The sequence below is a fragment of the Cannabis sativa genome, chromosome 1, assembly GCF_029168945.1.
Source record: "Cannabis sativa cultivar Pink pepper isolate KNU-18-1 chromosome 1, ASM2916894v1, whole genome shotgun sequence".
NCBI classification, from domain to species: domain Eukaryota; kingdom Viridiplantae; phylum Streptophyta; class Magnoliopsida; order Rosales; family Cannabaceae; genus Cannabis; species Cannabis sativa.
In genome coordinates, this window is record NC_083601.1 from 19,179,381 (window position 1) to 19,251,469 (window position 72,089).

At 36.2% G+C, this 72,089-nt stretch overlaps 2 protein-coding genes across 2 annotated transcripts in view; both read right to left on the minus strand.

Moving 5' to 3' along the window:
- Positions 1 to 70,237: 70,237 nt before the first annotated feature.
- On the minus strand, positions 70,238 to 71,572 carry LOC115703891 (uncharacterized). Its single transcript, XM_030631128.2, has 3 exons — positions 71,087 to 71,572; positions 70,767 to 70,998; positions 70,238 to 70,689 (listed from the first exon to the last, which is right to left on the minus strand). Exons 1-3 carry the CDS (start codon positions 71,570 to 71,572, stop codon positions 70,238 to 70,240), a joined length of 1,170 nt encoding a protein of 389 aa, XP_030486988.2.
- Positions 71,573 to 71,662: 90 nt separating this feature from the next.
- The window catches only part of LOC115703892 (L10-interacting MYB domain-containing protein-like), a 2,901-nt gene continuing 2,474 nt past the window's right edge, over positions 71,663 to 72,089 (minus strand). Inside the window, exon 3 of the mRNA XM_030631129.2 lies at positions 71,663 to 72,089. This exon is cut by the window's right edge and continues 312 nt beyond it. Within this exon, the coding sequence (XP_030486989.2) occupies positions 71,814 to 72,089 (276 nt within the window). The 3' untranslated portion in view covers positions 71,663 to 71,813.

Below are 72,089 nucleotides of genomic sequence, written 5' to 3' on the forward strand. Positions count from 1 at the left end.
AGTGACACTCTACAATTCGCAGTACTCACACTATCAATAGCGGTGTTTATGGATCCCGTGACACATAGTATCTAATCAAGTTAGCTGTGCTGTACCGGGGTCACTATTCTCGTAAAGTACTCACTAAACCCCTTCGAGCTAGGGTTGTACAGAGTGACACTCAACCATTCGTAGTACTCACACTATCACTTGCAGTGTTTATGGGTCCCGTGACACATAGAATGTAATCAAGTTAGTTGTGGTGTACCGGAGTCACTATTCTCGTAAAGAACTCACTGAACCCCATCGATCTAGGGCTGTACAGAGTGACACTCAACCATTCGTAGTACTCACACTATCATTGGCGATGTTTATGGGTCCCGTGACACATAGTATGTAATCAAGTTAGCTGTGGTGTACTAAAGTCATTATTCTCGTAAAGAACTCACTGAACCCCTTCGAGCTAGGGTTGTAAAGAGTGACACTCAACCATTTGTAGGACTCACACTATCACTGGCGGTGTTTATGGGTCCCGTGACACATAGTATGTAATAAAGTTTGCTGTGGTGTACCGGAGTCACTATTCTCGTAAAGAACTCACTGAACCCCTTCGAGCTAGGGTTGTACAGAGTGACACTCAACCATTCGTAGTACTCACACTATCAGTGGCGGTGTTTATGGGTCTCGTGACACATAGTATGTAATCAAGTTATCTGTGGTGTAGCGGAGTCACTATTCTCGTAAAGAACTCACTGAACCCCTTCGAGCTAGGGTTGCACAGATTGACACTCAACCATTCGTAGTACTCACACTATCAGTGGCGGTGTTTATGGGTCCCGTGACGCATAATATGTAATCAAGTTAGCTATGGTGTACCGGAGTCACTATTCTCGTAAACAACTCACTGAACCCCTTCGAGCTAGTGTTGTACAGAGTGACACTCAACCATTCGTAGTACTCACATTATCAGTGGCAGTGTTTATGGGTCCCGTGACACATACTATGTAATCAAGTTAGCTGTGGTGTACTGGAGTCACTATTCTCGTAAAGAACTCACTGAACCCCTTCGAGCTAGGGTTGTACAGATTGACAATCAACCATTCGAAGTACTCACACTATCACTGGCGGTGTTTATGGGTCCCGTGACACATAGTATGTAATCAAGTTATCTATGGTGTACAAGTGTCACTATTCTCGTAAAGAACTCACTGAACCCCTTCGAGCTAGGTTGTACAGAGTGACACTCAACCATTCGTAGTACTCACACTATCACTGGCGGTGTTTATGGGTCCCGTGACACATAGTATGTAATCAAGTTAGGAGTGGTGTACCGGAGTCACTATTCTCGTAAAGAACTCACAGAATCCCTTCGAGCTAGGGTTCTGAAGAGTGACACTCAACCATTCGTAGTAGTCAAGCTATCATTGGCGGTGTTTATGGGTCTCATGACACATAGTATGTAATGAAGTTAGCTGTGGTGTACCGGAGTCACTATTCTCCTAACGAACTCATTGAACCCCTTCGAGCTAGGGTTGTACATACAGAGTGACACTCAACCATTCGTAGTACTCACACTATCACAGGTGTTGTTTATCGGTCCCATGACACATAGTAGGTAATCAAGCTAGCTGTGGTGTACCAGAGTCACTATTCTCGTAAAGAACTGAGTGAACCCCTTCGAGCTAGGGTTGTACAGAGTGACACTCAACCATTCGTAGTACTCCAACTATCACTGGCGGTGTTTATTGGTCCCGTGAAACATATAATATGTAATCAAGTTAGTTGTGGTGTACCGGAGTCAATATTCTCGTAAAGAACTCATTCAACCCCTTCGAGGTAGGGTTGTACAGAGTGACACTCAACCATTCGTAGTACTCACACTATCACTGGCGATGTTTATGGGTCCCGTGACACATAGTATGTAATCAAGTTTGCTGTGGTGTACCGGAGTCACTATTCTCGTAAAGAACTCACAAAACCCCTTCGAGCTAGGGTTGTACAGAGTGACACACAACCATTCGTAGTACCCACACTATCACTGGCGGTGTTTATGGGTCACGTGACACATAGTATGTAATCAACTTAGCTGTGGTGTGCCGGAGTCACTATTCTCCTAACGAACTCACTGAACCCCTGCGACCTAGGGTTGTATAGAGTGACACTCAACAATTCGTAGTACTCACACTATCAGTGGCAGTATTTATGGGTCCCGTGACACATAGTATGTAATCAAGTTAGTTGTGGTGTACCGGAGTCACTATTCTCGTAAAGAACTCACTGAACCCCTTCAAGCTAGGGTTGTACAGAGTGACACTCAACCATTCGTAGTACTCACACTATCACTGGGGTGTTTATGGGTCCCGTGACACATAGTATGTAATCATGTTAGCTGTGGTGTCCTGAAGTCATTATTCTCATAAAGAACTCACTGAACCCCTTCGAGCTAGGGTTGTAAAGAGTGACACTCAACCATTCATAGGACTCACACTATAACTGGCGGTGTTTATGGGTCCCGTGACACATAGTATGTAATCAAGTTAGGAGTAAGGTACCGGAGTCACTATTCTCGTAAAGAACTCACTGAACCCCTTCGAGCTAGGGTTCTGAAGAGTGACGCTCAAGCATTCGTAGTAGTCACACTATCATTGGCGGTGTTTATGGTTCTCGTGACACATATGATGTAATCAAGTTAGTTGTGGTGTGCTGGAGTCACTATTCTCCTAACGAACTCACTGAACCCCTTCGAGCTTGGTTTGTACATACAGAGTGACACTGAACCATTAGTAGTACTCACACTATCATTGGCGGTGTTTACGGGTCCCGTGACACATAGTATGTAATCAAGTTAGTTGTGGTGTACCGTAGTCTTTATTCTTGGAAAGAACTGACTGAACCCCTTCGAGCTAGGGTTGTACAGAGTGACACTCAACCATTCGTAGTACTCACACTATCACTGGCGATGTTTATTGGTCCCGTGACACATAGTATGTAAAGTTAGCTGTGGTGTACCGGAGTCACTATTCTCGTAAAGAACTCAATGTACCCCTTTGCACTAGCGTTCTACGGAAGTGACACTCGACAATTCGTAGTACTCACACTTTATCCTTTGGCGGTGTTTATGGATCCCGTGACATATAGTATCTAATCAGGTTAGCTGTGGTGTACCGGAGTCACTATTCTCGTAAAGTACTAATGAACCCCTTCGAGCTAGGGTTGTATAGAGTGACACTCAACCATTCGTAGTACTCACACTATCATTGGGGTGTTTATGGGTCCCATGACACATAGTATGTAATCAAGTTAGCTGTGGTGTACCGCAGTCACTATTCTCCTAAAGGAACCCCGAGCTAGGGTTGTACGAGTGACACTCAACCATTCGTAGTACTCACACTATCCTTTGGCGATGTTTATTGGTCCCGTGACACATAGTATGTAAAGTTAGCTGTGGTGTACCGGAGTCACTATTCTCGTAAAGAACTCAATGTACCCCTTTGCACTAGCGTTCTACAGAGTGACACTCAACAATTCGTAGTACTCACACTATCACTGGCGGTGTTTATGGGTCCCGTGACACATAGTATGTAATCAAGTTAGGAGTGGTGTACCGGAGTCACTATTCTCGTAAAGAACTCACAGAATCCCTTCGAGCTAGGGTTCTGAAGAGTGACACTCAACCATTCGTAGTAGTCAAGCTATCATTGGCGGTGTTTATGGGTCTCATGACACATAGTATGTAATGAAGTTAGCTGTGGTGTACCGGAGTCACTATTCTCCTAACGAACTCATTGAACCCCTTCGAGCTAGGGTTGTACATACAGAGTGACACTCAACCATTCGTAGTACTCACACTATCACAGGTGTTGTTTATCGGTCCCATGACACATAGTAGGTAATCAAGCTAGTTGTGGTGTGCAGTCACTTTATTCTCGTAAAGGGCGAGTGAACCCCTTCGAGCTAGGGTTGTACAGAGTGACACTCAACCATTCGTAGTACTCCAACTATCACTGGCGGTGTTTATTGGTCCCGTGAAACATATAATATGTAATCAAGTTAGTTGTGGTGTACCGGAGTCAATATTCTCGTAAAGAACTCATTCAACCCCTTCGAGGTAGGGTTGTACAGAGTGACACTCAACCATTCGTAGTACTCACACTATCACTGGCGATGTTTATGGGTCCCGTGACACATAGTATGTAATCAAGTTTGCTGTGGTGTACCGGAGTCACTATTCTCGTAAAGAACTCACAAAACCCCTTCGAGCTAGGGTTGTACAGAGTGACACACAACCATTCGTAGTACTCACACTATCCTTTGGCGGTGTTTATGGGTCACGTGACACATAGTATGTAATCAACTTAGCTGTGGTGTGCCGGAGTCACTATTCTCCTAACGAACTCACTGAACCCCTGCGACCTAGGGTTGTATAGAGTGACACTCAACAATTCGTAGTACTCACACTATCAGTGGCAGTATTTATGGGTCCCGTGACACATAGTATGTAATCAAGTTAGTTGTGGTGTACCGGAGTCACTATTCTCGTAAAGAACTCACTGAACCCCTTCAAGCTAGGGTTGTACAGAGTGACACTCAACCATTCGTAGTACTCACACTATCACTGGGGTGTTTATGGGTCCCGTGACACATAGTATGTAATCATGTTAGCTGTGGTGTCCTGAAGTCATTATTCTCATAAAGAACTCACTGAACCCCTTCGAGCTAGGGTTGTAAAGAGTGACACTCAACCATTCATAGGACTCACACTATAACTGGCGGTGTTTATGGGTCCCGTGACACATAGTATGTAATCAAGTTAGGAGTAAGGTACCGGAGTCACTATTCTCGTAAAGAACTCACTGAACCCCTTCGAGCTAGGGTTCTGAAGAGTGACGCTCAAGCATTCGTAGTAGTCACACTATCATTGGCGGTGTTTATGGTTCTCGTGACACATATGATGTAATCAAGTTAGTTGTGGTGTGCTGGAGTCACTATTCTCCTAACGAACTCACTGAACCCCTTCGAGCTTGGTTTGTACATACAGAGTGACACTGAACCATTAGTAGTACTCACACTATCATTGGCGGTGTTTACGGGTCCCGTGACACATAGTATGTAATCAAGTTAGTTGTGGTGTACCGTAGTCTTTATTCTTGGAAAGAACTGACTGAACCCCTTCGAGCTAGGGTTGTACAGAGTGACACTCAACCATTCGTAGTACTCACACTATCACTGGCGATGTTTATTGGTCCCGTGACACATAGTATGTAAAGTTAGCTGTGGTGTACCGGAGTCACTATTCTCGTAAAGAACTCAATGTACCCCTTTGCACTAGCGTTCTACAGAGTGACACTCAACAATTCGTAGTACTCACACTATCACTGGCGGTGTTTATGGATCCCGTGACACATAGTATCTAATCAGGTTAGCTGTGGTGTACCGGAGTCACTATTCTCGTAAAGTACTAATGAACCCCTTCGAGCTAGGGTTGTATAGAGTGACACTCAACCATTCGTAGTACTCACACTATCATTGGGGTGTTTATGGGTCCCATGACACATAGTATGTAATCAAGTTAGCTGTGGTGTACCGGAGTCACTATTCTCGTAAAGAACTCACTGAACCCCTTCGAGCTAGGGTTGTACAGAGTGACACTCAACCATTCGTAGTACTCACACTATCACTGGCGGTGTTTATGGGTCCCGTGACACATAGTATGTAATCAAGTTAGCTGTGGTGTACCGGAGTCACTATTCTCGTAAAGAACTCACAAAACCCCTTCGAGCTAGGGTTGTACAGAGTGACACACAACCATTCGTAGTACCCACACTATCACTGGCGGTGTTTATGGGTCCCGTGACACATAGTATGTAATCAACTTAGCTGTGGTGTGCCGGAGTCACTATTCTCCTAACGAACTCACTGAACCCCTTCGAGCTAGGGTTGTATAGAGTGACACTCAACCATTCGTAGTACTCACACTATCAGTGGCAGTATTTATGGGTCCCGTTACACATAGTATGTAATCAAGTCAGCTGTGGTGTACCGGAGTCACTATTCTCCTAAAGAACTCAGTGAACCCCTTCAAGCTACGGTTGTACAGAGTGACACTCAACCATTCGTAGTACTCTAACTATCACTGGGGTGTTTATGGGTCCCATGACACATAGTATGTAATCAAGTTAGCTGTGGTGTCCTGAAGTCATTATTCTCATAAAGAACTCACTGAACCCCTTCGAGCTAGGGTTGTAAAGAGTGACACTCAATCATTCGTAGGACTCACAATATAACTGGCGGTGTTTATGGGTCCTGTGACACATAGTATGTAATAAAGTTTGTTGTGGTGTACCGGAGTCAGTATTCTTGAAAAGAACTCACAAAACCCCTTCGAGCTAGTGTTGTACAGAGTGACACTCAACCATTTGTAGTACTCACACTATCACTGGCGATGTTTATGGATCCCGTGACACATAGTATGTAATCAAGTTAGGAGTAGTGTACCGGAGTCACTATTCTCGTAAAGAACTCACTGAACCCCTTCGAGCTAGGGTTCTGAAGAGTGACACTCAAGCATTCATAGTAGTCACACTATCATGGGCGGTGTTTATGGTTCTCGTGACACATATGATGTAATCAAGTTAGTTGTGGTGTACCGGAGTCATTATTCTCCTAACGAACTCACTGAACCCCTTCGAGCTTGGTTTGTACATACAGAGTGACACTGAACCATTCGTAGTACTCACACTATCATTGGCGGTGTTAATGGGTCCCGTGACACATAGTATCTAATCAAGTTAGTTGTGGAGTACCGGAGTCATTATTCTCGGAAAGAACTTACTGAACCCCTTCGAGCTAGGGTTGTACAGAGAGACACTCAACCATTCGTAGTACTCACACTATCACTGGCGGTGTTTATGGGTCCCGTGACACATAGTATCTGAAGTTAGCTGTGGTGTACCGGAGTCACTATTCTCGTAAAGAACTCAATGTACCCCTTCGCACTAGCGTTCTACAGAGTGACACTCAACAATTCGTAGTACTCACACTATCACTGGCGGTGTTTATGGATCCCGTGACACATACTATCTAATCAGGTTAGCTGTGGTGTACCGGAGTCACTATTCTCGTAAATTACTCACTGAACCCCTTCGAGCTAGGGTTGTATAGAGTGACACTCAACCATACGTAGTACTCACACTATCACTGGGGTGTTTATGGGTCCCATGACACATAGTATGTAATCAAGTTAGCTGTGGTGTACTGGAGTCACTATTCTCCTAAAGAACTCACTCAACCCCTTCGAGCTAGGGTTGTACAGAGTGACACTCAACCATTCATAGTACTCACACTATCATTGGCGGTGTTTATGGGTCCCGTGACACATAGTATGTAATCAAGTTAGCTGTGGTGTACTAAAGTGATTATTCTCGTAAAGAACTCACTTAACCCCTTCGAGCTAGGGTTGTAAAGAGTGACATTCAACCATTCGTAGGACTCATACTATCACTGACAGTGTTTATGGGTCCCGTGACACATATTATGTAATAAAGTTTGCTGTGGTGTACCGGAGTCACTATTCTCGTAAAGAACTCACTGAACCTCTTTGAGCTAGGGTTGTACAGAGTGACACACAACAATTCGTAGTACTCACACTATCACAGGTGGTGTTTATCGGTCCCATGACACATAGTAGGTAATCAAGTTAGTTGTGGTGTACCGGAGTCACTATTCTCGTAAAGAACTGACTGAACCCCTTCGAGCTAAGGTTGTACAGAGTGACACTCAACCATTCGTAGTACTCACACTATCACTCGCGATGTTTATGGGTCCCGTGACACATATAATATGTAATCAAGTTAGCTGTGGTGTACCGGAGTCAAAATTCACGTAAAGAACGCATTGAACTCCTTCGAGCTAGGGTTGTACAGAGTGACACTCAACCATTCATAGTACTCACACTATCACTTGCGGTGTTTATGGGTCCTTTGACACATAGTATGTAATCAAGTTTGCTGTGTTGTACCAGTGTCACTATTCTCGTAAAGAACTCACAAAACCCCTTCGAGCTAGGGTTGTACAGAGTGACACACAACCATTCGTAGTACCCACACTATCACTGGCGATGTTTATGGGTCCCGTGACACATAGTATGTAATCAACTTAGCTGTGGTGTACCGGAGTCACTATTCTCCTAACGAACTCACTGAACCCCTTTGAGCTTGGGCTGTACAGAGTGACGCTCAACCATTAGTAGTACTCACACTATCAGTGGCAGTATTTATGGGTCCCGTGACACATAGTATGTAATCAAGTTAGATGTGGTGTACTGGAGGCACTATTCTCGTAAAGAGCTCAGTGAACCCCTTCGAGCTAGGGTTGTACAGAGTGACACTCAACCATTCGTAGTACTCACACTATCATTGGGTTGTTTATGGGTCCCGTGACACAAAGTATGTAATCAAGTTAGTTGTGGTGTCCTGAAGTCATTATTCTCATAAAGAATCACTAAACCGCTTCGAGCTACGGTTGTAAAGAGTGACACTCAACCATTCGTAGGACTCACACTATAACTGGCGGTGTGTATGGGTCCCGTGACACATAGTTGTAATAAAGTTTTTTGTGGTGTACCGGAGTCACTATTCTCGAAAAGAACTCACTGAACCCCTTCGAGCTAGTGTTGTACAGAGTGACACTCAACCATTTGTAGTACTCACACTATCAACGGCGGTGTTTATGGGTCCCGTGACACATAGTATGTAATCAAGTTAGGAGTAGTGTACCGGAGTCACTATTCTCGTAACGAACTCACTGAACCCCTTCGACCTACGTTTGTACATACAGAGTGACACTCAACCATTCGTAGTACTCACACTATCACTGGCGGTGTTTATGGGTCTCGTGACACATAGTATGTAATCTAGTTAGTTGTGGTGTACCGGAGTCACTATTCTCGTATAGAACTGACTGAACACCTTCGAGCTAGGGTTGTACAGAGTGACACTCAACCATTCGTAGTACTCACACTATCACCGGCGATGTTTATGGGTCGCGTGACACATAGTATGTAAAGTTAGCTTTGGTGTACCGGAGTCACTATTATCGTAAAGAACTCAATGAACCCCTTCGCACTAGGGTTCTACAGAGTGACACTCTACAATTCGCAGTACTCATACTATCACTGGCGGTGTTTATGGATCCCGTGACACATAGTATCTAATCAAGTTAGATGTGGTGTACCGGGGTCACTATTGTCATAAAGTACTCACTGAACCCCTTCGAGCTAGGGCTGTACAGAGTGACACTCAACCATTCGTAGTACTCACACTATCACTGGCAGTGATTATGGGTCTCGTGACACATAGTATGTAATCAAGTTAGCTGTGGTGTACTGGAGTCACTATTCTCGTAAAGAACTCACTGAACCCCTTCGAGCTAGGGTTGTACAGATTGACACTCAACCATTCGTAGTACTCACACTATCACTGGCGGTGTTTATGGGTCCCATGACGCATAGTATGTAATAAAATTAGCTATGGTGTACTAAAGTCACTATTCTCGTAAACAACTCACTGAACCCCTTCGAGCTAGTGTTGTACAGAGTGACACTCAACCATTCGTAGTACTCACACTATTAGTGGCGGTGTTTATGGGTCCCGTGACACATACCATGTAATCAAGTTAGCTGTGGTGTACTGGCGTCACTATTCTCGTAAAGAACTCATTGAACCCCTTCAAGCTAGGTTGTACAGATTGACACTCAACCATTCGTAGTACCCACACTATCACTGGCGGTGTTTATGGGTCCCGTGACACATAGTATGTAATCAAGTTAGGAGTGGTGTATCGGAGTCACTATTCTCGTAAAGAACTCATTGAACCCCTTCGAGCTAGGGTTCATAAGAGTGACCCTCAACCATTCGTAGTAGTCACACTATCATTGACGGTGTTTATGGGTCTCAAGACACATAGTATGTAATCAAGTTAGCTGTGTTGTACCGGAGTCACTATTCTCCTAACGAACTCATTGAACCCCTTCGAGCTAGGGTTGTACATACAAAGTGACACTCAACCATTCGCAGTACTCACACTATCACAGGTGGTGTTTATCGGTCCCCTGACACATAGTAGGTAATCAAGTTAGTTGTGGTGTACCGGAGTCACTATTATCGTAAAGAACTGACTGAACCCCTTCGAGCTAGGGTTGTACAGAGTGACACTCAACAATTCGTAGTACTCACACTATCACTGGCGGTGTTTATGGGTCCCGTGACACATATAATATGTAATCAAGTTAGCTGTGGTGTACTGGAGTCAATATTCTCGTAAAGAACTCATTGAACCCCTTCGAGCTAGGCTTGTACAGAGTGACACTCAACCATTCGTAGTACTCACACTATCACTAGCGGTGTTTATGGGTCCCGTGACACATAGTATGTAATCAAGTTTGCTGTGGTGTACCGGAGTCACTATTCTCGTAAAGAACTCACCAAACCCCTTCGAGCTAGGGTTGTACAGAGTGACACACAACCATTCGTAGTACCCACACTATCACTGGCGATGTTTATGGGTCCCGTGACACATAGTATGTAATCAACTTAGTTGTGATGTACCGGAGTCACTATTCTCCTAACGAACTCACTGAACCCCTTCGAGCTAGGGTTGTACAGAGTGACACTCAACCATTCGTAGTACTCACACTATCAGTGGCAGTATTTATGGGTCCCGTCACACATAGTATGAAATCAAGTTAGCTGTGGTGTACCGGAGTCACTATTCTTGTAGAGAACTCAGTGAACCCCTTCGAGCTAGGGTTGTACAAAGTGACACTCAACCATTCGTAGTACTCACACTATCACTGGGGTGTTTATGGGTCCCGTGACACATAGTATGTAATCAAGTTAGCTGTGGTGTCCTGAAGTCATTATTCTCATAAGGAACTCACTGAACCCCTTCGAGCTAGGGTTGTAAAGAGTGACACTCAACCATTCTTAGGACTCACACTATAACTGGCGGTGTTTATGGGTCCCGTGACACATACTATGTAATAAAATTTGTTGTGGTGTACCGGAGTCACTATTCTCGAAAAGAACTCACTGAACCCCTTCGAGCTAGTGTTGTACAGAGTGACACTCAACCATTCGTAGTACTCACACTATCATTGGCGGTGTTTATGGGTCCCGTGACACATAGTATGTAATCAAGTTAGGAGTAGTGTACCGGAGTCACTATTCTCGTAAAGAACTCACTAAACCCCTTCGAGCTAGGGTTCTGAAGAGTAACAATCAACCATTCGTAGTAGTCACACTATCATTGGCGGTGTTTATGGTTCTCGTGACACATAAGATGTAATCAAGTTAGCTGTGTTGTACCGGAGTCAATATTCTCCTAACGAACTCACTAAACCCCTTCGAGCTTGGTTTGTACATACAGAGTGACACTCAACCATTCGTAGTACTCACACTATCATTGGTGGTGTGTATGGGTCCCGTGACACATAGTATGTAATCAAGTTAGTTGTGGTGTACCGGAGTCAGTATTCTCGGAAAGAACTGACTGAACCCCTTCGAGCTAGGGTTGTACAGAGTGACACTCAACTATTCGTAGTACTCACACTATCACTGGCGATGTTTATGCCTCCCGTGACACATAGTATGTAAAGTTAGCTGTGGTGTACCGGAGTCACTATTCTCGTAAAGAACTCAATGAACCCCTTCGCACTAGCGTTCTACAGAGTGACACTCAACAATACATAGTACTCACACTATCACTGGCGGTGTTTATGGATCCCGTGACACATAGTATCTAATCAAGTTAGCTGTGGTGTACCGGAGTCACTATTCTCGTAAAGTACTCACTGAACCCCTTCGAGCTAGGGTTGTATAGAGTGACACTCAACCATTCGTAGTACTCACACTATCACTGGGGTGTTTATGGGTCCCATGACTCATAGTATGTAATCAAGTTAGCCGTGGTGTACCGGAGTCACTATTCTCATAAAGAACTCACTGAACCCCTTCAAGCTAGGGTTGTACAGAGTGACACTCAACCATTCGTAGTACTCACACTATCACTGGCGGTGTTTATGGGTCCCCTGACACATAGAATGTAACCAAGTTAGCTGTGGTGTACTAAAGTCATTATTCTCGTAAAGAACTCACTGAACCCCTTCGAGCTAGGGTTGTAAAGAGTGACATTCAACCATTCGTAGGACTCATACTATCACTGGCGGTGTTTATGGGTTCCGTGACACATAGTATGTAATAAAGTTTACTGTGGTGTACCGGACTCACTATTCTCGTAAAGAACTCACTGAACCTCTTTGAGCTAGGGTTCTGAAAAGTTACACTCAACCATTCTTAGTAGTCACACTTTCATTGGCGGTGTTTATGGGTCTCGTGACACATAGTATGTAATCAAGTTAGTTGTGGTGTACTGAAGTCACTATTCTCCTAACGAACTCACTAAACCCCTTCGAGCTAGGGTTGTACATACAGAGTGACACTCAACCATTCGTAGTACTCACACTATCACTGGCGGTGTTTATGGGTCCCATGACACATAGTATGTAATCAAGTTAGGAATAGTGTACCGGAGTCACTATTCTCGTAAAGAACTCACTGAACTCCTAAAATCTACGGTTCTGAAGAGTGACACTCAACCTTTCGTAGTACTCACACTATCACTGGCGGTGTTTATCGGTCTCGTGACACATAGGATGTAATCAAGTTAGTTGTGGTGTACCGGAGTCACTATTCTCCTAACGAACTCACTGAACCCCTTCGAGCTAGGGTTGTACATACAGAGTGACACTCAACCATTCCTAGTACTCACACTATCACAGGTGGTTTTTCTCGGTCCCATGACACATAGTAGGTAATCAAGTTAGCTGTGGTGTACCGGAGTCACTATTCTCGTAAAGAACTGACTGAACCCCTTCGAGCTAGGGTTATACAGAGTGACACTCAACCATTCGTAGTACTCACACTATCACTTGCGGTGTTTATGGGTCCCCTGACAAATAGTATGGAATCAATTTAGTTGTTGTGTACCGGAGTCACTATTCTCGTAAAGAACTCACTGAACCCCTTCGAGCTAGGGTTGTACAGATTGACACTCAACCATTTGTAGTACTCACATTATCACTGGCGTTGTTTATGGGTCCCGTGACACATAGTATGTAATCAAGTTAGTTGTGGTGTACTGAAGTCATTATTCTCGTAAAGAACTCACTGAACCCCTTCGAGCTAGGGTGGTAAAGAGTGACACTCAACCATTCGTAGGACTGACACTATCACTGGCGGTGTTTATGGGTCCCGTGACACATAGTATGTAATCAAGTTAGCTGTGGTGTACCGAAGTCACTATTCTCGTAAAGAACACACTGAACCTCTTCGAGCTAGGGTTGTACAGAGTGACACTCAACCATTCGTAGTACTCACACTATCACTGGCGGTGTTTATGGGTCCCGTGACACATAGTATGTAATCAAGTTAGCTGTGGTGTACTGGGGTCACTATTCTCGTAAAGAACTTACTGATCCCCTTCGAGCAAGGGTTGTACAGATTGATACTCAACCATTCGTAGTACTCACACTATCACTGGCGGTGTTTATGGGTCCCGTGACACATAGTATGTAATCAAGTTAGCTATGGTGTACTGGAGTCACTATTCTCTTAAAGAACTCACTGAACCCCTTCGAGCTAGGGTTGTAAAGAGTGACACTCAACCATTCTTAGGACTCACACTATAACTGGCGGTGTTTATGGGTCCCGTGACACATACTATGTAATAAAATTTGTTGTGGTGTACCGGAGTCACTATTCTCGAAAAGAACTCACTGAACCCCTTCGAGCTAGTGTTGTACAGAGTGACACTCAACCATTCGTAGTACTCACACTATCATTGGCGGTGTTTATGGGTCCCGTGACACATAGTATGTAATCAAGTTAGGAGTAGTGTACCGGAGTCACTATTCTCGTAAAGAACTCACTAAACCCCTTCGAGCTAGGGTTCTGAAGAGTAACAATCAACCATTCGTAGTAGTCACACTATCATTGGCGGTGTTTATGGTTCTCGTGACACATAAGATGTAATCAAGTTAGCTGTGTTGTACCGGAGTCAATATTCTCCTAACGAACTCACTAAACCCCTTCGAGCTTGGTTTGTACATACAGAGTGACACTCAACCATTCGTAGTACTCACACTATCATTGGTGGTGTGTATGGGTCCCGTGACACATAGTATGTAATCAAGTTAGTTGTGGTGTACCGGAGTCAGTATTCTCGGAAAGAACTGACTGAACCCCTTCGAGCTAGGGTTGTACAGAGTGACACTCAACTATTCGTAGTACTCACACTATCACTGGCGATGTTTATGCCTCCCGTGACACATAGTATGTAAAGTTAGCTGTGGTGTACCGGAGTCACTATTCTCGTAAAGAACTCAATGAACCCCTTCGCACTAGCGTTCTACAGAGTGACACTCAACAATACATAGTACTCACACTATCACTGGCGGTGTTTATGGATCCCGTGACACATAGTATCTAATCAAGTTAGCTGTGGTGTACCGGAGTCACTATTCTCGTAAAGTACTCACTGAACCCCTTCGAGCTAGGGTTGTATAGAGTGACACTCAACCATTACTAGTACTCACACTATCACTGGGGTGTTTATGGGTCCCATGACACATAGTATGTAATCAAGTTAGCCGTGGTGTACCGGAGTCACTATTCTCATAAAGAACTCACTGAACCCCTTCAAGCTAGGGTTGTACAGAGTGACACTCAACCATTCGTAGTACTCACACTATCACTGGCGGTGTTTATGGGTCCCCTGACACATAGAATGTAACCAAGTTAGCTGTGGTGTACTAAAGTCATTATTCTCGTAAAGAACTCACTGAACCCCTTCGAGCTAGGGTTGTAAAGAGTGACATTCAACCATTCGTAGGACTCATACTATCACTGGCGGTGTTTATGGGTCCCGTGACACATAGTATGTAATAAAGTTTACTGTGGTGTACCGGACTCACTATTCTCTTAAAGAACTCACTGAACCTCTTTGAGCTAGGGTTCTGAAAAGTTACACTCAACCATTCTTAGTAGTCACACTTTCATTGGCGGTGTTTATGGGTCTCGTGACACATAGTATGTAATCAAGTTAGTTGTGGTGTACTGAAGTCACTATTCTCCTAACGAACTCACTAAACCCCTTCGAGCTAGGGTTGTACATACAGAGTGACACTCAACCATTCGTAGTACTCACACTATCACTGGCGGTGTTTATGGGTCCCATGACACATAGTATGTAATCAAGTTAGGAATAGTGTACCGGAGTCACTATTCTCGTAAAGAACTCACTGAACTCCTAAAATCTACGGTTCTGAAGAGTGACACTCAACCTTTCGTAGTACTCACACTATCACTGGCGGTGTTTATCGGTCTCGTGACACATAGGATGTAATCAAGTTAGTTGTGGTGTACCGGAGTCACTATTCTCCTAACGAACTCACTGAACCCCTTCGAGCTAGGGTTGTACATACAGAGTGACACTCAACCATTCCTAGTACTCACACTATCACAGGTGGTTTTTCTCGGTCCCATGACACATAGTAGGTAATCAAGTTAGCTGTGGTGTACCGGAGTCACTATTCTCGTAAAGAACTGACTGAACCCCTTCGAGCTAGGGTTATACAGAGTGACACTCAACCATTCGTAGTACTCACACTATCACTTGCGGTGTTTATGGGTCCCCTGACAAATAGTATGGAATCAATTTAGTTGTTGTGTACCGGAGTCACTATTCTCGTAAAGAACTCACTGAACCCCTTCGAGCTAGGGTTGTACAGATTGACACTCAACCATTTGTAGTACTCACATTATCACTGGCGTTGTTTATGGGTCCCGTGACACATAGTATGTAATCAAGTTAGTTGTGGTGTACTGAAGTCATTATTCTCGTAAAGAACTCACTGAACCCCTTCGAGCTAGGGTGGTAAAGAGTGACACTCAACCATTCGTAGGACTGACACTATCACTGGCGGTGTTTATGGGTCCCGTGACACATAGTATGTAATCAAGTTAGCTGTGGTGTACCGAAGTCACTATTCTCGTAAAGAACACACTGAACCTCTTCGAGCTAGGGTTGTACAGAGTGACACTCAACCATTCGTAGTACTCACACTATCACTGGCGGTGTTTATGGGTCCCGTGACACATAGTATGTAATCAAGTTAGCTGTGGTGTACTGGGGTCACTATTCTCGTAAAGAACTTACTGATCCCCTTCGAGCAAGGGTTGTACAGATTGATACTCAACCATTCGTAGTACTCACACTATCACTGGCGGTGTTTATGGGTCCCGTGACACATAGTATGTAATCAAGTTAGCTATGGTGTACTGGAGTCACTATTCTCTTAAAGAACTTACTGAACCCCTTCGAGCTAGTGTTGTACAGAGTGACACTCAACCATTCGTAGTACTCACACTATCACTGGCGGTGTTTATGGATCCCGTGTCACATAGTATGTAATCAAGTTAGGAGTAGTGTACCGGAGTCACTATTCTCGTAAAGAACTCACTGAACCCCTAAAAGCTAGGGTTCTGAAGAGTGACACTCAACCATTCGTAGTACTCACACTATCACTGGCGGTGTTTATCGGTCTCGTGACACATAGGATGTAATCAAGTTAGTTGTGGTGTACCGGAGTCACTATTCTCCTAACGAACTCACTGAACCCCTTCGAGCTAGGGTTGTACATACAGAGTGACAATCAACCATTCGTAGTACTCACACTATCACTGGCGGTGTTTATGGGTCCCGTGACACATAGTATGTAATCAAGTTAGCTGTGGTGTACCGGAGTCACTATTCACGTAAAGAACTGACTGAACCCCTTCGAGATAGGGTTGTACAGAGTGAAACTCAAACATTCGTAGTACTCACACTCTCACTGGCAGTGTTTATGGGTCCCGTGACACATAGTATGTAATAAAGTTAGTTGTGGTGTACCGGAGTCACTATTCTCGTAAAGAACTCAATGAACCCCTTCGCGCTAGGGTTCTACAGAGTGACACTCTACAATTCGTAGTACTCACACTATCACTGGCGGTGTTTATGGGTCCTGTGACACATAGTATGTAATCAAGTTAGTTGTGGTGTACTGGAGTCAATATTCTCGTAAAGAACTCACTGAACCCCTTCCAGCTAGGGGTTGTACAGAGTGACACTCAACCATTCGTAGTACTCACACTATCACTGGGGTTTTTATGGGTCCTGTGACACATAGTATGTAATCAAGTTTGTTGTGGTGTACCGGAGTCATTATTCTCGTAAACAACTCACTGAACTCTTTCGTGCTAGGGTCGTAAAGAGTGACACTCAACCATTCGTAGTACTCACACTATCACTGGCGGTGTTTATGGGTCCTGTGACACATAGTATGTAATCAAGTTAGCTGTGGTGTACCAGAGTCACTATTCTCGTAAAGAACTCACTGAACCCCTTCCAGCTAGGGTTGTACAGAGTGACACTCAACCATTCGTAGTACTCACACTATCACTAGGGTGTTTATGAGTCCCGTGACACATAGTATGTAATCAAGTTATTTGTGGTGTACTGAAGTCATTATTCTCGTAAAAAACTCAGTGAACCCCTTCGAGCGAGGGTCGTAAAGAGTGACACTCAACCATTCGTAGTACTCACACTATCACTGGCGGTGTTTATGGGTCCCGTGACACAAAGTATGTAATCAAGTTTGATGTGTTGTACCGGAGTCACTATTCTCCTAACGAACTCACTGAACCCTTTCGAGCTTCGGGTTGTACATACAGAGTGACACTCAACCATTCGTAGTACTCACACTATCACTGGCGATGTTTATGGGTCCCGTGACACATATTATGTAATAAAGTTAGTTGTGGTTTACCGCGGTCACTATTCTCGTCAAGAACTCAATGAACCCCTTCGCGCTAGGGTTCTACAGAGTGACACTCTACAATTCGTAGTACTCACACTATCACTGGCGGTGTTTATGGGTCCAGTGACACATAGTATGTAATCAAGTTAGCAGTGGTGTACCGGAGTCACTATTCTCGTAAAGAACGCACTGAACCCCTTCCAGCTAGGGTTGTACAGAGTGACACTCAACCATTCGTAGTACTCACACTATCACTGGCGGTGTTTATGGGTCCCGTGACACATAGTATGTAATCAAGTTAGATTTGTTGGAAATTATTTTACCAGGATCTTAGATCTACTCACAAGTATGTTGTTTAAACATCCTAAATATGAACTTTCTAAAACGATAAATTAAACACATATAAAGTTAAGAAAACCTTACATTGATGCAGCGGAATTAATGTCTCCTTCCACTCAGATCTCTAACCCTTGAATCCTTTCTGTAGCATAGTATAATCAAGATCTGAGCCCGAATGTCCTTCTTCTTCAAGTTTGATCCTTCACAGTCTTCCAATCTATGATTGAGTTACTGCTTGCTGCATGTGGGCACTTACTCTTTCACTAGGGTCACGAAAAAGATGAAGGAGAAAAGAGAGAGGGTTTCGGCCAAGGTGTAGAAAGTGAGGAAGGCTCAGTTTTTTCTGAAGAGAGAAATTTCTGTCAGAAAGGCTTGTTGAAAACTTGTATTTTGACTGAGCCATCACTTTCTATTTATAGGCAACTACTAGGTTTAGGTTAGGATTTATTTGGCATTAAAATAATAAAAATATTAATTTGAAAAACTCCATATAGTGGCCGGCCAAGGTGTAGGTATTGGGCCTCACTTGATTTTGCAGTTTTATCAAATTTTATCTCTATTTTCTCAAAAACGCCAATTTTCCAATTCTAACCTTTTAAATGCCAAAACTAATTATTTAATAACTAAAATAGATTATTAAATAATATTGTCATTTAATTTAATTATTAATTAAACATATAAAGTCTATTAATAAATAAATAAACCTAGAAACTCTTTTCTTTACAATTTCACCCCTGCTTAGTGAAAATTCATAAAGTTAGACATAGTCTAACTTTAGAATTATAATTGATCAATCACGAATCAATTAATGAGTCTTACAAGCAGAATGTTCTCAACTAGAATGGGGACCATGGATCTATATGCTGAGCTTCCAATAAGTGAACCAAATTTACCAAGTAAATTCCTACTTATTAATTCTTCGTTGAATCCACTCTTAGAACTTAGAATTGCACTCTCAGACTTATATAGAGCATATTGTATGTTCCACGATATCAATATACTATCTCATTTAACCATTGTTATAATCTTATTGTGATTTAAAGATCCTCTATATAGATGATCTACATCGAGATGGGATTTCTTTACCGTTCTCACCCCTCAATGTATTTTGCCCCTTAAAACACTTAACTACCTGTAAATGGTGGTTAGTGATCTAATAATTAGTCAGTTAAACAAGAGCTCATCCATTTACTTCTATTTGCTAAGCTCGAAGGGAATCATCACTTGACTTCTATACACCAATAGAAGCTATAGATTCCATATTTATGTTCAGCACTCCCACTCAATCATACTATCATGTTCTTGAAATATACGTATCACCCTGACCCGAAAGTAGGCTTAACTAATAAATCTAAGAACATGAATAGCACTCCTGAGTTGAGCCTAAGCATATCAGGATTTAGATTCTTTTAATCTTAAGATCAACTACTGATATTGACTTGGAAAGATATGTATAACGATAAGTTTGTAATATCTTAACTCAGTTGCAATATCGGTCCAATCCAATGTATACTCCATACATTCGAAACTAGTATACTTTACTAATGTCCTGGAAAGAACATAACACTTACTCCAAGTGTAAGTACACATCATCGCTGATTATCACGTTAGTGTAAATCCAATAACACTGATGAAACAGGGACCAAAACTTTTGATTCATATGATCACAATCACATTCCACTGTGTTGACGATACTGTAATTGTGAATAAACATATGATCTGGATTTAACTGATTTTGTGTGTATGAATGTAATAAACATATTAAACCATTAGCATGTAAAATTCATGCAAACATCAATCACTTCAAATTTCTTGTATTGATAACTAATCAGATTGTAAAGAGTTTTATTTAGGGCATAAAACCCAACAAACTCTCACTTGCACTAATATAAAACAAACTGCGCAAATAGGTCAATTTTATGTCTTGATCTTCAGCTCAAGTGTAGTATATTTGAATCCACCCAAACTTCTGGAAACTAGTTCATAAATACATTTATGAAACATCCTTTACTATATGCTTTACTCATCAAGGGATACTGAAATCTTTACTGTTTTAAAAGTACATCTGAATTAACAGAAGACATATCTCTCATATTTTAAAATATGTAATTGAGATAATACAGTGTAGATTTATCTTCAGTGATATAACTTTCTGGTATTTTCGAATAGACCAAGTTATAGTTCTTCTCTGGTAGAGCTTGAATTATTATTCAATAATTCCTCCACCCCCAAAGTAAGCACCATCTTATAGAAATTTCAAAATTAGATGGTGAGATACAAAGACAACTGATACACAGTTTCTTAATATCTGACATATAGATCACTTTCATAAATCTTTCTTGAATATCTTCTAATGTTCCCTATTTGATTACATCTCAGATAGCTCCCACTCAATAGCAGATGTCTGGTTAAATAATACTTTTAACCTCTGATTGTTTAGAGAGTTACCTAGTTGTGACTTTTGTATTAGTCTGAAACTTTAAGTTAAGACTAAGTCATCAACATAGCAGACTAGTATTTTGAAGTGAAAAATACATGCCAGAGATAAAGTAATCAAAATTAAGATACCATCAAATTTTATGAGGATTAAGAATTCTTGGTTCAAGTCATTCGAATGGACTGAACTAGAGTTCTTTATCTTATTCTCATAATTCTGATAAGCTATACCTATCCATGTGAATGATTAGATTTGCTTTTCAGTAGTGTTCTTAAGTACCTATCACAATTATCAACCTAATGAAATGGGTATAGAACTTTAAAATTCTCCCACTCAATTAAGGTAGTGTGAAACTTTAACAAAGAACTTTCAAAGGTATCAAACTTTTACTTACAACAGTAAAAACGAAATGGAACATACAATCAAGATCAAGAATTTATATTGACAATAGCTGACTCATTATATTACTTCCATGTTTAAACAAGATATGTGTTACATAGGGAATTGTGGAATGGACTCCACCCCTAAGAATATACATATAGGGTACTTGTGGATAACCTCCAACCCTAAGTATATAGAGATTATGATCCACCCCTAAAGGTAGTAAAGATCATGATTCTCTTAGTGTGATAGAGTTTATGTGGAGTTGAATACTATCCAAAGTTCATTAGATATAAAAGATCGTTGAACGGCATAGTTTTCTTAACTTTTCTCCACCCCTATCAGATCATAAGATTCTTTTATTAAACAAATTCTTAATAATTGTATTAGAATGAACAATTATTAATAAACATAGAAATAATTTCTAGTGTTTATTTAATATAACTCTATGAAGAGTTGTAAATATTATAGAATTTGCATCAATAATAAAAACACTTACACATACAAACATACAAATATAATGTGGTAATAATTGATGAAGATAAATTAAATGAAGCTCAATCTCATAAACTGCAATAGTGAATTTCGAAAATAAAACTTTATTAATAAAAAAATGTATTGCAACAATATGAGAAAAACAAGGATAAATATCCCTAACTCAAATTTGAAATCCAAATTGTCTTTAAACTAAAACAATTAATTCAAAAAATTGAAGAGCTTCATCTTCATCTGGACGATTTCACCTTTGGTCCAGCTTTCTGATCCAACTCAATTGAGTTCAAGTAGCTTGGCCTATAAGAAGAAGAAAACAAATAAACAAAGTTAGTCCAGAATCATAAATCCAATTGGATAATAATTCACTAAAACTCTTAAAGTTTATAAATGGAAATACCTTGTTTCTTTGCAAGAAGTTTAGGACACTGGGGTTTCCAATGACCTTTCTCATTGCAGTAGAAACACTTTCCTTTAAGTGTAGCATCACCAGAAGGAGCAGCCTTTTTCATGGCTTTTGTTCGCTTTTTGGTGTTCTTCCACTTCTTCTTCGATTTGGGTTTTGAAGCAGAGGCAACATTTGCTTCAGGTTTTATCGTCCCATTACCATTACCAGGATTATGAGGTTTACTCCCTTTCTTCTTGGGTCCTCCAATCAAATTTTTATAAGTTTGAAGGTCATTGACTAATTCATGAAAGTCAATTTCCTTCTTATTCATGACATAATTTGATGTGTATGGTAGAAATGCTGGAGTCAGGCTATTCAAGATAAGATTAACTTGAGTAGCACTGTCCATTTCAGCACCATGATCCTGGGCTTCTTGGAAATAACTGGACATGAGGAGAACATGGTCACGCACGTTTTGATGAGGTTCCATCCGTGCATTAATGTACTTCTTAGTCGCGTCAAAGCGTGACTGAAGTGATGCCTTACCGAATAGCTCATTTAACTTCGTCATTACTTCAGCAGCCTTCTCAGTTTTAGAAAACCGAGCTTTGAGGGTGTCAACCATGCTAGAAAGCATAAAGTATAGAGCTTTGTCATTTGCTTTCTGCCAACGCTCATACTTTTCTTTCACAGCTTTGGATGCATTATCCCCAGGCACTTCAAGTGACGGCTCAGTTAAAACAAACAAGGCACTTTCTCCTATGAGAGCAATATTAATGTTCTCATTCCATTTATTAAAGTTAGATCCATTCAGCTTGTTTTCAGTCAATAGTGATAACATGGGATTCATTTTGACAAAACAGTATACTACAAAATAATAGAAATCAACAAATAGAAATTAATAATGGTTTAACACACAAAATCAATTCAGAAATTATAAGCACATAGCAAGTAGGAATGATATGAGAAAATACTTAAAAATTCAATCCTAAATAATTTCCAAGGTTTTCAACAAACTGATATCAGTGTCCCGTTTAGGCGAGAGTCAAAGCTACCATCCATTGAATAGAGTTGTCAGCTCATCTAAAACGTTAAACATTCTAGCAACCTTTTATTCGATCAAGATTGGAATCCAGCGTTGTCCCGTTTAGGCGAGAGTCAAGGCTATTCTATCTTATGAGCTTCTACCATTGTTTCGCAATTTGCAAGTCAAATATGGTCGCCACCATTAGGGTGATCTATACCGTATAAAACACTTACAAACCACTTATCATGCGAGATTAAACGGTGCGAAATTGCTAATGAACGTTCCTCCATTAGGGAGGATTACTCACTAAAACAAACGCGGTGTAAAACCCACAATGGAGATCGAATATCTTAATAATAATAAAGCTCATTATTTAAAATGTATTTTCTTTATTATTCTAATAAATAAATTCTCATTAAATTCGAAATTTAGAATTGAAATTCAAAAATAAGAATTTAATATAATATTTATAAAATTATACTTAGATGGTGATTGAAATAAAATAAATTATTTCCATCTTAGTAATAATCTTAAATATAAATATTAAGGGAATTAATTTAAGTTGAATTAAATAAATAATTAGCAACTTAAAAATTTCCTTTGAGAATATATTTATTGGGTTCGAAAATTTAAAGTATATAAAAGAAATATACTATTTTCGAAAAAATAATAAAAATAGAAAAGAAATACTTCAAGCAAAAATATCACCTATCTAGATATTCTTTTGACTAGTTAATTCAATTTCTAATAATATATATATATATTTTAAATTCATTTATTTTAAATTAATCAATTAAATGAAAAAATCATTGATTGTAGTTGGTCCAAGAATTAATTAAAATAAATAATTAATTTACAACTCAATCTATTTTTCAAAATAAAAAAAAAAATCGAAAATATTGCATAAATAAAATGCAAATTTCGAAATTGATTAATAAAATAAAAATATATATATTTTGAAAATTATTTAAATTTAAGTTGAAAAATTAAATTTCAACCTAAAAATAATTTTCTATTTAATTAAGTGTCATGAAAAATCAATAAATATTTAAGTATCATGATGAAAATCAACTTAGATATTTAGATTTTTCAAGTTAATTAAATGTATTAAATTCAAGAAATAATAATGAAGTGTAGAGAAGGCTTAATTATTTATTTCTAGTTTAATACTAAGAAAAATAAAATTGTACCAAAATTAATTATTTAAATAATTAATTTCACAAAGTATAATATTTTCCTATTTAAATATTAGAAATAATAAGTAGTCTAGAAATTACTATCTAGAAAATATCTTATTTGACTAAGTATCTTTTCAAAAATTTGAAAAATATCTAATTTAAGTTAGATAGAAAAAAATCTAAAACTTAAATAATTTCAAATTTAGATTTAATTAAATATCAAAATTAAGTTGTAACCACTTAATTTGAAGATATCTTTTTAAAGTTAATATTTGAAAAGATATTAACCAAAAAATATCTAAAATATTCCATTTTAAGTTAATATTTGAAAAGATATTAACTTAAAAAATATCTTAAGAATCTTTAATAACTAATGCCTAGGATTCCTCAACTTGATTTAAAATTTAAATCAAATATTCAAATTTAAGTTAGATAAGAAAAATCAGTTGTTACAACTAATTTATAACTTAAATAGGAATATTTAATTAAATAAGCTCCAGAAAGAATCTTAGTTAGTTAAAATTCTATATTTAATTAAATACAAGAAAAATACAAATAATTTGTCTAGAAATAATATCTAAACTAAAAGTGTTTTTCTTAAAATTAACTTTAAAATATTAAAATGAAAATAAATTTCATATATTTTAAAAGTTAATTATGTTGCTAATTCAATTTTATTAGGTCAAACTAATATAATTAACCTAGTACAGTTATTTAAATCAGGCAAATGGGCCTTCACAATTGGGGTAGTTCATGTGAGGGGGTGCTGGGTTCAGTATGTCGTACCCACTTCTATGGCTCCCAACTCTCACACGAGGCCCAAAAGAGAGGAATTTAACCATAAAATGAATAACTGTTATTAATTGAATAGGTCCAATAACTAAATGGACCTAAATAAAATCTATCATGGTGTGACATTTTATTTAGCAACAACCTATATGCATCTATATTAAAACAAAATAAACATATAGGCTCACACAGGCACTCTTTGGATGGATCCTATCATGTTGCTAGGTCATACACAGATGAAAGAAGATTGTAAAATATACCTGTTACAAATTATTAACTTGACCAAGGGAGCCATCAGATCATTACATCTGGCAAAAGGTGTGACAATCAGTAGTCCCGTGATCCGTAAGGGGAAACACCGGGTAAGCTGTGCAATCCCACACCGCCTGGGGAAGGTCAAGTGGGATGATTCTGAGACTGTGCAGGTATGGGACTGCATAGTTAAAGAGAGCTTAAATGGATTGATTGGTACTACCTATATCAACAAGGTGCATCTTGTTTTTCGGTAGCCCATCTCGAAAGAACTCCACAGTTAAGTGTGCTTGGCCTGGAGCAATTTCAAGGATGGGTGACCTCCTGGGAAGTTTTCCAGGATGCGTGTGAGTGAGGACAAAGCACGCTGAAAACACTTGTGTTGGTCTGTAAGGTCAGTCATCAATCCAGGAAGCAGCCAGGGTGGCGTACTCGTGTATAAGAGCCATTCATTCCGTGGGTGTAAGGATCCAATGGAGGCTTGAAGCGAGGACGTTACAAAAAGTAACCATGGCTATTTGCAATCAAGTAATAATAGGTTTTGAAAAACTTACACACAAGTTTAAACCATATACTCCTGCAACAAGGTTAGCTGGATAGTTGGAAGTAGGATTTATTTAATTTTAAATAAATAATTTCGAAAAATAAATAATTAAATAAAAAATATTTTTTAATTTTCGAAAAAAAATAAAATTTAAAAAAAAATATTTAATTTCGGAAATAAAAAAAAATTAAATTTCGAAATTATTTAAAAAAATATATTTAAAATTAAACCTACTTTTTGAAAATTAGGTTTCAACCAACCTAAATATCATTTCAAAAATTTGCTAACTACTTTTAAAAATTAAATGTTATTTTAAAAAATAAAAATTAAATAAAAATTAGAAAAGATAAATGAAATATCTTTTCAGATTTTAAATTTAATTTAAATAAATAAAATAACAAAATTTAAAAGTTAGCAAAATATCTTACATCTATTTAAAATTACATGATTATAAATATCTTATTTTAAATTTAAATAAGGTCAAAATATCTAAAAATATTTAATTTTTTAAAAAATATATATATATATATAATCTGACCTTAAATTTAAAAATAAGATAAGATATAATCAAATTTAAAAATAAAATAGATTTTTAAGCAAGAAGATAGATACTAATTCTATTCAAATTCAAATTCAAATTACACTAATATCTTGAATTAAATTTAAAAAATATTAAATTAATTCAAAATGATAATTAGAATTGAATTAGGAATAGAAATAGTATATATACAAAACTATACAAAAAATCGGAAGTTAATTCCATGAAGAAGCATGAAAAATCGAAGAAAAACGAAAAAATTGTAAACTATACGGACAGTTCTGCGATCGCAGGAAAATTTCAGCACAGCCCCGATTTTTTCAAATCTTCAAAAATTCATAACTAATTCAAATAAAATCCAAATTGAGTTCTGTAAAAGGCTAATTTGCTTAATTTTTTCCATACTATCCAATAAAAATAATTCCAGAAACAGAATCACAATTATTTTTCACGAAAATTTACAAACATCAATCAATCATCAAATAACACTCAATACAACATGATACCATCCAAAAACAAACAAGCAATCGTTTTAAAGTCCAAATTTCATGTAAGTAAATCAATTAACATGGCTCTGATACCAGTTGTTGGAAATTATTTTACCAGGATCTTAGATCTACTCACAAGTATGTTGTTTAAACATCCTAAATATGAACTTTCTAAAACGATAAATTAAACACATATAAAGTTAAGAAAACCTTACATTGATGCAGCGGAATTAATGTCTCCTTCCACTCAGATCTCTAACCCTTGAATCCTTTCTGTAGCAGAGTATAATCAAGATCTGAGCCCGAATGTCCTTCTTCTTCAAGTTTGATCCTTCACAGTCTTCCAATCTATGATTGAGTTACTGCTTGATGTGTGTGGGCACTTACTCTTTCACTAGGGTCACGAAAAAGATGAAGGAGAAAAGAGAGAGAGTTTCGGCCAAGGTGTAGAAAGTGGGGAAGGCTCAGTTTTTCTGAAGAGAGAAATTTCTGTCAGAAAGGCTTGTTTAAAACTTGTATTTTGACTGAGCCATCACTTTCTATTTATAGGCAACTACTAGGTTTAGGTTAGGATTTATTTGGCATTAAAATAATGAAAATATTAATTTGAAAAACTCCATATAGTGGCCGGCCAAGGTGTAGGTATTGGGCCTCACTTGATTTTGCAGTTTTATCAAATTTTATCTCTATTTTCTCAAAAACGCCAATTTTCCAATTCTAACCTTATAAATGCCAAAACTAATTATTTAATAACTAAAATAGATTATTAAATAATATTGTCATTTGTTATAGTGAGATTTCTCTCACCTAGAAACTCGAGACCAGACTCCTCTTTAAAGGACACGTGTATTCAGATTTCCAATGAAGGTTGAATGTCCGTGAGAGACTTCTCGAAGTTTAGACCTCGCTCAGGATAAAACCAGCGAGATACTGCAAGTGCGACTTAAGTCGCACCGCGTAACCGTAATTCTCATCATGCAGGATAGATCCAACTCGCATGTGTCAGAACATGTGCGAGTGTCCCCTCTATATTTCTGCGACAAGTATAGAGACCAACTCCCTATGATACAGTTTGGTCCTAACGACCCAATAGCCCTGACAGACCAATATAAATTCGCATGTCCAGATTTTACTAGCTCCAACATGCGATATCTACAAGGGGCGATTACCTAAGGACGCAGACGTTCCAAACATACTGGCGATCCTGCGAGCTCAACAAACGGAACATGAACAGTCAACTCGCAGATGCGGAAAACGCATACGTTGATGAACTTAGTAACTGTCACACATTTATTAATGTTAACGTTGTTTGAGTTTAGTTATTGCAATTCAATGTGTAAATAATGGATTAACAATGAATGTGATCCTTATGTAACCGATTGGACACCTACTTTGTATATAAAGGGGTGATCCACCATGAAAATGCACCTACGAATCCTTTGCTACAGTGGACTAAGCAGATCGAAATCTGACTGAACCACTATAATTCATTGTCTTGTTTACTTTTTCCAGCCTGGTTGTTTGTTCTTGCATTCCTAGTCGAGTACTCGCCATTCTAGGTTGAATACTCGCACTTGTCATTTCCCTAAAAATTCTCTTTTATATCAATTAAATAATACTTTTTGGTGTTGCGAAATTCACTCGACAACATTTGGCGCCGTCTGTGGGAACGAGACTGAAAGATTTTATTCACTTCAAAGAACACCATTCATCATGGCTGGAAATCACGTTAACGGAGCTAACAACGGATCCATCAATGTTGGAATGATGAGCGTACCATTGCTTGGAGCTGGACCTGTAGACGTCATCAATGGCGGAGTAGGGAGGAGCAACATTAGACCTCTCAACCTATTCCCAGAAACGACTGGCCCTCAAGTCGGAGACACGTCCACCCCACCAGCAACCATGCATTTTCCCCCCGTCACCCCGGCGGTAGTGTCCGAAGGAATGGTCTAGCTCACGACCGATCAATATGCTGCAATTCAGGATCAATTGCGAGCACTACAAGCCGAGGAAGATGGACAGAGTCGAGCTCGACACCCTCCTCGAGTTCCTGCCATTCGCAACGAAAACCCTCAGGTAACAGTTTCCAGACGTCAAACTAACCGTGTACGCAGGGAACGAAGAACTGACCCTGAAGCTCTGGACTTGAATCACCCGATGTCAAGAGATCAATCTGCAAGGTTTCCTAACCAGAGCGCACAAATCGACGAGGATCCTGAGCGCCGCAATCCTCGCAGTCGTCCATCTCGAGACAACGACGCAGAATCGGCCTCTTCATCCTCGCATGGCCGCACTCCGAGCAGGTATACGAGGTCCGGCTCTGTACAGACACAGCAGGGAGGACGTTATCATGTACATCGAGGTGATCTGCGTGATCACCTCAACGCAGTTTTTAGGGCACGCTCCCGCGGCCCACATAACACTGAGACGCTCCACGATCCCCATGCGGGCGATCAGGGTGTCAACGCAGTTAACAACCCGCCTATCGCGCCGATCGCGACCACTGGGATTAATATCCCCGCGAACCTTGCCGCAGTAGTTGAGAGCCCCGCAGTCGCAGCGACTCCAACCCCTGCGACAGGAGGAATTGATCAAAGCATGCTTCTGCAAGCTTTGAAGATGCTCGAGCAGCAGCGTAAGCCTATATACAAGCTGCATGGCACTTCGCCTTTTACCGCAGAAGTGCGGCAGGCCCAACTTCCTAAAGGGTTTCGTTTATCCGAATCCCTCAAATATAAAGGTACTTCTAACCCGTTAGATTACTTAGAAAAGTTCAATACTATAATGGAAGTGGACCAGGTACCGCAACTTGCGAAGTGTCGCATTCTTGCGGCAACACTCGAGGAGAATGCCCATGATTGGTTCACCCAATTACCTGAGGCATCGATATCGACGTGGGAAAACTTCGTCGACTTATTCCTCACACATTTCCAGGCCACAATGACGTATAGGCCACCCTATACGACTTTGGCCAACATCAAACAAGAACCTGGTGAGTCTTTACAAGATTATTTCAAGCGTTTTAACGCAGAAGTAACAAAGGTCGAGAAGGCCCCCGAGTCTTCGCTTGTTTGCATGTTAATTACAGGTATCTTGCCAAGAACCGACTTCTGGAAGGAACTACAAGCCCGAAGGCCAGAATCCTTAGTAGAGTTCTTCGCCATGGCCGAACCTCACAAGAGAATCGAGAACTCTCTGGCAGAGTTAGAGAAGGGCAAGAACAAACGACGATCACCTATACCGTGGTCGCGCTCTCGCAGTCCGCGAGGGAAGAATCCCAGGGGCCGAAGCCCAAGAAGACGCAGCCCGCGCAGACCGCGAAGCCCGAAGTTGGCTAAATCACCCCCAAAGAAGGAATCCTCGCCGAAAAGGAAGGGAGGACCTCGCTTCGTCAACTATACTGAACTTGTCGTACCTCGAGACCATATCTATGCGATTGAGGAAAGGAACGACGTCTTCAAGAAGCTGCCCCCCATCAGGGGAAATCGCGACCGGAGAGATCCCAAAAAATTCTGTAAGTACCACAAGGACATTGGTCACACTACTCTTGAATGTTGGGTCTTGCAGGATGAGATAGAGGAGCTGATTAGAAGAGGGAAATTCGACAAGTATAAGAGAAGCGAGGAGGGACATCCCCAAGCGGATGGCAAAGGAGACAGACAGAACGCGAGTGGCTCGAGAACACCTCGCAACATCTTAACCATAATCGGAGGACCACACATCGCAGGCGACTCTCGCAAATCGCAAGAAAGGTATGCCAGAGAAGCCAAGGAGAGGCCGTTAACCAATGTGAACAATCTTGGTGAACGGCCAGAGAAGCTCTTCAAGAAAGAATGCGAGGACATCGTCTTTATGGAGAGCGATGCGAGATGGGTCCACCACCCGCACTCTGATGCACTGGTGATAGTCGCTAATATTGGTGGAGACAATGTCCATCGTATACTGGTCGACAATGGGAGTTCGGTGAATTTGCTGAATTTCCAAGCCTTCAAGCAAATGGGATTGCAACAGAAGGATTTGCGACCTATGACATCAAGCATCTATGGTTTCTCGGGAGATGTCATAGCAATCAAAGGAATGATCAAACTCCCAATCACTTTGGGAACTGCCCCGGTAACTGCCAAGTCGATGGCCGACTTCGCAGTAATCGACCAATACTCAGCGTATAACGCCGTGATTGGTCGACCAATTCTGAAGGAGATGAAGATCATAACCTCAATCTATCATCTAACGATGAAGTTCCCTACTCCCTCTGGAGTAGGATCGGTGAGGGGACTCCAATCTGACTCTCGAGAATGTTATAATGCAGCTGTCAAACTCGCAGAAAAAAGGACGGTGAATGTTATCCACCTTTTGGATACACCACCACCTCGCCAAGAGATCCTCAGGATCGAGGAGGTACCGCACGTAGACAAACCAGACTTGGATCCAAGAATCCTTGATCATACCGCCGCAGCCCAAGCCGCGGAAGATACAATCGAGGTACCTATAGATCCTATAGATAATAACAAGGTTTTAAAAATTGGTTCTAGATTAAACATGCAGTTGCGAGAACAATTAACAACTTTTCTAAAACAAAACCTTGATATTTTTGCCTGGAAACATTCAGATATGGTCGGGATATCTCCACAGGTCATGTGTCATCGCTTGAACATTGACCCCGAAGTGCGAGGTGTCCGACAAAAGCGCCGCAAAATGGACCCCGCGAGGTACCAAGCGCTAAAAGAAGAAGTTGACCGCCTCCTTGCCTGCGGCTTTATACGGGAGTCATTTTACCCCAACTGGTTAGCTAACCCAGTACTCGTTCCAAAGCCTAATGGCTCATGGCGCACATGCGTTGACTTTACAGATCTGAACAGAGCCTGTCCCAAAGACAGCTTTCCTCTCCCTAGCATTGACCAGCTTGTCGATGCCACTGCAGGTCACGCGCTTTTAAGCTTCATGGATGCGTACTCGGGATACAATCAAATCCTGATGTATGAACCGGACCAAGAACATACCTCGTTCATTACTGATCGAGGATTATACTGTTACAAAGTAATGCCTTTTGGTTTAATAAACGCAGGTGCGACTTATCAAAGGCTAGTGAATATGATGTTCGCAGATCTTATTGGAAAGACAATGGAGGTATATGTTGACGATATGCTCGTAAAATCGCAACATGCGGAGGATCATATTACGCACTTGCAGGCCATGTTCGACATATTTCGGCGATACAAGATGCGTCTAAATCCGTTGAAATGCGTCTTTGGAGTGGGTTCCGGAAAATTCCTTAGTTTTATGGTAAATCAACGAGGAATAGAAGCCAATCCTGCGAAGATCAGAGCATTGGTAGAAATGTTGTCACCGACTAAGCCAAAGGAGGTTCAAAGCCTCACGGGTAAAGTCGCGGCTTTAAAGCGCTTCATATCCAGATCCTCTGACAAGTGCAAAGAGTTTTTCCAGACTTTGAAAGGTAACAAAAGGTTTCAATGGAACGAAAAATGCGAGCAGGCTTTTCAAGCTTTAAAAACGCATTTGGGGCAACCTCCAGTTTTATCAAAACCGTTGTCCGGAGAAGTTTTGTCTATTTATTTGGCCGTCTCCGAATACGCGATTAGTTCAGTGCTAATCCGTGAGGACCAAGGACGCCAACACCCGGTGTATTACGTCAGTAAGCGATTATTAGACGCCGAGACGCGTTATCCTCAAATGGAGAAACTGGCTTTTGCCTTGATAATATCCTCAAGAAAATTGCGACCTTATTTCCAGGCTCACAGCATTGAAGTTTTGACAAACTTCCCCTTAAGACAGGTTTTGGCAAAACCAGAAGCATCGGGGAGATTGTTAAAATGGGCGATGGAGTTAAGTCAGTTCGACATCAAGTATAAACCGAGAACTGCGATCAAGGGGCAAGCCTTGGCAGATTTTATACTTGAATTCCCAAGCACCGAGGTGGCAGTTGTAGAGGGTGGAAATGACATTGTCGTGGCAAGCAAAGAAGTATGGACATTGTATGTCGATGGAGCCTTAAATAACGAAGGTTCTGGCAGCGGGATCTTGTTAATCAGTCCCAATAATTTCAAGGTACACGCTGCTTTGCGTTTTGAGTTCTCTGCATCTAACAATGAAGCCGAGTATGAGGCTTTAATCGCAGGTCTGAAATTGGCCCTCGAGATGAAAGTCGAGTATCTACAAGCTTTTAGCGACTCTCAAATCGTGGTATGCCAAGTGAATGGAGAATACCTAGCAAGAGGCGGAAGATTGGTTAAATACTTAGCCATCATTCGTGAAATAATGCAAAAGTTCAAACATGTAGTTGTGTCTCGGGTACCGCGTGCTTAAAATTCCCACGCAGACGCATTGGCCCGACTGGCCTCCACCAGAGAAGCCGAATTACTCGATGTAATTCCGGTAGATGTATTGGCTCACCCAACCATAGATCGAGAAACGATCATGGAAATCGATGATGTCCAGAAGATTACCTGGATGACTCCTATCCTCGCGTACCTTGACAAGGGGCTCCTACCTGATGATAAAATCGAAGCAAGGAAATTGCGACAGCGAGCAGCCCGTTATGTGATATATGACCAGAGTTTGTATCGCAGAAGTTTTAGTCAACCACTTCTCAAATTTATCAGTGGAGAAGACTGCGGTTACATACTACGTGAAGTACACGAGGGAATTTGTGGCAATCATACTGGAGGTAATTCCCTTGCCTTAAAAATTATGCGGTAAGGGTATTACTGGCCAACACTGCGACACGATGCCCTCGCATTTGCAAAAAGGTGTGATAGGTGCCAGCGAATAGCCACTTACACACACCAGCCCCCGAGTAACCTCCATTCTATCACGAGTCCCTGGCCTTTTGCAATATGGGGAATCGATTTAATCGGCGAGTTACCCAAGGGAAAAGGCGGAGTTAAATATGCTGTGGTCGCGGTTGACTACTTCACGAAGTGGGCTGAAGCAAAAGCACTCGCAACCATCACTGCAACGAAATTACGCGAGTTCGTCTACACCTCCATCATTTGTCGTTTTGGCATTCCGCATAAACTCATTTCGGACAATGGAAAACAATTTGACTGTAAAGAGATGCGACAGCTATGCGACGATTTGGGGATTAAAAAAGCTTTTTCCGCAGTTGCTTACCCGCAGAGTAATGGACAGACTGAAGCAGTTAACAAGATAATTAAACACACCATAAAGGGAAAATTAGAAGGTCACAAAGGGGCTTGGCCAGATGAATTATCACAAGTCCTATGGTCCTATAATACGACCCCTCGATCTACAACTGGCGAAACACCCTTCTCACTTTCTTACGGGTGCGAGGCCATGTTGCCAGTTGAAGTTGGGGCAGGTTCCCTACGCAGGGATATTTTTAATATCTCGCATAACAACGAGAATCAGCTATTCTGCCTTGATCTTTTGGAGGAAAAGCGTGATAAAGCGCACCTACAAAATGCGGCTTATCAACAGCGAACCGCAAGGTACTTTAACTCCAAAGTGAAGGTAAAAACCCTGCGAGCAGGAGACTTGGTCCTTAGAAGAGTAATGCCAAACACCAAAATCCCGTCGCACAGGGTTTTTGGGGATAATTGGGAAGGACCATACCTCATCGCAGATCAAATTGGTGATGCAACTTATCGACTCGCAACACTCGATGGAACTGCGATTCCACGAGCATGGAATAGCGAGAGCTTGAAATTTTATTATCAATAGTATTCGCATTATTCGATTATGTTAATTCTTGTACTTATACTTAGATATTTTTTGTTCAACAAGAAAAAATCCTAAGTATAGGGGGATATATGCCCGAATGTACTATTGATTATATGAATAAAATTACTTGCTAAGTTTTCAAGTGATTTAAATTTAGTTTACCAACTTTGCAAATTTTCCTACTTATTACACCAAGCTGTAATTAAAGTCGCAAATATATATAAAATTGCGATTACACCGAGCTGTAATCAAAGTTAAAAAAAATCGCGAGTACCCGTGTACTGCGTAAATATTAAAGGATAAGCTATCCCCGCGAGGATAGAAATTTGTCCAAAAGAGAAGGTAAATTCGTCTAAGTACAGAAGTGCGAGTACCCTTGTACCGCATATATATAAAAAAAAAGTGAAATCAAAAAACAACATAAATCAGAAGATAATCAAGCATCTGGAGCAGCAGGAGTAGTCCCATCAGGAGCAGTCTCATCCGCAACTTTGCTGACGACCTCATTCTCGACTTCTTCAGCTTGTACGCCCTCGACCTCGTCCAGAAGGTTGCCTCCCCCACCTTGAGTCTGGGTAGGCGACATGGCGCGAAAGGCCTCAGCCATCTCAGCAGCTTCAGCTCCAAGAAGAGAGAAGTCGAAGTCGGGGACTTTGGAGAGAGTGGTGTAGATATAATCAGACACAGCCTGATCGTACTGCTTCTTCCCATTCTCTTTCTCAGCCTCCAAATCGCGAGCCATCTCAGCGATCGTTGTCTGCGACTTCTTGACCTCGAGCTCACTTTGTTCTTTCGCCCTGCTGAGTTCCTCGAGCTCCTTCTCCTTGGCCTTGTTGAGTTCCTCAAGCTCTTTCTCCATCCTCGCCACATCCTGCTTCAGCTTTTTTATATTTTCCTGAAAATGAGCGTTCTGCCTCTTCAGCGAGTCGGCTTCCTTCGAGGGAGTAGCCGCAGCTTTTATAAACAAAGCCATGGACTGCGCGGCCAGTTCATTCCTGCATGGCCAGGAAGTCGCAAGCGCGAACAGGAGGGTCAATAACGACTTTCTTCCCCTTGTCCTGAGTGGTCTTCGCCAGCTTCTTGGAAGAGTCTGCGACAAGCGAAGCCATCACATCGCTCTTCCTCTTCTGAGCAACGACCGGCGAAGTCGTCGCTGTTCCACCCTTTGGTTTGATCTTCAGGACAGGGGCAGACTTCAGAAAAGTCATATCTGCGAACATCAATGAAAGATAAGTAAAAAAAAAATCACAATCATACCCGTCAGTTTATAACAAAGGACGAGTTACCTGAAATTTGTCGAGGAGTTTGCTTAGAAAGATGCTTGTCTATTCGCTCTTGCTGCTTCTCGGATGGTTCTTTGTATACTGGCTCCCGTTGAAGACTTGCGTTCTCGGGAATCAGCTGATGTTCTCGCAACTTAGCAGTTGTGCACAATAATCGCCAGTCGCGATCTTGTACCGGAAGGCTCCCGAGAATTTCAGCGGTCTCCTTGCTAGTCGCTTCAAGAGTTGGTCGAGCTGGTCTATCTACGATAACAGCAAAAAGAGTGTTAGCAAAAGATTTCAAAAGCAAAGTAAAAAATGTCTAAGTCAAAAAATACGCGACATACTGGGTCTGCGATTAAAGTCAGTCCTAATCCCAGGAACCTTAAAGACGTAAAACCACTTCGACTTCCAGTCACCCATGTTCGATACCATCCCCTCAACACCGTTTATTTCAGAAGTCGCCCATTTGCTAAAGTAGTAGAAGCCGTTATGGAGGCCCACGCTCTTTATATCGTAGAAGTAACTAAACTCTTCTACTGACGGAGCCCTATGGACATACTCCATGTACATCGCATAGAAAGCCAATACAGTGCGATAACTGTTGGGAGTCAACTGAAAGGGCGATACGTCATATCGCCTAAGAATGGCTGCGACGAAGGGATGAAAGGGGACCGATACACCACACCGAAGGATGGGTATTGAGATTACCACATCCTCTGTGGGGATGATCGCAGGGTTGGTGAATGGAAGGTGCGCTCTCTGAGATGGTTTAGGACGTTGAAACGCAAGTCGCAACAAATTCAACCTCACAAAGGTGGTGAAGTCTGATTTGGCAACCCTCGAGACTAAATCCTCGCACGCGAAGGGCTCGTTCAATTGGGAGTCGTCGACCGAATCTGTCCCACTCCCTTCCGCTTCCTCCTCTTCCCCACCTGACTCGCGGACTGGAGTCGTCCATTCCTCCTCCATCTCTTTGACCTCGATGTCGGGAGCATGCCTCGTATGTATGAGATAGTCGCGTGCTGACACTGTGGACTCGCTGTCCCGGATATCGATTGTCCCAGGTTCAGCGAGCTCCTGTACCATCCTCTCGATGTCTACAGAAGACATCGGACCTAACTCTATTTGCACAGCCTCCATTTCGGAGATGTCCATAGGGAGAAAGCTGTCTCTCTTCTGGTCTGACTCACCGTCAAATGCGTGGCCTCCTGAGCCGAGCTGCTGGCTATCCGATAGATCGCTCATCTGAAAGATAGAAGATCTTTTCAGCGTGATGGATGTGTGAAAAATAAAGTAAGTGATCTCACCCGCAGTAGATTATAAAGTCGCATTCGACAGAAAGGTCAGCCTCCATACGAATACTGACCATCCCGTCAATGTGCGAGAAGAGATACAGCTATCTTGGGCAAGTAATTCACGCATCCTCGGTTAAACGGTATACCTCCAGAAACGGCTGGGAGTTTCCCAGTGACTCAAGAGGTATACATTTTCGAGCATAACCCTGAAGTTACTGGGAGACCCCCACCGTTCCGAGACTACCTATCAACCAAAGAGTGCGATCATTCGAGTATTAACACACGTCAACAAATGGCTGGGTGTATCACAGTATCTCAAGGGGCATATAATCGCATATATGGCCATTAGAATACTGTGACACACCCACCATTTGGAATGGCAATTAATACTCTCACCACTCAGCCCGCGACATACAAAGATCCTAAAAGGTCTAGCCAACAGTTAAGCGGAAATAAGTCTTGGAAATATGCGATTATTCAAGCTGTTCATCTGAACACCCGCGAACATTCAAATTGTTCATCTGAATATCCGCGAGTATTCGAGACGTGAAACAGTGCCTATGAATTGTGTGCGGTTGTGTCAGTTTACAGGCCCTATTCTATGAATGTTACCCAGTTGCATTTACCCAAAACACGTAATACCCACTAGCATACATTCCTAAAAAGCCTTTAAAAACATCCAAACCCAGAAAATAAAGCATATTTTCTCCAAAAACAGAAAACGAAAATGCAGTGATTTAGAAACTAACCTTTAGTTTTGATTCCTGCGATTGCTCTCGATCACTTCTGAGATTGAAAATGTTGTGGAAAGTGGCAGAAAATCTGGGAATGGATTTTTTCTGAAGTGAATGCACTGGAGGGAAGTTAAGAGAAAAGAGAGAAAAATGGGAAATTTGATTCGTATCAAAGCGCTTAAATACCCATATCCCTTATTTATTGGGATTGTGACACGTGGCAGCCAGAATGCCTAAGGTCGCCCAATCTAACGGCCAACTATGGCCACGCCTACACGAAAACCGAAGAGTTTTGTGACGTGGCACCCTAGAGGTAATAAAAGTTAATAATTACAGCCGTCATTTTTCGAAACCCTCGATGGGACAACCAAAAGGTCACCTCCTCGTGACAACCTTTCACCTGTCTCTCGAGTAATAGTTTCCCTCAGTGACCGCTCTTGTCACATCGCGAAACTAGGGGCATGTGTTATAGTGAGATTTCTCTCACCTAGAAACTCGAGACCAGACTCCTCTTTAAAGGACACGTGTATTCAGATTTCCAATGAAGGCTGAATGTCCGTGAGAGACTTCTCGAAGTTTAGACCTCGCTCAGGATAAAACCAGCGAGATACTGCAAGTGCGACTTAAGTCGCACCGCGTAACCGTAATTCTCATCATGCAGGATAGATCCAACTCGCATGTGTCAGAACATGTGCGAGTGTCCCCTCTATATTTCCGCGACAAGTATAGAGACCAACTCCCTATGATACAGTTTGGTCCTAACGACCCAATAGCCCTGACAGACCAATATAAATTCGCATGTCCAGATTTTACTAGCTCCAACATGTGATATCTACAAGGGGCGATTACCTAAGGACGCAGACGTTCCAAACGTACTGGCGATCCTGCGAGCTCAACAAACGGAACATGAACAGTCAACTCGCAGATGCAGAAAACGCATACGTTGATGAACTTAGTAACTGTCACACATTTATTAATGTTAACGTTGTTTGAGTTTAGTTATTGCAATTCAATGTGTAAATAATGGATTAACAATGAATGTGATCCTTATGTAACCGATTGGACACCTACTTTGTATATAAAGGGGTGATCCACCATGAAAATGCACCTACGAATCCTTTGCTACAGTGGACTAAGCAGATCGAAATCTGACTGAACCACTATAATTCATTGTCTTGTTTACTTTTTCCAGCCTGGTTGTTTGTTCTTGCATTCCCAGTCGAGTACTCGCCATTCTAGGTTGAATACTCGCACTTGTCATTTCCCTAAAAATTCTCTTTTATATCAATTAAATAATACTTTTTGGTGTTGCAAAATTCACTCGACAACATCATTTAATTTAATTATTAATTAGACATATAAAGTCTATTAATAAATAAATAAACCAAGAAACTCTTTTCCTTACAATTTCACCCCTGCTTAGTGAAAATTCATAAAATTAGACATAGTCTAACTTTAGAATTATAATTGATCAATCACGAATCAATTAATGAGTCTTACAAGCAGAATGTTCTCAACTAGAATGGGGACCATGGATCTATATGCTGAGCTTCCAATAAGTGAACCAAATTTACCAAGTAAATTCCTACTTATTAATTCTTCGTTGAATCCACTCTTAGAACTTAGAATTGCACTCTCAGACTTATATAGAGCATATTGTATGTTCCACGATATCAATATACTATCTCATTTAACCATTGTTATAATCTTATTGTGATTTAAAGATCCTCTATATAGATGATCTACATCGAGATGGGATTTCTTTACCGTTCTCACCCCTCAATGTATTTTGCCCCTAAAAACACTTAGCTACCTGTAAATGGTGTTTTGTGATCTAATAATTAGTCAGTTAAACAAGAGCTCATCCATTTACTTCTATTTGCTAAGCTCGAAGGGAATCATCACTTGACTTCTATACACCAGTAGAAGTTATAGATTCCATATTTATGTTCAGCACTCCCACTCAATCATACTATCATGTTCTCGAAATATACGTATCACCCTGACCCGAAAGTAGGCTTAACTAATAAATCTAAGAACATGAATAGCACTCCTGAGTTGAGCCTAAGCATATCAGGATTTAGATTCTTTTAATCTTAAGATCAACTACTGATATTGACTTGGAAAGATATGTATAACGGTAAGTTTGTAATATCTTAACTCAGTTGCAATATCGGTCCAGTCCAATGTATACTCCATACATTCGAAACTAGTATACTTTACTAATGTCCTGGAAAGAACATAACACTTACTCCAAGTGTAAGTACACATCATCGCTGATTATCACATTAGTGTAAATCCAATAACACTGATGAAACAGGGACCAAAACTTTTGATTCATATGATCACAATCACATTCCACTGTGTTGACGATACTGTAATTGTGAATAAACATATGATCTGGATTTAACTGATTTTGTGTGTATGAATGTAATAAACATATTAAACCATTAGCATGTAAAATTCATGCAAACATCAATCACTTCAAATTTCTTATATTGATAACTAATCAGATTGTAAAGAGTTTTATTTAGGGCATAAAACCCAACAAGATGTGCTGTACCGGAGTCAGTATTCTCGTAAAGAACTCACTGAACTCTGTCGAGCTAGGGTTGTAAAGAGTGACACTCAACCATTCGTAGTACTCACACTATCACTGGCGGTGTTTATGGATCCTGTGACACATAGTATGTAATCAAGTTTGCTGTGGTGTACCGGAGTAACTATTCTCGTAAAGAACTCACTGAACCCCTTCGAGCTAGGGTTGTACAGAGTGACACTCAACCATTCGTAGTACTCACACTATTAGTTGCGGTGTTTATGGGTCCCGTGACACATAGTATGTAATCAAGTTAGCTATGGTGTACCGGAGTCACTATTCTCGTAAAGAACTCACTGAACCCCTTCGAGCTAGGGTTTCATAGATTGACACTCAACCATTCGTAGTACTCACACACTGGCGGTGTTTATGGGTCCCGTGACACATAATATGTAATCAAGTTAGTTGTGGTTGCTGGGTTTTATGCCCTAAATAAAACTTATTTTAATATAATCAGATTTACTTATTAATATAGATCAGAAATAACATTTAATGTTGCATGGTTCACATGATTTATTTCATGATTATTTACATAATGTATGAATTCCATTTAAGTCCAAAACATATCAATTTGTTAATGATTATAGTGTTGTCAACACAGTGGAATATAATCTTTATTATATGTTCGAAAGTTTATTCCCTGATTTGTCAGTTCACTGGATTTAGACTGACATGATAATCAACGATAGGTATTCTTACACCTTGGATAAGTGTTATGTCCTTTCCAGGGCATTGGCAAAGTTTACCAGCATCGGATGTATGGAGTATACATCGGAAGGGACCAATATTGAACTTTGATTAGATATATTAAAATTTACCGTAATATCTATTCAATTTAATATCACCTGTTGATCGTAGATCAAATGATCTTAATCCTGATATGTTTAGGTTTGATCTCAAGAGTACTATACATGTTCTTTGATTTGTTAGTTAAGCCTACTTTTGGGTCTGGGTGATACGTACATTTTGGGAACATGATAGTATAATTGAGTGGAAGCACTAACATAAATATGGAATCTATAACTTCTATAGGAATTTAGAAGTGAAACGATGATATCCTTCGAGCTTGGCTAAATAGAGATAAATGGTGGAGATCTCATTTCACTTCGCTGAAATATCATTTATATGGAGCTAAGTATTTTAAGGATAAAATACATTGAAGGTGTAACGGTAACTTAGTGCCTTTTCAATGTAGATCATCTATTAGAGGGTCATTGATCAAATTAGGATTATAACAATGGATAACTAATGACGTATCTATATCGTGGAACATATAGAGCGTTCTATATAATGAGAGTGCAATTCTAAGTTCTATGTGTGGATTCAACGAAGAATTAATAAGTCAGTGAATTTAAGATATAAATTCTTGATCTACTTATTGGAAGCTCAGATATATAGACCCATGGTCCCCATACTAGTTGAGACCATACTGCTTGTAAGACTCAGTTAATTGATTTTGATTAATCAATTATAATTCTAAAGTTAGACTATGTCTACTTTATGAATTTTCACTAAGCAATGGCGAAATTGTAAAGAAAAGAGAATTCTAGGTTTATTTATTAATTAAGAGACTTTATATGTCTAATTAATAAATATATTAAATGACAATATTATTTAATAATTAATTTTTAGTTATTAAATAATTAGAATTGGCATTTAAATGGTTGAATTTGAAAATTGGCGTTTTTGAGAAAATAAGATGCAGGAATGATAAAACAGCAAAATTGCATAAGTGAGGCCCATTATCCAAAGCCCATGGCCGGCCACACTTATAGGATTTTATCATTTATTTTTTTCATTATTTTAATGTCAAATAATTCTAACTTAAACCTAGGTGGTTACCTATAAATAGATAGTGATGGCTCTCATTCACACATGAACTTTGTCAGATGAAATCTGAGCCTCCTATTATTTTCTCTATAGGCCGAACCACTTCCCTTCTTCTTTTCTTCTCTAAATTTCGAAATCCTTGAGTGAATGAGTGAGTGTCCACACACATCAAGTGGTATCTCAATCATAGTGTGTAAGACTGTGGAAAATCAGCCAACAAGAAGGAGATTCAGCATCAAAGGAAGGAGAGAAAGAGATCCAGGTTCAGATCTTGGTGATGCTCTACTACAGAAAGGAATCAAGGGCTAGAGATCTGAACGGAAGGAGTCATTATATTCCGCTGCACCCAATGTAAGGTTTCCTAAACTTTATATGTGTTTATTTCATTGTTTTAGAATTCATATTAGGATGTTAATGAAACATACTTGTTAGTAAATCTAGATCCTGGTAAAATATATCCAACAGTGGTGTACCGGAGTCACTATTCTCGTAAAGAACTCACTGAACCCCTTCGAGCTAGGGTTGTACAGAGTGACACTCAACCATTCGCAGTTTTCACACTACCACTGGCGGTGTTTAGGGGTCTCGTGGCACATAGTATGTAATCAAGTTAGTTGTGGTGTACCGGAGTCACTATTCTCTTAACGAACTCACTGAACCCAGTACAACCACGGATCTACTCGGTGATGTCGATGCACTATGACAGAAGTCGCACTATCAATGTAGGTGGTTTGGGCTGAGTATGTACTCAGATCATCAGTAGTGTACCGGGATCACTATTCTCCTAACTTTATTACCGGAGTCACTTTGTGTCTCATAATACTAATGTATTCATAACATTAAACTGTTTTTTATTACATATCTATATTTGTATAGTATTCAAAAAATTATTATAATCTTTATTCCAACGATTAATACGTTCATGTAATCTCAAAAAAATTATTTTAATATTTAATCAAATTAAAATAATATTTTAATGAAATCTTAAAATCGTATTTAATAAAAATAATGAGTTTTCATTATTAGTAAACATCATAATTGAATTTCTTATTCATTTGGGCACACATGTTTATTTGGACATAATATTAGGATATTTGTTGCTACATGTTACAAGTTTATATGGCCATTGTTGTTGCTTAGGGATGGGAATAAAATTTTACTTATTTAAATACATAATTTTTCTAATCAAAGTCAACCAAACCCTAACGAAACCGATCATTTGGTTGGTTCACATTACGTCTTCCAAGGAAAATTTAATAGTTGGTTGGCTTTGTTCAACTTACGTTTTTCAAGGGATTGAAAAAATTAGATTTATATTGGGGTTATATCACCCCTTCTTTAGTCGTACCAGTTTTATATTAATTATTATTTTTTAATTTTTGACAAGACTACACAACGCAATCACATCCACAAGTACTATATATAGCCCTCTACCTCTCCTTACTCCTTCACACCTCAATTTAGTATTGTTTTCTTTGCTAGAGAAGTCACTCCCTATCTGTAGACGTATGTATAGGGATAATATATAAAATAAATAAATTATGTATTGTTGTTGCACTGAAGTGAAGATGTGTAAACAGAAGGATTGGTATGCACTACAACCGTGTGTTGTAGGTGCATCAAGGGAATTTCAGCAATCCAATAAATCATCTCATAAAAAATTCAGGTAATAACTCAACTCTTTATGTCTATTTATTTCAATGGTACATTATTACAAATTGTTTCTTACAAAATTTTATGTGTGTACTATATGTATATTCAGGAAATGTTGACAAAGGCTTCGAATGGGTGGATTAGGCTGGATGGAACTACTTCCAACACCGCCAAATCTGCCATCCAACTGAGCCTCTACCTCCCGCAGTCCACAAGGCCATCGTGGGATGAGTGTTATCATATTTGACACAACTGCCGGTGCACCAGATACGGGAACAAAATCGAGACGCGGGAGGAAATCGTCAGCGTTTTTACAGTCTTAGGTCAAATAAACCATCATGTAATAACAATGTCGATATTTTAGTACACGTACAAATTCATCTCAACACAATCTATATTTACAGTGTCAAATAAAGCATCCTAATTAAATACCTCAAATCAAACATCACGTAACTTTGCACCCTTTTGTACACAAAAAATATAACTGTATCATTTAAAAAATGGTTTATCATAATTAATTAACAAATAATGAAGGTCTCTTTAAAGTAATAACATATTTCTACGTAAGTATTTTTTTTAGGTTATTCAAGTACATAGTACAACCTACTGATTTGACCGTATATGGATTGATGGTGGCACATATTAATAAAATGTTTATTATTTTAAAATACAAAATGTTTATTAATAAAATGTTTATTATTTTTTAGGGTTCTCTTTGAAAACCACAAACAATATCAGCTACATTGTTTAAAAAGTTTATTGGAAACACAAGGTATTTTGAGGTATTTTTCATTTCCAAGGGTATACATAGCAAAGGTTGGCTAAAGGTTATGTACAAATTGTGTTCTATTGGGTATGTCTTTCTAACTATAAACTTAAATTTTATTTAGAATAGAACTATGTTAACCGAATATGTGGCATTTAGTTACACTATTTCGAATAAGTTACCAACAACAATTGCAATGTCAAATTTTATTAAATAATTCCCCAATATAATAAGTGGATGTCATATAATAATAATTAATTCAATACTGTAATGAAAGATTTTTTTTCCAACCACGTCAAATCAATGGATTTTATTCATTATACTTTGAAGGATTTGTTTTTTACTTTAAGTGTACAAATTATTATTTTATTATAAACACGTACTTGGCTGAGTTTTAAATATATATATATGTCACATCATATGTAGTGTAGGAGTTTTTATTAACAAAAAACAAAAAATAAACATTGGTAATTTAAATTTCATTGATATTAACCCAGTCAAAATGTATATTTATTTTTCCAAAGAACCGATTGCAGGGTAAGTCAAAAAGTGGACCTTCCCTATTTCAACACGTTAAAGACTGACACTAACGTACTTCAATGTTTATACAGTGTACTTCCCATCAAACTTTCGGTCAGGCATCACATCTTTACTGCATACTTGGATATTATGAGATTTGATTTTAAATTAAAACATTATTTTCTTTCATATTGGCTTCACAGGTTTGTGTTATCCCTAAATTTGTATTTTAACAAGGTAGTATATCCTACCGATGTCAACTGATTATTGGAAATTAGTATTCCAATAAAAACTAAAAACAATTATTTTCTGACAAATTGTACTAATTTCTTACACGTACCCATTACTAACTGAGCTGGTTCTTGTAAAAAATGGTATTTTAAATACAATTTATTAATTAAGTAACTTTTCAGTAAAGTACGTCAGCGTTTTTACAGATGTCAAATCAATTTTACTAAATGATGACCTCCAGATATGGTGGGATTTTATTGTAAATTTACACATAGTCTGAAAAGGATTAACCAAACTATGTGGACACATTTATTTAACAGCTACTGTGAAGGTTTGGTGAAGAAGTTGTAAATACTAAATAATACATTTTGTATGTACCACAAAAAGGTAAATCTTCTCACCACATCGAATATTTTCACAATTTTTAATTAATTGGGTGATTATATAGTGACCTGTTGTTCTCTCATAATTTATACTTACCCCATTGTATCTCCTCCCTCACATCATAATTTTAAATGCATTAATTTTTATTTTTAATATGCAAAATATGATGTTATTAAAATAGCATACTTCGAGCGGTTTTAATTATATATGTCACATCATATTTCTTTTATAAATGAGATATTAATAATGGAATTTATTTCCATTACACGCATTGTTTAACTATAAAATGGTCAAATTAAAAAACAATTATTATTAAGTGTACATGATTTTCATTATGTGTACATCAACCCACCCAACCACTATATAAGTAAAGGTTTGGATTTTACAACAGCCCATTTATTGTAACCCCGTATTAGAATTGCCTACTAAACATGGACCCTTACCCAAAATTCAACCCTTTCGACTCAAGTCCTGAAAAGTCCCCACCTCATCCATATTCTTCAAAACGATCCGTAGGTACTGTTGGAAATTATTTTACCAGGATCTTAGATCTACTCACAAGTATGTTGATTAACACCCTAAATATGAACTTTCTAAAACGATAACATAAACACATATAAAGTTTAGGAAACCTTACATTGGGTGGAGCGGAATTAAATGACTCCTTCCGTTCAGATCTCTAACCCTTGTATCCTTTCTGTCGCAGAGTATTATCAAGATCTAAACCTGGATCTCTATCTCTGATTCTTTGGTACTGAAACTCCTTCTTGCTGAAAGTCTTTCTTCACGATCTTCCTCAGTATGATTAAGGTATCACTTGCTGTGTGTGGGCACTACTCTAATCACTAAGTGTTTCAAAATCTTAAGGAAGAAGAGAGAGAGGGAGTGGTCGGCCAAGGTAGAGAGAGAGAGGCTCAGGTTTTTCTGAATAAAAAGTGTGTTATTTTCCTGAAGCCTTCACTATCTATTTATAGCATTCCACTAGGTTTAGGTTTGAATTATTTGGCATTAAAATAACGAAAATATCAGAGGATAATTCCTATAAAAGTGGCCGGCCATGGCAGTGTGGATTTGGGCCTCATTTTTTGCAATTTTGCAGTTTTATCACTTTTGCATCTGATTTTCTCAAAAATGCCAATTTTCTAATTCAACCATTTAAATGCCAATTCTAACTATTTAATAACTATAAATAATTATTAAATAATATTGTCATTTATCATATTTATTAATTGAACCATACAAAGTATCATAATTAACAAATATGCCCCTAAAACTCTTTCTTTACAATTTCGCCCTTATTTAGTGAAAAATTCACAAATAGACATAGTCTAACTTGAGAATTATAATTGATTAATCAAAACCAATTACATGAGTCTTACAAGAAATATTATCTCAACTAGTGGGGGGACCATGGGTCTACATAACCGAGCTTCCAATAAGTAGATCAAGAATTTATTACTTAAATTCACTAACTTATTAATTCTTCGTTGAATCCACGCATAGAACTTAGAATTGCACTCTCAGTATATAGAATGCTCTATATGTTCCACCATATAGACACATCATTAGTTATCTATTGTTATAATCCTAATTTGATCAATGATCCTCTATATGAATGATCTACACTGTAAAGGGATTAGATTACTGTTACACCCTACTATGTATTTTATCCTTAAAACACTTGACCCCGTATAAATGATATTTCAGCTTATGTGAAATGAGTACTCCACCATTTATTTTCGTTTGGTCAAGCTCGAAGGAGATCATCCTTTGCTTACTATTCGCCAGATAGAAGCTATAGATTCCATGTTTATGTTAGCGCTCCCACTCAATTGCACTACCGTGTTCCCAAAATGTACGTATCACCCTGACCTAAAAGTAGGCTTAACGAACAAATCAAAGAACACGAATAGCTTCCTGAGATTGAGCCTAATCATAACAGGATTAAGATCATTTGATCTAGGATCAACTAGGCGATATTGACTTGAATAGATTTTATGGTAAATTTAATAAATCTAAGTCAAAGTTCAATATCGGTCCCTTCCGATGCATACTCCATGCATCCAACCTGAGCTTTACTTTAACCAATGTTCTGGAAAGAACATAGCATTTCTCCAAATGCAAGTAAACTCTTGTTGTAGATTATCATATCAGTAAAATCCTGTCTCTGATAAATCTAGGAAACTTTATTCACATAGTCATGTTTACTTTCCAAAGTGTTGACAACACAATAAACAGGATCAAGTATGTGAAAAGGGTTTCAGATGAATTTATAAATCAAACAGACAAGTAATTGATAAAGTGAGCCAAAACATACACAAATGAATGAAAAATACTTCTATTTCTTTATTGATGTTGAATAAAATAGATTACATTGAAATGGAGTTTTATTTAGGGCATAAAACCCAACAGGTACACCTTCAAGGAGTCCTAGACTCCGATCAGCTTCAATCTTAGGATGTGTCAACTGTGCTAGGCTCGAGGGTGTTCTTCACGAGCACGAAAAACTCATAAGGAAGGCACATGTTAGAGCAACATAAGCTAAGCAGGAGTCATTAAAACTGGCGGAGCACCTCTACCATTCCGCCCAAGCATTGCAATATGCCAACAGTTCAAGAGAAAAATTGGAAAATATCATGGACGACATTCTCGACTACACCGAGGTCTCCATACCCCATTACCCAGTCCATCCAAAGGAAGAACCATCAAACAATCCAAGGGGAAGTCCTTCGCAACCCAAGTCCCCGTACCGAGACGTTAGCCCTCCAAGTCAACGGAAGATCCCTCAAGTAATACAACTTGATTGAACATCCGTTGAATTTCATTTAGTGGTATTTTATATATATATATATTGTATTATTTTAGTACTCATATCATATGGCTGTTGGACAACTTTTTGTTATGCCATTTATTGATATTTAACAACTTTGCTCTATTTTGCATTTACTATTAGGTCAATGTAAATGTTATTATAGTAGTTTAATATAACAAGTCTATTTTCATTTTTAACTTAGTTGTTATGTCGAAATTATTTACTTAAGTTTTGCTTCCAAAATTAATTAAAAAGGAAAGTGACTTTACTACTTCAAAATAAACCAAATTGAAGATTTTACCACAAAGACGTACAATACATAAAACCATGAACAAATACATAAAATGGAAACCAACAGAGTACATCAGTTACTATTTTTGGGAGAAGGATCCATTCCTCCTTTGTCTCCCCCTTCAATGTCATCTCCATTTGGCTCCTTGCCTTTCTCACTGAAATCTTTGACGTTCTCTTCTTCGGGTGATTTTTTAACCCCAGAGCTCTCACCTGTTGGGTTTTGTGCCCTAAATAAAGCTCATTTCAATATAATCAGATTTACTTATTAATAAAGATCATTAAATAACATTTTATGTTGGATGATTCACATGATTTATTTCATGATTTGTTAAAGATTATAGTGTTGTCAGCACAGTGGAATATAATCTTAATTATATGTTCGAAAGTTTATTCCCTGATTTGTTAGAACACTGGGTTTAGACTGGCATGGTATAATCAGCGATAGGTATTCTTACACCTTGGAAAAGTGTTATGTCCTTTCCAGGACATTGGCAAAGTTTATCAGTATCGGATGTATGGAGTATACATCGGAAGGGACCGATATTAAACTTTGATTAGATATATTAAAACTTACCGTAATATCTATTCAATTCAATATCACTTGTTGATCCTAGATCAAATGATCTTAATCCTGAGATGGTTAGGTTCGATCTCAAGAGTACTATACATGTTCATTGATTTGTTAGTTAAGCCTACTTTTGGGTCAGGGTGATACATACATTTTGGGAACATGATAGTATAATTGAGTGGGAGCGCTACCATAAATATGGAATCTATAACTTCTATAGGAATTTAGAAGTGAAATGATGATATCCTTCGAGCTTGGCTAAACAGAGATAAATGGTGGAGATCTCATTTCACTTTGCTGAAATATTATTTATACGGAGCTAAGTGTTTTCAGGATAAAATACATTGAAGGTGTAACGGTAACTTAGTGCCTTTTTAATGTAGATCATCTATTAGAGGGTCATTGATCACATTAAGATTATAACAATGGATAACTAATGACGTGTCTATATCATGGAACATATTGAGCGTTCTATATGACTGAGAGTGCAATTCCAAGTTCTAAGAGTGGATTCAATAAGGAATTAATAAGTTAGGAAATTTACTTGGTAAATTCGGTTCAACTTATTGGAAGCTTGGTTATATAGACCCATGGTCCCCATACTAGTTGAGACCATACTGCTTGTAAGACTCAGTTAATTGATTTCAATTAATCAATTATAATTCTAAAAGTTAGACTATGTCTACTTTATGAATTTTCACTAAGTAAGGGTAAAACAGTAAATAGAGAGTTTAAAGGTTATATTTATTAATTGAGAAACTTTGATTAGTTTTTATTAATAAATAAAATAAATGACAATATATTATTTAATAATTAATTATAGTTATTAAATAATTAGATTTGACATTTATGTGGTTGAATGAGAAAATTGGCAATTTTGGAGAATGGGAAACTAGGAATGATAAAATAGGAAAGTTGCAAAAGTGAGAGGCTTGTTTCCTTTATTCCATGGCCGGCCACTTTGCTTCATATTTCTCATTTTATTTTTCAGTTTTAAATGCCAAGTAATTCAACCTTAACCCTATGTGGTATTCTATAAATAGAAGGTAAAGGCTTCAGGGTTCACACACACTACTGTATGATTTTCTTTCACTCAAACACTCTGAAGCCGCCACTTCCCCTCTCTTTCTTCTTTGTTTTTTGAAATTCCCTTGAGTGATAGAGTAGTGCCCACACACATCAAGTGGTACCTCAATCATAGTATGTAAGACTGTGGAAAATCAACATCAAAGAAGGAGAGAAAGAGATCCAGATTCAGATCTTGATTATGCTCTGCTCCAGAAAGGAACCAAGGGCTAGAGATCTGAATGGAAGGAGTCATAATATTCTGCTGCACTCAATGTAAGGTTTTCTTAAACTCTTATGTGTTTATTTCATTGTTTTAGAATTCATATTAGGATGTTAATCAAACATACTTGGTAGTAAATCTAGATCCTGGTAAAATATTTCCAACAACTGGTATCAGAGCCATGGTAATGATTTACTTTCATGTAATATGAATTAAAACGATGTTTTATAGTTTTCTGTGTTGATTTGGATAGTTTCATGTTGGTTTATGTGCTTATATGATAATGTATATGTTGTACGAATGTTTTCCATGAAAAATATTTTTTCTATTTTTAAAAATATTTTATTTGGATTCCTTGTGAAAAAATTAAGCAATTTTGTTTTTTACGGAACTCGATTCCGATAAAAATTGGAAAAGTTATGAATGTTTGAAATTTGGGTGCCATGGCTGTCGAGTGGGTGCATCGAGTGCACCAGGCACTCGGACGAGCCAGGCACACGCGCGCGCCCATCACCCTGCAGCTGACCGAGCTTTCTCGGTCAGGGACCCTACAAATGCCGAAGTCTCTCGGCGCATCACTCCTGCCCGCGCGCGTAGGAGGCTGCGTGCAGCCTTCTTGGGCTGCCTTTCCCATATTGCGATTTTTGGGTTTTTTCCCCAAAAATCCAATTTTTTCATGGGATTGTTTCCCAAAATTTATTTTTCCAATTTTAAATATTTCTAAATTGAAATATTTCCAATTTTAAAATATTTTCAATTTGGAATTTTTCCAATTTTAAATATTTCCATTTTGGAATATTTCCAATTTTAAATATTTCCTATTATGGTCAGATTTAAAAATTTGTTAACTTCTTTAATATTTATTTATTATTTAATTATAAGATTAGATATTTTGATATTTAACATATTTTAAATTAAAAGATACCTTTGTCTTTTTATTTAAAAATATTATATTAAAATTATCTTATATGACAAATTAAATAATTAATAAATTTGAAATTAACATAGATATTTTTATAGATATACTTACCATAATATTTTATTCAAAAGTATGTTATTTTGTTAAATATTTAATTATTTATAAATTATAAGTTTTAAAAAATGATATTTTTCTATATATATCATTTTTCTACTTATTGAAAATTTATAAATCATATCTTAAATATTTAAATAACTTAGATATTTTTGTAGAAATTTGAATATTGCTTAATTTAAGATATTTTGACATATAATTATGGTAATTATTATTTATTTATTATTTTATTCCTAAAATAATAATTATCTAACCAAATCAATTTTTAAATTGGTTTATTTTATTAAATTATAAGATTTGAAAGTGATATTGAAGATTCTTTCTTTCAAATCATTGATCTTATTTGATATTTAATTTAATTTGATTCAAATAAACCTAGATATTTTAAAATTAGTTTCTTCATTTTGAGATTTTGAGGTTTGTTTTTAACAACCCTAAATTTTCAAATTTTAATTGGTTAGTTTAAGAATAATAATTTAATTATATTAATATCTTATTTCATATCTGTTACATGGACAATGTTTGTTTATTTATTTATATTTTTTATTCAAAATTTTTTTAACAAACCTATTATTTATTTGATCTAAATTGCTATGATTAACTTGTTGACAAATCCAATGATCTGATTTTAATCATAGTCCAATTGTCAATAGATCTTATGAATAATTTGTAACAGGTAAATCTTGTACTTCTTTCATCTGTGTAAACCTAGTAACATGATAGAGCCCATCCAAATCTTTTGACCTGTGTGAGCCTATATGTTTGCTATTGGGCTTAGATGCATATAGGAAGCCCATTTAAGTTTTACTAAGTAAATGGACTAGGTTGCTAAAATAAAATTTGATATAAGTAATTTTATTTGGGCCCAATTAGATTTGGGCTTATTCAATGAATAACAATTGTTTATTTAAAGGTCAAATTCCTCTCTTTTGGGCCTTGTATGAGAGTTGGGGGCCAATAGAAGTGGGTACGACATAGTGCACCCAGCTCCCCCTCACATGAACTACCCCAATTGTGAAGGCCCATTTGCCTTATTTAAATAATTGTATTAGGTTAATTACATTAGTCCAACCTAATTAAAATTGAATTAGCAACATAATTAACTTTTAAAATATAAGAAATTTTATTTTTCGTTTTAATATTTTAAAGTTAATTTTAGAAAAACACTTAGTTAATGATATATATTCTAGATAGTTATTTCTAATACTAATTATTATTTCTAATATTAAATAGAAAAATATCATTGATTGTGAAATTAATTGTTTAATAATTAATTTTGGTACAATCTAAGTTTAGTATATTTTCCTAGTATTAAAATAGAAATAATAATTAAGTTTCCTCTATACTTAATTATTTATTTCTTGAATTTAATACATTTAATTAAATTGAAAATTTCAATATCTAAGTTGATTTTCATCATGATACTTAAATATTGTTATTTTCATGTTATTTAATTAAAATTGGAAATTATTTTAAGTTTGGAATCTTATTTCAGAATAACTTAAGTTTGAATAATTTTCAAAATATATTTTATTTTATTTTATTAATCTTTTTCCCAAAATTTTGAAATTGCATTTCTTTAATGCAGAAATTTCGAATTTTATTTGAAAAATAGATTAAAGTTGAAAATTATTTATTTTAATTTTGGACCAACTTAAATCAATGATTTTTTTCATTTAATGATTAATTAAAATAAATGAACTAAAATATATTATAATTAGAAATTGAATTAATTAGTCAATGAAAGTCTAGATAGTTATTATCTGTTTTGCTTGAAGTATTTTTCTAGTGTATTTAATTAAATATAAAATTAATATTTAAGTTGATATTCATCATGATACTTAAATATTTGAAATTTTTCTTAAATATTTAATTAAATAGGAAAATTATATTTTTGTTGTAAATTAATTTTATTAATTAATTTTGGGCCAACATAAAATTAAGATAATTTTTTCAGGATTTATTTTTATTTTATTTTAAAGCATTTTCGAAAGTAGTATTCTTATACACTTCTTTTTTCGAAATGCAATATATATTTATAGAAAATTAAATTTGAGTTGTAAATTAATTTAAATTAATTTTGAAACAACTTAAATTGAATAATTTTTTAAATATTAATGGAAATTATTACTAAGATGGAAATAATTCACGTTATTTTCATATCCATCTAAGTATAATTTATAAATATTACATTAAAATTTATATTTAGAATTTTTCATTCTAAATTGGAAATTTTAATTAAATAAATATATATTTAAAATAAATAAATTAAAATAAGCTTCAGAAGAAAATACAACTTTCACTAAATAATGAGCTTTATTATTAGGATATTCGATCTCCATTATTGGTTTTACATAGCTATTGTTTTAGTGAGTAATCCTCTCTAATGGAGGAACGTTCATTAGCAAGTTAGCACCGTTTAATCTCGAAAGATAAGTAATCTTGTAAGTTTTTTATATAGTATTGATCACCCTAATGGTGGCGACTGTATAAGACTTGTAAGAATATGAAACAATGGTGGAAGCTCATAAGATAAAATAGCATTGACTCTCGCCTAAACGGGACAACGCGGATTCCAATCTTGATCGAATAAAAGGTTGCTAGAATGTTTATCATTTTAGATGAGCTGACAACTCTATTCAATGGATGGTATCACTGACTCTCGCCTAAACGAGACACTGATATCAGTTTGTTGACGACCTTGGAAATTATTTAGGATTGTATGTTTTAGTATTTTTACTTGTCATTCCTACTTGCTATATGCTTCATAATTTCTGAATTGTGTATGAATTTATATAGAACCATGTTATTTTCTGTTATTAAATTGTAATTTAATTTTGAATCTTCATTGTTGGTCTAACTTGGTTTGTTTTTCTAATGAGATAAATCCCTAATGGATTTTCACCATTAGACTAACATAATAGTGTTAGATCTCGAAAGATAAATATTGTATATGCAACATCTAGTTGTTCATCAATTGATGACATCTTAGACTAGTATTTTACAATATGAAACAAGAAGATTGTATAAATAAGATTACTTTGACTCTCGCTAATCGGAGCATCGTTGGATTCTTATTTAAAACGAAATTATCCTAATTCCTCTTAGCTTATTCATTTCGAATTAGCTCAATGACATATCATTGGATGAATGGTCTATAAATCATATAAAGTCATTCTATATTTTCTCTTAAGAAATTAAATGACGAATATGAATATATTCCCGAAATTCTATCCCAAAATGATATAAATCTTCAATCTTAAAAATCTCCTACTTGTATAGGCAAATCATAGAGTTAGATTAGTAGTGGTGGTCCAAGAAAGAATTACTAATTATACAGTTACACTTTCACAAGTGTTTCATAACCATTTTCTATCAATGGATTCAAACTGTATGAGTTTAGTATTCTGTGACCAGAATCCACTTGCACTATTCTAAGAACTCTTTGATGTAACTAAACTTAAGTCATCAAAAGATACAACCACATATTTTATAAATCTATGGCATTTGTATCTTGTTCATAGTGGTTTTGACAAGATCATTCTCTGTAAAGAGTTAATATGCCTATATCCACTGAAATTAAGTTCATCTCATTCGCAGATGGATGTACATTCAGGGGTGGATATGAGTTTTCGTTGTATTCTTAAAACGATCACTCTAGATTTTACCTTATGCAAAAGAAATTTGAAATGTTTCAAAAATTTCATGAATTTCTAGCCATGGTAAGTGGTTAAAGATCTTGCGAACTGATAGGGGTGGAGAAAAAGTTAGTTGATATGCAGTTCAAATATCATTAATTTGATTTTTGAATTATATCCAAACTTACCTCCCCAGAAATTCAATTTACATATTGATAATTAGTTACTAGTCGTTGCTTAAACCCTTCTATGGTAATATAATTTCAGAATGATGCAATGGTTGTATACTTAATGTAAATCATTACTAGATTCATGGATGACCTAATCGAAATCTTAAAAAAAAGCTAGAACTGCTAACCCTGGTTTGCATGTTTGTTAGCTATTTTAAGTGATTAGGGGTGGATCATCCCATAGTCATTAGATAAGAAAGTGTTTGTTTAAACAAATACTACTTTTCTAGGAAAATGACTAAGTCTGAAAATAAAGTAGCAAATAAAGGAGATATTTTTTTCTTGATTCCATAAGTGTTCTATCATCTTATTCGTTACAACATGATCCCACTGCCTCTGTTGTCTTAACACAACCGAAGAGGTCAATACCATTTAGTTTTCTTAGACATAATTCACGGTACCTTGTCGTTGTGGGAGAGTTTCAAAGAACTTTACCTTCTTATGACTTGGAAGACACTAGTGATTAAATACATTGTGAGTTTAAACAAGTAATGGATTGTCAAGATAAGAAACTAAGAAGAAAGCCAAGAGAACTATGGTTTAATCCATCCACATGGAGTAACCTAAAGTTTTCTATTACAAGGACATAAAAGGAAATTTTCGTTAATAAGTCTATTTAATGGACTTAACAAAACTTCATGTTCCTAGTATTATAGGTTTGAGTTTATCTAAACCTATGGCTTGTGGTATACCTGGTAATTACTTACTCTAATGCAAGCAACTTACTTTAATAAGATGCTGAAGCATTTTCTTTCCAATGGCAATCTATAGAAGCTTCACAACTTCTAAGCATAGATTTTATTTATATAAGGAAAAGTCTCAACTATTCCAGAAAAGATAAAGCCATGAAAAAATTTCTTAAATCAACAGTGAGAGGTCTCAGATATGCTTTTGTATACCTTAGACCAAACATTTGCTGTTGAGTGGGAGTAATGAGTAGGTATCAGATTAATCCAAGAGAGGAACATTGGAAGACAATCAAGTAAATCTTAAGATTAAGAAGAGGAACTATATGTTAGTCAATAAGGATGGTTTTAAAACTCTTAGACTACACCACATCAGATTTCAAGACTTGCCTTTGTGCTAGAAAGTCTGCTGATAAAATGGTGATTACTCTGGGGTGGAGTAGTGATTTTGGAGAAGTGTAAAAACTTATCTGAAATCTCTTAGTCTACCAGAGAGAGACTGAATGTTCAAGTTGCAGGAAAGATACTTATTCAGTCTAAGGAAAGTTCTATACAATTGTGGCATCGTTCCTACTTGTCTTAACTACTAGTGTTATTTCCTGAATAACCAAAAGTAGTTGCCAAAGGTATAGAATCCAGTATCCCAAAAGAGTAGACATATAGAGAGGAATTTCACAATATCAAGGATTTTGTGATTAAGGGAAAGTAATGGTGGAGAAAAGTTTGTTGTTAATTCAACCTGTCAGATCCTATTACGAGGAGTTTACTACTACTACACTTGATTTGTATATCAAGGTGTTAATGATTATTTGAAATGCACATTTTGTTTTATATTAGTGCAAGTGGGAGTTTGTTGGGTTTTGTGCCCTAAATAAAACTCATTTCAATATAATCAGATTTACTTATTAATAAAGATCAGAAATAACATTTTATGTTGCATGGTTCACATGATTTATTTCATGATTATATATATATAATGTATGAATTCTTTTTAAGTCCAGAACATATGAATTTGTTAAAGATTATAGTGTTGTCAGCACCGTGGAATATAATCTTAATTATATGTTCGAAAGTTTATTCCCTGATTTGTCAGAACACTGGGTTTAGACTGACATGGTATAATCTGTTGGAAATATTTTACTAGGATCTAATTATGTTGCTAATTATTTTGCTAATTAAATTTTAATTAGGTTAGACTAATATAATTAACCTAATACAATTATTTAAATAAGGCAAATGGGCCTTCACAATTGGGGTAGTTCATGTGAGGGGGAGCTGGGTTCAGTATGTCGTACCCACTTCTATTGGCCCTCAACTCTCACACAAGGCCCAAAAGAGAGGAATTTAACCTTCAAATAAACAATTGTTATTCATTGAATAAGCCCAAATCTAATTGGGCCTAAATAAAATTACTTATGTCAAATTTTATTTTAGCAACCTAGTCCATTTACTTAGCAGAACTTAAACGAGCTTCCTATATGCATCTAAGCCCAATAGCAAACATATAGGCTCACACAGGTCAAATGATTTGGATGGGTCCTATCATGTTACTAGGTTTACACAAATGAAAGAAGTACAAAATTTACCTGTTACAAATTATTCATAAGATCTATTGACAATTGGACTATGATTAAAATCAGATCATTGGATCTGTCAACAAGTTAATCATAGCAATTTAGATCAAATAAATAATAGGTTTGTTAAAAAAAAAAATTGAATAAATAATATAAAATAAACAAACATTCTTCATGTAACAGATGTGAAATAAGATATTTATATAATTAAATTATTATTCTTAAACTAACCAATTAAATTTTTGAAAATTTAGAGTTGTTAAAAACAAACCTTAAAATCTCAAAAATAAAGGAAACTAATTTTAAAATATCTAGGTTTATCAAATTAAATTAAATATATAATAAGATCAATGATTTGAAAGAAAGAATCTTCAATATCACTTTCAAATCTTATAATTTAATAAAGTAATAAAATAAACCAATTTTAAAATAGATTTGGTTAAAATAATAAATAAATAATAATTACCATAATTATATGTCAAAATATCTAAATTAAACAATATTCAAATTTCTACAAAATATCTAAGTTATTTAAATATTTAAGATATGATTTATAAATTTCCAATAAGGAAAAAAATGATATATATATATATAAAAAAAAATATCATTTTTAAACTTATAATTTATAAATAATTAAATATTTAACAAAATAACAAATTTTGAATTTGAAAATATTATGGTAAGTATATCTATAAAAATATCTATGTTAATTTCAAATTTATTAATTATTTAATTTGTCATATAAGATAATTTTAATATAATATTTTAAATAAAAAGACAAAGTTATCTTTTAATTAAAAATATGTTAAATATCAAAATTTCTAATCTTATAATTAAATAATATATAAATATTAAAGAAGTTAACAAATTTTTAAATCTGACCATAATAGGATATATTTAAAATTAGAAATATTCCAAAATGGAAATATTTAAAATTGGAAAAATTTCAAATTGAAAATATTTTAAAATTGGAAATATTTAAAATTGGAAAAATGAATTTTGGGAAACAATCCCATGAAAAAATTGAATTTTGGGGGAAAATCCCACAAAATTCGAGATTTAGGTTGGCTGCCCAAGAGGGGCTGCAAGCAGCAACCCAGGCTGCAAAAGCCCCTGTACGCGTGCGGAGGAGGAGATCACGCCGAGAAACGTCAGCGTTTGCAGGGTTCCTGACCGAGAAAGCTCGGTCAGCTGCAGGGTGATCAGGGCCAGTCACGCACGCGGATGGGGAAGGTGTCCGAGGGTCTGGTGCGCATGAGCACCACCCTCGACACCATGAAATCCCGATTTTCAAAAATTCATAACTTTCTCAATTTTTATCGGAATCGAGTTCCGTAAAACAAAATTGCTTAATTTTTCACAAGGAATCCAAAAAAAAATATTTTCAAAAATTTAAAAAATATTTTTCATGGAAAAAAAATCGTACAACATATACATTCATCACATAAGCACATAAACCAACATGAAACCATCCAAATCAACACAAAACATATAAACATTGTTTTAATTCATATTACATGAAAGTAAATCATTACCATGGCTCTGGTGCCAGCTGTTGGAAATATTTTACCAGGATCTAGATTTACTACCAAGTATGTTTGATTAACATCCTAATACGAATTCTAAAACAATGAAATAAACACATAAGAGTTTAAGAAAACCTTACATTGGGTGTAGCGGAATATTGTGACTCCTTCCATTTAGATCTCTAGCCCTTGATTCCTTTCTGTAGCAGAGCATAATCAAGATCTGATTCTGGATCTCTTTCTCTCCTTCTTTGATGGTTGATTTTCCATAGTCTTACATACTATGATTGAGGTACCACTTGATGTGTGTGGGCACTACTCATTCACTCAAGGGATTTTGAAAACAGAGAAGAAAAGAGAGAGGAAAGCGGTGGCTCAAGAATTCACTCTAAAAGAATGAGATACCATTGTCTATCAAAACTGAAGCCTTTACCTTCTATTTATAGAATACCACATAGGGTTGAGGTTGAATTACTTGGCATTTAAAAATGAAAAATTAAATGATAAAAGGGAAGCAAAGTGGCCGGCCATAGAAAAATGGAAACAAGCCTCTCACTTTTGCAACTTTCCTATTTTATCATTCCTAGTTTCCCATTCTCCAAAATTGCCATTTTTCTCATTCAACCACATAAATGTCAAATCTAATTATTTAATAACTATAATTAATTATTAAATAATATATTATCATTTATTTTATTTATTAATAAAAACTAATCAAAGTTTCCCAATTAATAAATATACCCTATAAACTCTCTATTTACTGTTTTACCCTTACTTAGTGAAAATTCATAAAGTAGACATAGTCTAACTTTTAGAATTATAATTGATTAATTAAAATCAATTAACTGAGTCTTACAAGCAGTATGGTCTATACTAGTATGGGGACCATGGGTCTATATAACCGAGCTTCCAATAAGTCGAACCGAATTTACCAAGTAAATTCTCTAACTTATTAATTTCTTGTTGAATCCACTCTTAGAACTTGGAATTGCACTCTCAGTCATATAGAACGCTCTATATGTTCCACGATATAGACACGTCATTAGTTATCCATTGTTATAATCCTAATGTGATCAATGATCCTCTATATAGATGATCTACACTGTAAAGGGATTGAATTACCGTAACACCCTACAATATATTTTATCCTTAAAACACTTAACCCTGTATAAATGATATCTCAGCTAAGTGAAATGAGTACTCCACCATTTATCTTCGTTTTGTTAAGCTCGAAGGAAATCATCCTTTACTTTCTATTCGCCAAATAGAAGCTATAGATTCCATATTTATGTTAGCGCTCCCACTCAATTGCACTACCGTGTTCCCAAAATGTACGTATCACCCTGACCCAAAAGTAGGCTTAACTAACAAATCAAAGAACACGAATAACACTCTTGAGATTGAACCTAATCGTATCAGGATTAAGATCATTTGATCTAGGATCAACAGGTGATATTGAATTGAATAGATATTACGGTAAATTCTAATATATCTAATCAAAGTTCAATATCGGTCCCTTCCGATGTATACTCCATACATCCGATACTGGTAAACTTTGCCAATGTCCTGGAAAGGACATAACACTTTTCCCAGGTGTAAGAATACCTATCGCTGATTATACCATGTCAGTCTAAATCCAGTGTTCTGACAAATCAGGGAATAAACTTTCGAACATATTATTAAGATTATATTCCACTGTGCTGACAACACTATAATCATTAACAAATTCACATGTTCTGGACTTAAATAGAATTCATACATTATTTATATAATCATGAAATAAATCATGTGAACCATGCAACATAAAATGTTATTTCTGATCTTTATTAATAAGTAAATCTGATTATATTGAAATGGGTTTTATTTAGGGCACAAAACCCAACATAATCAGCGATAGGTATTCTTACACCTTGGAAAAGTGTTATGTCCTTTCCAGGACATTGGCAAAGTTTACCAGTATCGGATGTATGGAGTATACATCGAAAGGGACCGATATTGAACTTTGATTAGATATATTAAAACTTACCGTAATATCTATTCAATTCAATATCACCTGTTGATCCTAGATCAAATGATCTTAATCCTGATATGGTTAGGTTCGATCTCAAGAGTACTATACATGTTCTTTGATTTGTTAGTTAAGCCTACTTTTGGGTCAGGGTGATACGTACATTTTAGGAACATGATAGTATAATTGAGTGGGAGCGCTACCATAAATATGGAATCTATAACTTCTATAGGAATTTAGAAGTGAAACGATGATATCCTCCGAGCTTGGCTAAACAGAGATAAATGGTGGAGATCTCATTTCACTTTGCTGAAATATCATTTATACGGAGCTAAGTGTTTTAAGGATAAAATACATTGAAGATGTAACGGTAACTTAGTGCCTTTTCAATGTAGATCATCTATTAGAGGATCATTGATCACATTAGGATTATAACAATGGATAACTAATGACGTGTCTATATCATGGAACATATAGAGCGTTCTATATGACTGAGAGTGCAATTCTAAGTTCTAAGAGTGGATTCAATAAGGAATTAATAAGTTAGGGAATTTACTTGGTAAATTCGGTTCAACTTATTGGAAGCTCGGTTATATAGACCCATGGTCCCCATACTAGTTGAGACCATACTGCTTGTAAGACTCAGTTAATTGATTTTAATTAATCAATTATAATTCTAAAAGTTAGACTATGTCTACTTTATGAATTTTCATTAAGCAAGGGTAAAACAGTAAATAGAGAGTTTAAAGGGTATATTTATTAATTGGGAAACTTTGATTAGTTTTTATTAATAAATAAAATAAATGACAATATATCTATATATATATATATAAAGGAAAGCACAAGAAGAGTTTATGTGTCATTTTATAAATTTTTCTTCCTATTTTTCTTAATTTCTAGCACATTTTCTTATTTTGTTTAAAAATTAAACCACACAAACAAACTAAAAGTCCCACATTATTTAAAGACTGTTTAGGCTTTATCTATGCTGGTTATAAATAATATTCTTATTACATTATTTTTTTTTGTCTAAAAAATATTATTTTTTTTATGGGTGATTGATTAATTTCTTACTCAAGTTTTTATTTTGCCTAATTTGTTTCAATTTTTTTTTTTTGAAAAGAATACAAAATATATTTTTTGTACTTTTTAATATTTGTCAAGTTTAAAATAATTATAAAAAAAGGCCTTTAATTTTGTAGGTTATAAATAATATTCTTATTACATTACTTTCCTTTGTCTAAAAAATATTATTTTTTTATGGGTGATTGATTAATTTCTTGCTCAAGTTTTTATTTTGCCTAATTTGTTTCAATTTTTTTTTTTGAAAAGAATACAAAATATATTTTTGTACTTTTCAATATTTGTCAAGTTTAAAATAATTATAAAAAAAAAAAGGCCTTTAATTATTTTTATATAAAAAGTATTTTATTTATTTTTTATGTGGATGATTATTGAATTTAATTATAATTTTTTTTAATTATTTTTTCATATAAAAATTATTTTCTTATAATTCTTTATTTTAATTTTATTTAAATAATTAAAACTATATTGATTTATTAATATATGATATTTATTAGCATAATAAGACACCTTAAATATATATTTTTTATATATACTTCTTTGATATGAGACTATTGTGGATGTTAAACTTTAAAGGAAAATACAATAAGAGCTTATGTGTCATTTTATAATTTTTTCTTCCTATTATTCTTATTTTCTAACATTTTTGCTTATTTTTTTTAAAACCAAACCACACAAACAAATTAAAAGTCCAACATTGTTTCAAAACTGTTTAGGTTTTATCTATGTAGGTTATAAATAAAATTCTTACTACAGTACTTTCCTTTGTCTAAAAAATATTATTTTTTTATGGGTGATTGATTAATGTCTTATCCAAGTTTTTATTTTGCCTAATTAGTTTTAATTTTTTTATTTTTTTTTTCTGAAGAGAATGCAAAATATATTTTTTGTACTTTTCACTATTTGTCAAGTTTAAAATAATTATAAAAAAATTCCTTTAATTATTTTTTCATATAAAAAGTATTGTATTTATTTTCTATGAAGGTGATTGGTGAACTTAATCTTGCCTATTGATTTTTTTAAAAAAAAAAGTGAATGTAGGATACATTTTTGTATTTTTTCAATCTTTGTTAAGTTTAAAATAATTATAAAAAAATCATTTAATTGTTTTTTCATATAAAAATTATTTTCTTATAATTATTTATTTTAATTTTATTTAAATAATTTAAACTATAATAATTTATTAATTTATGATATTTATTAGAATAGTAAGATACCTTAAATATATATTTTTTATATATACTTATGTGATATGAGACTATTGTGAATATTAAAACTTCTAAGTTATATATATATTTCATCAAATATGTCAATGATAGATATTATTTATTTACACATATTTTTACATTTTTTAATCTTTGTAAAATATTTTAAATTAAAAAAAAATCAATTTTTAATAAATAAATCATCTATATCTATATATAAATATATTAAAAAAAATGCACTAAAGAAAATGAGGTGACATCCTACTATATTTTGATCCATTTTTACTATTAAAAGAATTTTAGTAAATTTAGTTTATTTTATATATTTGTAGATGTTGAGAAATATGATTTCTTAGTAAATTTTATTATTATTATTATTATTATTATTATTATTATTATTATTATTATTTGTAAAAATCACATATGGATTAAAAACTACATAATTAATATATTTCTAAACTATAAATAAAATATTCTTACGCTAACTTTTCTTCGAAAATATATGACCTGAAAATGTGAGGCATCATCCTATTATTTATTATTTTTTTTAAATGCAGCATCCTATTATTTTAGGATTCTTTTTTCTTTATTATTTTTTTTTTCTTTTACATATTTTTATAAATTTCTTTTTTAAGTGACGTTTGATATACTTACCAAAAAAATTATGTACAACTATAAAGTATAAATAATGATATAATAGATCTAATTATGATTAAATTAACGAATATATAATCAATTTTTTTTATAGTAATTAATAATAATATCTTATAATAATTAAATGAATCAATAAGAAAATTAAGGTGATAGAATAAAAATTTAAAAATTATTTTATTCAAATTTAAAAATAATTAGAAAATAACAAACGATTATGATTTATAAAATTTTTACTCATTTAGTAAAAATATTTACAACTATTTATTGGAATATAAATTTATGAAATAAAAAATACAAAAAAAAAATAATCATAAAATATTTTTTTTTAATAATTATAACGATAATATTTCAAAAAATCTTCATTTTTTTTTATCTATTTTAAAATAGCAAATTATATTTTTTTAGTTTCAACACTATTAATTTGTTTATAATATACACATTAAAATGTTATTTTTTAAATTATATCATTTAATATATGGTATATATATACAAAAAATTATAAAAGTTAGACAACACCGCGCGAAGCGCGACTTAGTTCCCTAGTTATTTAATAATTAATTATAGTTATTAAATAATAAGATTTGACATTTATGTGGTTGAATGAGAAAATTGGCAATTTTGGAGAATGGGAAACTAAGAATGATAAAATAGGAAAGTTGCAAAAGTGAGAGGCTTGTTTCCTTTATTCCATGGCCGGCCACTTTGCTTCATATTTCTCATTTTATTTTTCATTTTTAAATGCCAAGTAATTCAACCTTAACCCTATGTGGTATTCTATAAATAGAAGGTAAAGGCTTCAGGGTTCACACACACTACTGTATGATTTTTTTTCACTCAAACACTCTGAAGCCGCCACTTTCCCTCTCTTTCTTCTCCGTTTTTCAAAATTCCCTTAAGTGATAGAGTAGTGCCCACACACATCAAGTGGTACCTCAATCATAGTATGTAAGACTGTGGAAAATCAGCATCAAAGAAGGAGAGAAAGAGATCCAGATTCAGATCTTGATTATGCTCTGCTACAGAAAGGAATCAAGGGCTAGAGATCTGAATGGAAGGAGTCATAATATTCCGCTGCACCCAATGTAAGGTTTTCTTAAACTCTTATGTGTTTATTTCATGGTTTTAGAATTTATATTAGGATGTTAATCAAACATACTTGGTAGTAAATCTAGATCCTGGTAAAATATTTCCAACATCACCCTCATCAAATAATGAGCGAACACAATTAAGTATTGCTTCCTCATCTTCATCATCATCTGAATCCCACATGCATGGGAAATCATTAACACAACAAAGTTCTCTAACTTGTTGCCCAGTGAAGCATAGTCCCGTCTGTCCATGTAGACATGCAGCAGAAAAGGCTTCTATGAAAGAATCATATCGACATATTTTGATTGTGGAATCTGAATTAGGGTTTTTCTTCGTAGCATCTTCGTAGCTACTATAAATACCTTTGTTCGGGCCATTGAAAACAACCCAGTGAGGACCAGAATTCATATTTGATTCTATTGTAATGATATGAATAACTAATTACAAGTTATTTTGCTAAATAAAATTGATGATGGATTGCAACATCTCTCAAGTGTGTTATATAATGTCCCAAGGATAAGTTATAGTACGTTTTTAACTTAGCTGTACTCCATTGGCCACATCTGATGTGTCAAAAAAAATGGGTGATAAAAACTATGAATTCCTAATTTAATACACGTGTACACGTAGGGGGTTTTCTTAATAGTACTACGGTATTTTTGTGAAGTACAGGAATGGTTGAATTCATTAAAAGATGTTGGTATAGGCCCATTAATATAAGCCCAATGGATTTAAATGGGACCAACTACCCATTTATTAAATTTCCTTATTTTCTTAACTTATTTTTTTTTCAAAAACAAAAAAAAGTACAATGTTTCATTTCGGACGTACGAAAATGGTTCAACTCATTGAAAAACTTAGGTGAAGGCCCATTAACATAAGGTCAATCTATTTAAATGCCACCACCAACCCTTTGAACTCAATAATATCAGCCATTTACACTCGTGAAATAACCTTATTTGACAATTACATTTGGAATGAAAATAAAACAATTTGTACTATTGTACTGTTCTGACGTACGAGAGGAGTTGAATTCAGATTGTAATATTGTAGAGGCCCATTAATATCAGCCCAACAGCTTTAAATGTGATCACCAACTCCATACAACCCTATTATCTCAGGCCTTTGAACTCATAAAATCTAATTTCAATCCCCTCACTACTCCCTTTCCCTTACTCCTCATCTACAATTCTTAGAAATCAATAACAAGCCAACATGAATGACGAACACACTTATGAATGGGAAACCATCACAGCAGAGCTAAACATCACAAAACCAGTGAATGAGATTGAAATACACGACGTGCTAGGCAAGAGTCTCGACAAACTAGAAAAATGGGAAGCATTCTACGAAATGTACGCGAAACGGATGGGTTTCGGCACAAGGAAAGACGATGTACGACGTTCTCATGGGGTCATTGTAATGCGAAGGTGGGTTTGTTGTTCTGAGGGTTCGAAAAAAATTGCATCACCGGACACACCAAGAAAAAAAAGACCTCATGATGTCACTAGAACCGGATGTCAGGCAGCATTGCGTATTTTACTCACACAACCGTGTAACACTTGGAAATGCAAAGAGTTCAGCACAATACACAATCACGAGTTGGCTTCATCGAGTGAGCTACAACTTTTGAGATCATATCGAGTTGTGTCCGATGGGTTGCTTGCCCAAGTTAGGTCGATGAACTCCGTAGGAATTAAAACTGCCAACATAATGTCTCATGTTGCTTTGCAAAGTGGAGGTTACGAGAGAATGCCATGTCAACTTCGAGATGTGTACAACAGGGTTGCTGGTGCAAAGCGAGAAGAGAAGATAGAGACGGACTCAGAAGGGGCGCTGGGATTTCTTGATTGTCTCGCAGAGAAGGATCCTAATTTCTTCGTTGTCTATCAGGTTGACGACGAGAATTGATTGGCTAACTTATTCTGGGCAGATGGAAACTCACGCGTGGACTATGTGGCTTTTGGGGATGTACTAGGATTTGACACAACCTACATGACAAATGAGTACAATAAGCCCCTTACTGTTCTCATTGGCGTCAACCACCATTTCAACACATGCATCTTTGGGTTTGCTCTCCTCCTCCACGAGAAGCTTCCATCATATTCTTGGCTACTTCAAAAATTTCTAGAATGCCATGGAGATAAGAAGCCAAATGTTGTAGTTACTGACCAAGATGCGGCCATGAAACAGGCTATCATTGAACACGTGCCCGATGTTACGCACCGTCTTTGCGCTTGGCATCTCAATACAAATGCTTCGAAAAAGGTTAAAGATCCGATCTTCTTAAAAACATTTAAGGATCTGATGTACAACTACTACGATGAGGAAGAATTTGAAGCAAGATGGTTAGACGTCATCCAAACCCAACAACTAACAGATAATGAATGGTGTCAAACAACATTCGAGTCAAGACAACAATGGGCAGAAACTTATTTAAGGGGTTCATTCGTTGCAGGAATGAGAACCACACAACGTTGCGAATCGATCAACTCTGCTCTAAAAACAAAATTTAGAGAAGAATTATTGCTTGCATGAATTTGTAACAACCATAGATATGACAGTCTCAAAGCTCAGACACAAGGAGACTGCAAATGACTTCAAAAGCAGATGCACTCGACCTCACCCACCTAATCCTACATGCTTGACCACTTACTACAACCAATGTGCTGAATTCTACAAGAACTATGTACCACAAGGTTGCTGAGCAGCTTGATTTAGAGAATAATTATTTTGTCATAAGTCAAGAGCAAGAAGGAGAGTGGCAGATATTCACCATTGGAAAGTTTCAGCATCCGGACGTCCAATACCGAGTTCATTATTGTGAAGGCCGACGAGCACTACACTGTAGTTGCATGCTCTATGAAAGTCAGGGGTACCCTTGTAGACATTTATGGGCTACAATGAAAAGATTAAACATGAGAAGAATACCTAATTCTCTTCTCATGAAGCGATGGAGCAAATCCGCGAAGACAAATCTCCACCTACATTTTTACCCGCCAGCACAACCACAACAGCACATTTACGAGATGGCTAGGTTTGGATCTCTCAGTTCACTAACTTATAACTTCACTTTCTATGCAGCAAAATCAGAGGATTCGTACAAACGTGCAAAGGAAGAGATTGAACGGCTAACTCTAATGTTCAAGGAAGAATTTGAGTTGAATTCCAATCCGGAAGGAGAGAAGCCACAACCTGGAAGATATCGTATCAACCCCAACATTATTAAAGACCCCGAAGTTGTGATAACAAAGGGTACGGGAAATCCAAGGGAAGGACCAAATGGGGAGCAGATCCCAAGAAACTCAAGACATTGTCGCATTTGTCGCTCATCAGACCATGATTATCGACGGTGCCCAAATCGTCAACATAACACTGGATCTCAGGGGCAACAACCTCCAAACAATCAAAAAACATCTGACTCATTCAATGACCACTCCAACGCGTATTTCCCGGAACTGCCTTCCTCCACACAAGAGTCTTACTATGGTCATTCTTATAACTAGCTACTTTTAGCCATTGTTGTTTTAACGTTTATGACTCTATTTATTGCTTCAAAAATTCTAGATTTATATACTTCTTGTTATGTTTGGCGTGTTTAAGGTAATTTTCTCATCTTCACCAAATCTCAAAATTATTATTGACGAACAACTAAATTATGCCTAGGAAAAAAAACTCAATCTTATAAGGTGAAAAAATATATTTTTGTGGTAATTTTTAATGTACGAAATATTTACAATAAAAAAATTACACCAACTTAAAACTCAATGTACAACAAAAAAATAATTTCATGACTCAAAACAAAATTTTCTAAACAATATACTACGAAACGTAAATGAACGTACTTGGTACGTGAAATTTTGTACTCGGTACGTAAAATTATGTACACTAATTTTACTAAACATCACGCATACACAAGTAATGTACACGGTACTTGATATAACGTACTTAACTACCATCCTACAAATACATATGATCCTATGAAGGAAGGAAAATACCAAAATAGCCTCAATCCGACAACATGGACCCACTGCCTACAGTATTTTCGTACCATTAACTGCCAGGACCAGTGAAGACTGTTGTACCTTTTCGTACTCTAACTAACACCTACAATACTATGATTGTACCTTTTTCGTACCTAACTATTTTTTAATTAAAAAAAAAACAAACTTACAATCGGTAACCACACCTACAACAACCGGCTACCACCTAAATTTAAAAAATTAAAAATATTTAAAGGTACCGTGGGACCCACCTACTGTACAACGAAGTGCAATCCGTATTTTGCAAATACGAGCACAAAGAACCGGTTGCACAGTATCTTGTGGGAAAAAACGATTGTATTTGTCTTTGTGAGAAAAGCATTTATGTCTTTGTGAGAAAAAACTACTAAGTGTTTGGTAAATATATTTTTAAAACAGCTGTGAGTTAGAAAAGTTGTATATAAGTGTTTGGTAAGCTAAATGATTGAATAGCTGTTAAATATACAATTACTAAAATAGGCATGACATTTGTTATCTAATTTATTTAAATAAATTCATCATATTAATATATTTATAGTAATTTTTTATTTTATTACAAATTACAATAATTATTTTCTTATAATATTTATTTTTTTAAAATATATATAATAAAATAATTAGTTAAATTTTTACTACTAATAATAATAATAACAATAAAAAATCTACATAAAAATTGTCTATTAAATATTTTTAAATTATTAAAAAATTTCATCATAACAAATAATTCAAATTTAATTAATTTAATATGATAAAAGACAATATAAGTTAAATAAAACAAAAATAATGTAACATGAATATATTTTAATTATGTCCTATTAAACTTGCAGCAATCAAATCTCTGATATTGTCCATTTCATTTAAATTTGAAGCTCTAGTTGTCTCATCTTCATCTTCAATATTAGTTTGATCACTTGCACAATAATCTGGATTGTCTCTAATTTTCTCAAAATGTCGATCACGTTTTGCATGCCTTCGAATATAATTATGCAAGGTCATTGATGCAATCACTATTTTTACTTGCTTCTGGTATGGATAACTAGGCATATCTCTTAATATTTTCCATCTTTTCTTCCATACTCCAAAAGTTCTTTCAATAACACTTCGAAGAAAAGAATGTGCCTGGTTGAATACCTCTTTATAACCAGTAGGTTTGCTACCTCGTTGAAATTGTGGAAGATGGTATCTTTGGCCTTTATATGGTCCTAAAAAACCTGTAATTTGTGGGTATCCCGCATCCACTAAATAATATTTTCCTGTCAAATAAAATATAAAAACATAATTAAAAAATTATAAAGACTTTAATAATTTACAAATGTGTTTAGATGGCAACCTTGGGGTGGTTTTGGAAAATTTGAAGTTGAATCACGTAAAGCTGAATAGAAAATTCTTGTATCATGAGCAGAACCTTCCCACCCAGCATACGCATATATAAATTGCATATCAAAATTACATATTGCCATAACATTTTGAGTTGGTACTCCTTTTCTACCAACAAATGGTACTTGATCTTCAGGTGGAATTACGGCATTTACATGTACACCGTCTATTGCACCAATACAGTTCTAGAAAAAGAATACCAGATTATAAACTTATACTCTAGCTTGAGAAAAAAATTAATAAAAAAATATATAATTTTAAAGTATGACTTACCTTAAAATGAGGCATATATCTAGAATCTTTCAATATCTCTACAGAAACATCTTTAAATTCTGGGTTTGGTGGTTTTAAGACATCTATACTCATATGACATAAAACATCTAAAACCTTGTTGAAATATCGACTAACTATCTCGCCTGAGTGCTGAAATCGCTCTTGTGTTAATCGGTTTCCAGCACCGTGACCTAATGTAAATAAAAACATTCCTAATATTTCAAGAGTACACATCCTTTTTGAACCCTCAAATCCATAATTAGCTTCCAGTTCATTGCATAATTTAATAAAAACATATTTCTCCATCCTAAACATTCTATAACATCTACTTTCATTTCCTTGTAATATTTCCATCAACCACATATGACCAGTTTGAGAAGAATTCATACAAGGAGTCTTTTCAATGTATGTTGTATAATAATGCTGAACAAGGTATGTAGCTACATACACTGATTGTAACTCAATCTCGTCATCAGTGTCTGCCATTATTTTTAATTTAAAATAAACCTGTAAATATTAAAAAAAATATATGAAAAAGATATCAAATAGCCATAGAGTTTTCATAGCAAATACAAGTAAACAAAATAATAAAGCATATTTATTTTAAATAGTGATAACACCAAGTCTTGAGAGCAAATACAATTGAAGAAATAACATAACAAACATATATTAAAGTCATAACACAAAGTTTAGAAAATAAATACTACTATTCAGCGTGATTTAAGCATTATAAGTATTCCAGAGTATACTCATTCCTGAGCCAAGTAAGCATCAACTCAGGTTCTTCCAATGAAACAAACATCTCTCTCTTCTCTTTCATGATAAACAAGCGAGTTGCAAGTAAATACAAGCTGCTCCCTTTTTCGATTTCAGGCAAAGAATTTAATATTTTCATAACTTCGGCAATACTATTCTCCTTTCTAGCTATTTCAATATTTCTACTTCTTGTCTCCACGGCATCAGCAAGGCGACCAATTTGTTCAAATATCATTACAGGCCCTGT

What these genes read in the sequence shown, in the direction of transcription:
- LOC115703891 (XM_030631128.2), bottom strand. Translation starts at nt 71,572, where the DNA reads ATGGCAGACACTGATGACGAGATTGAGTTACAATCAGTGTATGTAGCT. An exon ending in GATATATGCCTCATTTTAAG is followed by an intron (nt 70,999 to 71,086) that starts GTAAGTCATACT and finishes TTCTTTTTCTAG; the next exon opens with AACTGTATTGGTGCAATAGA. An exon ending in TTTTCCAAAACCACCCCAAG is followed by an intron (nt 70,690 to 70,766) that starts GTTGCCATCTAA and finishes TTTATTTGACAG; the next exon opens with GAAAATATTATTTAGTGGAT.